This window comes from Dendropsophus ebraccatus, chromosome 9 (genome assembly GCF_027789765.1).
Source record: "Dendropsophus ebraccatus isolate aDenEbr1 chromosome 9, aDenEbr1.pat, whole genome shotgun sequence".
In the NCBI taxonomy this organism is placed as follows: domain Eukaryota; kingdom Metazoa; phylum Chordata; class Amphibia; order Anura; family Hylidae; genus Dendropsophus; species Dendropsophus ebraccatus.
The window spans coordinates 113566997-113631298 of NC_091462.1; the positions used below are offsets into that span (position 1 = coordinate 113566997).

Consider the following 64302-nt stretch of genomic DNA (forward strand, 5'->3'; position numbering starts at 1 on the left):
GGTTCTTGTTCCATTACTAATTTTCAGCTCAGCTCCAATCTGAACAGCGCCTTCTCTTATTTTTAAATGTGACCATAGAAGAAGAGCATCTGGTTCCAGGCTCTAGTACTCAACCATTGGTTGTCACTGGGCTCCGTCTCTGAGAGTAACGACCTTGTAGTTTCTCGCACCGAAGACCATCCTGCCTTGCTGTGAACTTTGGTGATAACCGGGGGCTCCTTAGACGCTTCTCCTTGGAGAAGGTACCTCAGCACTCCTCGTGATCCAGGGGATCCACCTCCTCGTGCCTGGTCCATCCATTACACTATTCATCCATTCTTGCTCCTTTCAGAAACATCTACTCTAGTTTGGGCAGTAGAAAAGGAAATCACATGGTCATTTGGTAACATCAGCCTATGTCCAAATGTAACCCACAGAGCGGAGAAGCCATTCTCTTACAGGAATCAGCTAGAGAGGTTGATTTAATATATTTAATAGTGACAGCTCGGACAGCTCTGTGATGACTGTGATATAATGAGTTTGAGGTGGCAGAACCAACAACTCACCTTCCATTCATGTTCACCGCATGCTTGATGAAAGTCACCCACATATCATGCCTCAGAGTTACCCCAATCTCCGCTTCAATTGTAAGGGCCCTATTACACGGGACGATTATCGTGTGAAAAATCGTTATATCGTTCAAATTTAAATGATAATCGTTCTGTGTAGTTGCAGGCAACAATCGAAAAATCGTTTATGTTTCGTTGATCGTTGATTTAGAGCTGAACCTAAAATCATCATTAATCGTTCGCTATAAATCCACGTTTGTTCGCTCAAGTTCTGCGTTTGTTCACTAATCGTTCAGTGTTATTGCACATTGTTCATTGTTTTGCTGGGATCAGATGGAGTAACCGATCGTAGTAACGACCATCGATCTGTGTAATATGGTGAATAATAAAAAATCTTGTTTGCGATTGTTTATCGCTAGTCGTTAATCTTTAAAAATCGCTTTGTCTAATAGGCAATCCTTTACCTCGTCCATCTTCAAATCTTCATAGCTACATCACATGTTCTGACTGCCGTGACCGCCTAGGTCTGACCTCCCACTTCACATGGATGATGTAGTGTGCGCCAACGCTCTCTATCAGACGTCTGTATTTAGCCTTCAAGCTCTTCTTCTAGGAATCTGGAAGTATTTCCAAAGATTTCTGAAAGTCAGGAGTTAGCGAAGTGTTTGATCCCAGACGAAAACTGAATTGAAAAACACCAAAAATATAAATGCAGATGTAAAGTCCATTTATAAATTCACTATATTCCTATAAGTTATAGCTGGTAACCCCCATTGAGTACGAGATACGGGTCATACCTCTAACCTGAGATGCATCCAATGCTGTTTTTGCTTTTATCACAAGGTTCAGGTTGGGCCCACTGTTCCAGTTGTTTTGCACTGAAGAAGCTTTGGCTACAGACACCGCAGACCGAGGCACCGAGCTTCGCATACTCATGAAACATGAAGTCTCGGGTCTCCAGTCCACCAGAGCCTTGGGGAGATGCTGCGACATGTTCATGCTATGGGGATATCGCATATCACACATTTCTTTCCAACTTCCTGTAGATCATGAAGGAAAGAGACAGTTGTCTGTATGGTCACAATATTAATGCCTTCTCCTAACAGAGTATGGTCTGGGACAACATCCTTGCATTCTTTATTTGTGCCAGGTCTACACCCGGAGCTCATCGAAGGTCTATGATGGAGGAGAAGATGATGCCAGGACATACTTGCTGGAATGGACATGGAAGAGATGAGGAGGATGTGGATACTGTAGCAGGTAAGGTAGCAGGCAGATACTTGATTACGGAATATAAGTACCACCAGGGCAACACGGGATCAGAACCCAGGAACAGGCCAGGTCAGCTTTATGTTGTGTTTTAGGAACAGGATACTATGAGGCAGCCAGTAAAAAAAGGAAAAAAAGCTGGAGACCATGGTTTCCACTGAACAGAGATTAGGGGACAAAGTATGGAGCTTATAGAAGAACCTGGTGAGGGAAACGAGACAGCTGCCTAAAGCCTGGAGAACACTATTGCTTTGCTGGAGCATGGGGTGGGGTAGAAACCAAAGAAAAGAAGCTTGTATCGACGTCCAGGATCAGATGGCATGAATGTATTCTGAAGAGGGAGCAGCGGGTAAGCCGCTGTTGGACAGCTCTGGTGATGACATCTCTCTGAGAACAAAGGGACCAGGCATGTTAAAATAAAAAAAAAAAAAAACAACTATTCTCTCCATGGACACCACCGGCTTGAGGTCTTAAACAGCGGCCTGTGGTAAAACATAGTGGGAAAGGGAGCAGAAGGCTGTCCGCTCCACTCTAGACTTTAAATGTATCTATAAAATTGGAACTTCCCCAGAGGCGGCTATGTCGGGTGTGGCAGTAGTTTTGCCCCTGTTTTTCCCAGTAATGCCATCCTGTGCCCAGCCGGTGTCATGAGAGAATTACATAAATCTTTCATCTGAAAGATACAAAAAAGCTGTAGAGCTGCGGAAACTCCATAACATTTCTGCATCAATTCCACAACGCCAAATCTGAATTACGTGACAACTCCATTGCTTTGTATCTGTGTATCTGTCACTGGCACACGGGCACGGGTCCTCCAAGGTGCAGGCTTCTTCATCTGTCTGTCTGGCTTCTACCCTTCTTTCTATGGGTAACCATTCTTGTCTCACTAAAGGTTCCTGATTGGACCTGGTTAAACCCACCACTCTTCATCTCTGTCCATTGGTTCAGGAATGGGCACGGGTCCCACGTCAGATATTCTTTCTACAGAAGTGCAGGCTCACCTTGACTCATGAAGGGTTGGGTTTTTCAGTTCTTGCCCATAGTGTGGTCTCATTTAAACACTGCACCATCTAAATTTGTCGTTCCCCCCTCCACCACCTCATAAGGCCTGGGCTACCACTGCAGTGGATAAAGGGTTGATAATGGGATAATGGCCTGGTGGTCTCCAGTTCTGACCAAACTACAGCTGTAGCAACTGGACGGGAATAGAACTGTTGCAGCCACATATACATTTTACCCTCACGTTCATGCATCCATCTGATGATCTTTCTTACCCTGTCAGAAGGGACCACCACTTGCCAGGCGGGTCTTATTTTCGTGGACGTTGTAATCTTCAACAAAGAACCCGACACAACGACAAAACTCATAAAGTCTCTTAGTAGTAACAATATGTCACTGTTAGAGCACTATTCACTGAACTTTGGGCTACCCCCAGAGAAGGCTCCACGGCTGTTGTCCAAGCACACATGGGTCAGTATGGCCACCCATCTACCTGTGGCTCATGATGGACCTCTTGTCTCTTCTGGATACACTACACACACTTCCCTTGGTGATCTCTAAGGCTTTTGGTGTGCGTCACCGCTACCCCGTGACCGAATCTCTACTACTTTCTCTGCTGCTGTCTCTGCTTCCCACATCACTTCTCCACCAAGTCCGGGCTCTCCATAGTTTGCTGTGTAAATTAGGGACAGCCCCCTCTGCTGGCTTGGAGGTAACCCTGTTGCATTATAGCTACAACTGTAGTTTACAATTCTCTCATACCCTGAGAACAGACATGGTGCAGGACTAATGGTAACAGTGACTGTATATCCACAGAAGCCAAGATACAAAACCCTCCAAAAACTGGAAAAAGTAACGCAGAAGATCACTTTAAAATGCTCTTTATCATATAGAGAAAGCAGAATAAGCAAAACAAACAAAAAACAGAATGTCAGCTAAAAAAAATAAAAGACCGTCTTATACACTGAGTTACATGGTAAATGGTTTGTCTAATATGTTTGACATTAATTTTTCATGTCAATTTTCTTCATTTTATTCATTTTGCAGAGTACATTCATTATTCAGATGTATACCCAGTATATTTTGCCACATACCAGTAATCTTCCTGGAAACTGGTGGAATATATGGATTATGGCCCCAGTGTATAATGAGCGAATCAAATCTAAGTATGAAAATTACATAGCAAGGAAAAATATATCTAATAGTACAGCATTTTTTTTCATATGGGGTATATTGGGCCCTTGGTTAGGCACTTGGGTGTATTGGGACATAATCCAGGCAAAACGGCCCCCCGAGGTGATCGGCGCAAGTAACCATGAGTGAATATGTGAGGTCCCCTGACTTAGAGCGACAGGTCTCAGTAATATCACCGGCACTGAGAGGTTTCTCACATTTTCCCAGCAAGTCGTCAGGGTTGTCGTCCTTGTCCCAAAGCTCTATTGTGTACTTTTTAATAGGGTTGAGCTCTACAGGTCCCAAATCATATCTTTCGTTCCATTTGGGATTGTTGTTGTTCTTGATCATTGAGGATGTTTTAGTAGTACTTCCAAACTTGAATATCACGTAGCCGTCCGCCTTTGACCCAAAGTCACCTCCTTTCAGACCGGAGGCAGATATGACGGTCAGGATAAGCCGGGCCGCTCCTCGATGTGTCGGGCAGCAGTCAGAGCCGGTGTAGCCAGAGGCTTTACAGGTACACGAGCAGTCATCTCCTTGGCTTCCTCGACAAGAACACTTCTGCTCTAAAGCCTTCTCCTTTATGTAATCACTTATGGCCTTCATGAGATTCTGTTTCTTTGGACCCTCCTTTCTCACCAAGTTATGGAGGGAATTTAAGGAATAGAAAACCAGACCAGGACGAGTCTTCAGGCTTTCCATCCAGGCCTCATAAGTTTTGGAAGTGGCAATTTCAGGTGAGAGAAGATCAAATGTTACGCTCCCTCCGATCACCTGTAAATGAAGATGAAAATTATATCAGAACAAGTCATTCATGTATATCAAGTCTACAAATATTCAGGATTAAGAATAAAAAGAAGTCCACCTATTGTCATCAAATATGTGTTGCAGAACATTAGTTTCCTCCTACAATACAGTATGTATGATACACAAGTGGGGGCGCCCTTCTCTGTATTAACAGTGCTGTGCGGCAGGGAACTGGGAACTGCAGGACGTGGACAGCTGTGTTGTTCCTGATACGAATATTGGTGGCAGCAGAGTGGCCCTTGTCGTCCTTTACTGCTGCCACTCAACGTAAAATCTTGTATAAAGAAGAAATTATACTTGTTAATTAAGTTTTGTATCCCTTTAAGGGATGCAAACCAACAATTCATTAGTTGTCCCATTTATTTTCATGTAAAAAAAAAATCCATTGTAAGTCAGTACTAAGTAGTTGATATATAGATATATTTCTCTGTTGTAAATTCTCAAACCTCGCAAACAACTATATAAAGATGTGTCCAACCTCACCTTTCTCTTAGATAAGTCAATGAGAGGAATTGTTCAAGGCAGCCTTTTACCTTGATTTTTAAAATGCTATGAGCACTCAAACTGTCTCATTTAGGTAACAAAAGATGTGACCTGCTACAATGATCAATTGCACAATAACAACATTGTTTAACTCATGTAAACCTATGCTACACAGATGTACCCAGCCTAACCTTTCCTTTGGATAAGTTAAAGAAAAAAATCCTTCATGAGAGCCTTTCACCATAATATCCTATATTTAAATAACAATCTCTGTTTCTTCCTAGACTTGAGGCCATGATGGGCTGCAACAAGCAAACGCTGAACGTTCAAAGCATCATTGTTGGCTGCAGATACTTATTTACACCATATAATTAGCTGCTAATAAACAATGATTATTGAGGCTACAGCCAATGAACAAGTGTTTTCTCCTTGGTCAGCTGATCACTATTCTTTATACATGGGTCGCTAATATTCCTCAGAACTTTTATATTCAGCTTTATTGCAATCAGCCAGAGAAGTTTTTTTTTTTTTTACTCTGCCCATAGTGATGGCTCAAATATAACTTATATATAATAAATCTTGGGTGGCAGAACCAAGTTAACAACTCACATTGCTTTTACGGTCATTAAACGCTTGGTGAAAATCACCCGTGAATCCTGATTGTTCTAATTTACTTCTGCAGCGTTTCACTTCGGAACTAACTGAGTTCTTGAATATTCCGAGCTCAGCTTCAGCCGAAAGGCACTTCCTGACCTCGTCCATCGTAAAACCATTCATAGCCACCTCACACGTCCTCACTGCAGTCAGATCTTGGGTCCGACCTCCGGCTTTAACTTGGGTGACATAGTGTGCGTGCCATATCTGTTTATCAGTCCCATGTATTTGTCCCTATCGTAAGAATCAGGAAGTGTTTCCAAAGCGGATCTAAAATGGGACGTTAGTGAAGCATTTACCTCACTAAGGCTAAAACTGAAAGAAAAAAGAACAAATTACATACATAAACATGCATAATACTGTAATTTTACCAAATATTTAAAAATTCTACCCCACTGAGTACCAGATCGGGTCATACCTGTAGAAGACACACTCTAACTTGTGGCTCAGGAAGCTGTAATTGTCAGTGACGGTTTTACTATTGGCGAACTTGGCCGTCTGACTATTGGACCCTCCCATAGCCGTCTTTACGTTCACTATAAAGTTCAGGTTGAGGCCGACTTTCCAATTGTTTTCCACTACAGAGGTTTCTTCTTCAGCTACGGCCACTGTAGACCGAAGCACCGCACTTTGTATGTCTCGGGAACATGAAGCCTCCGGTCTCCAGTCCACCATTGCCTTGGGTAGTTTCTGCCAGGTGTTGGTGTAAGGGTTATGACACATCATACATTCATTTTCAACTTCCTGTAGATCAAGAAGAAAATGTCCAGTTCTCTTCATGGTGACAATATCGAAGCTTTCTCCCAACAGAGTATGGCCTGGAACAAAATGATCATTCTTGCATTCTTGTCGGGTGTCGGGTCTGCAACCAGATCTAGGAAAGGGCGAACTCATAGAAGGTCTGTGATGGAGGAGGAGAGGAAGCCAGAACAACAGACCCAGCTTGGGCTCCATGGCTGAAATGTCCTAGAAGAAGGAGCCATACAAATAGGTAGCAATGAGAATCACAATTTGTAGTCCATGTATGAAACAGAGAGTAGACATTGTATTAATAATATATGAGAGGACATTTTGGAGAACCGTGAAGTTACAGAAGAGCCGATAAGTTTTACATCATGATTGGGTTCTTCATTATATTGGTAAGACTTACTAAAAAAGTATTGGACAGTTTATAATGACTGTGAGTTATAATGGGTTTTGTAACTTCTCTTGGATCGGTAGACGCATATCGGCTTCTACAATGGCTCGTTCTGGTGGTTTTGTTTAGTCTAGGTTTAGACCAGTTATTGGCTGGCTTACTTTCCTGCAGTATCTTATACATTCATGGCTTACAGTTTTGGCACATGAGGTTTCATACTAGGCATGCCTTTTTTCAGTAAAGCCACACAACCTTTTGCTAACGTAGCATTGAAAAACCATAAAAAAGTAATAAAAAATACTGTGTATACAGTCATATTCCGGAATATGGACTCTTTCAGCTGCAGTCTGTTTGATGTAGAATATTTTGGGGGACAGCATCTAGGGAAGCCCCCAGTTTCTAATACTATCCCTCCCAAAGATGTGGACTATGTGGCAAGAGGGCGTGCAGATCATGGTCCCTGCAGTAGTCACTGACTGGTAGTGATGGCGCTACTGGAGCTGGCGGGCTAAAGCCAAGATTGATCACCAGGAGAACCTGCTGCTCCCTCTTCCTCCATGCATCATAGCTGTGAGGGACACAGGAGTATAATAACAGGTGTGCTCCAATATTACTCAGGAGGCCGAAAGTATTTTATCCTGTTTGTATACTGATAGTGACATCACTGACAGTCCCCCATTGTTATACTGATAGTGACATCACTGACAGTACCCCCATTGTTATACTGATAGTGACATCACCGACAGTCCCCCCATTGTTATACTGATAGTGACATCACTGGCAGTACTCCCATTGTTATACTGATAGTGACATCACTGACCATACCCCCATTGTTATACTGATAGTGACATCATCGACAGTCCCCCCATTGTTATACTGATAGTGACATCACCGACAGTACCCCCATTGTTATACTGATAGTGACATCACTGACAGCACCCCCATTGTTATACTGATAGTGACATCACTGACAGTACCCCCATTGTTATACTGATAGTGACAGCACTGACAGTACCCCCATTGTTATACTGATAGTGACATCACCGACAGTCCCCCCATTGTTATACTGATAGTGACATCACTGACAGTACCCCCATTGTTATACTGATAGTGACATCACCGACAGTACTCCCATTGTTATACTGATAGTGACATCACCGACAGTCCCCCCATTGTTATACTGATAGTGACATCACTGACAGTACCCCCATTGTTATACTGATAGTGACATCACTGACAGTACCCCCATTGTTATACTGATAGTGAAATCACTGACAGTACCCCATTGTTATACTGATAGTGACAGCACTGTCAGTACCCCATTGTTATACTGATAGTGACATCACTGACAGTCCCCCCATTGTTATACTGATAGTGACATCACTGACAGTACCCCCATTGTTATACTGATAGCGACATCACTGACAGTACCCCTATTGTTATACTGATGACATCGCTGACAGTCCCCCCATTGTTATACTGATAGTGACATCACTGGCAGTCCCCCCATTGTTATACTGATAGTGACATCATTGACAGTACCCCCATTGTGATCTAGTCCCTTGGGCTTCCTGGGTCAGCTCCTCGCATCTGATATTACAAACAATGTTTCGGCCCTTTAAAACATATGGACGAGGAGGATGAGACACTTACCTGGTGTCCGTCTGCAGGGATGTGACTGTGACTCCCATCATCTGTATATATAGGATCCTCTGGTATCCGGGTACCATATGGCGATCATCATATGGTGCATATAATAGTACAGACAGATAAGATATATTATTAGTGTATATATAGAGAGAAATCTTCCGGCACGCCTTGAAAGTATTGATTCCTTCTATTTAATCAAAGATAAAACTTTGCAAGTTTGTGGAGTCCGTGACAGCCGTTCTCTGCCCCAACAGCTGCCATCGGGTGAACGTCAGGAGCCCCTTATCCATGCGATGGAAGAAACCTACACGCTATGTCATACATGTACAGCCTACGCTGTGACCTTTAATCACTTCTTTCATGACCTTGTATAAAACGCTCCATTACTCTGGATCAGCTTGTCGTGTGGCTGTCTCTGGGCTTGAGTACGAGTTTTCAGCCTCTCTGAATATCTCTGACCCTTGCAGTGTGGTGCGGATTATGGCCTATGATCGATACATCTACCCCCTGTGCTCTCTGCACTTCTCCAGTACCTTGTTGCTGCCTGTGTTGGTTCCTTGTCGGTCTGGTTGGGGACCTCCGCCCATTTCATCACCCGGAAGGCCTGTTTAATCCTAATCTAAGCAAATTTATGTATTATATAGAAGGGATTCTCTGTAGACCTTTATTCTTTTAAGCAACATCTCCGTAGGTCACCATACACATTAGACGTGTGTTAGTGGGACTGGCCAGTCATCTATCATATATGGTGGTCAGATGATATGGATATGAACCATTATAAACCAACTTATCTCACTATACAACCCACAGGTGATCTCTTATAGGTGCCCATATGCTGTAATCCCTCCTGTACTCCCCATAACAGTTATCTCTCTCAAAGCACACGCCGCGAAACTGCGGTCACCCATTCCTGTCTCCCCCGCTACTCCTGCATCTCAAAATAAAGCGGATGGTCTGAATTGCAACAGACGGTGAGTGCCCTGCGTTTTCTTCTTTTGCTATTTAGTACTCACGTGTGACTTCTAGCAGGAGCACCGCCGGCATATGGTCCAAGTTACCCCAGGTGTGATCGGTGCAAGTGGAGCCTAGGTAGTGCCATCTATCTTTGCATCTCTGATATAGACTGTTATTTCTACCATCCTCCCCATACACGTTTCTCTCTCCCATCCTCCCCATACACTGTTATCTCTCCCATCCTCCCCATACACGTTTCTCTCTCCCATCCTCCCCATACACTGTTATCTCTCCCATCCTCCCCATACACTGTTATCTCTCCCATCCTCCCCATACACGTTTCTCTCTCCCATCCTCCCCATACACTGTTATCTCTCCCATCCTCCCCATACACGTTTCTCTCTCCCATCCTCCCCATACACTGTTATCTCTCCCATCCTCCCCATACACGTTTCTCTCTCCCATCCTCCCCATACACTGTTATCTCTCCCATCCTCCCCATACACTGTTATCTCTCCCATCCTCCCCATACACTGTTATCTCTCCCATCCTCCCCATACACGTTTCTCTCTCCCATCCTCCCCATACACGTTTCTCTCTCCCATCCTCCCCATACACTGTTATCTCTCCCATCCTCCCCATACACGTTTCTCTCTCCCATCCTCCCCATACACGTTTCTCTCTCCCATCCTCCCCATACACTGTTATCTCTCCCATCCTCCCCATACACGTTTCTCTCTCCCATCCTCCCCATACACGTTTCTCTCTCCCATCCTCCCCATACACTGTTATCTCTCCCATCCTCCCCATACACGTTTCTCTCTCCCATCCTCCCCATACACTGTTATTTCTACCATCTTTCCCATACACGGTTATCCCCCCCATCCTCCCCATACACGCTTATTGTCCTCCCCATACACACAAACATTTGACATGGCAGAAAGTTGCTTTTTTTTATGGAGGAGAGGGGTAAGTTCTGATGCCAGCTTATCCTTCCGTGTGGTAGGAAACCAGAGTACCCAGAGGGAACCCATAAAAACCCATGGAGAACATATAATCTCCATGCAGATGATTACCTTGGTGGGCTCTGAACTCATAACCCCAGTGCTACAAGCCAACCATGCTAACCGCTGAGCCACCGTGCTGCCATACTGTGCGCCTCCTTACCTGTCCCAGATAGACACCCAGAACATTCAGTCATACTGTTGTATGTCGGCCCTCGTCCCCTTTATCTGCACACCCTCTTGGTTTGGTCTGGGTGCAACAAACGCCCCGCTCTTCATGACATACAAAATCTCTCATTTTATCGGCTATCGCAGAAACAAGGCTACGACAATCTGCCATCCCAGCCCAGACCTGATGCCAGGCACAATGGAGGACTAATCATAGATCCAGTGATTCACGCTTTATCATTGTTTTTATCTTCTATTCTCTACTTCATAATTTGTTGTTGTTCCTATTACAAAAATTGTCCTGCTTCATCTTAATATATATATCGATTACCGACTGTTCAGGCCGATAATCATTCCGTTTAATAGCAACGATGAGCCGACACACAAAGATCAGGATCAATCTGCTGCGCCTCGCTCCGTGCTACAGGAGTGATGACAGCAGGCCGCCGCTGAGTTAATCTAAGGATCGTTCGGGCAGCTCCTCCTGCTGCTTCCCACTCGCTGTCTGTGTGTGTAATAGCACAATGCGGTGAGCGGGAAGTGAGCACTGACCTGAAAGAATGGGGCTCGCTTTAGCCAGTGTTTGCACTTTGACAGTTTTAGTAAATGTGGATTATATGGATATTTTCACAGTAAATTAACCAGTATGACCAGTGCAGGGCTGAGGACTGTGACCACTACAGGTGATGAAGCTGAGATGGTTGTTATCCATCATTGGCTCTGCTCCTCTGATCAGGTTATAGCACTGATCTGCTTTGTGTCATCTGCTCCATGGTTAGCTGTCGATAGGATAGTCTTCTGCTAGACAGCATTATTATGAATAAGGATTCCCAACACTGACCAAACTTTCAGCAATGAAGTGGTTTTTATTGTCAAATGACACAATAACAGGACACGTTTCCGCTTAGCTCTTCTCAACTGTCTCATATCTGCCTCTAAGTAAGTTTAAAAATCAAGGATATATATATATGTCAAGGATATATAAAGATACATATATATATATATATATATATATATATATATATATAGTAGAGATGAGCGAGCCAGGCCAAGGTTTGAGAACCATCGGCTTTCGAATCCCGCTGTCTTCCCATTCCATAGAGAAGGTGGAGAAGGTCCAAGTCCTGTCATAGGATGTGTCTCTATTTGGGCTGTCTCCACCTTCACTACGGAACAGGAAGACAGCAGGAGTCAAATGCCAATGGTTCTCAAACCTTGGCCTGGCTCGCTCATCTCTAATATATATATATATACCCATGTGATGAGGAACATATTGGATCCTTCACTAAACCCTTTGGGGTTCTGGGATATAATCCTGGCAGAAGGGCCCAGCAAGGTGATCGGCACAAGTAACACTTAGAGAATATATGAAGATGCCTCTCCTTAGGGGACAGCTTTGAGTTGTACTACCTGAGGTCAGAAGTCTTACACATCTTCCCTCTAAGTCATCATATCTTACGTCCTTGTCCCAGACCTCTATCGTATACGTTTTAGAAGGATTGAGCTGTACAATTCCCAAGTCAAATCTCTCATTCCATGTAGGGTTTTTGTTATTCATGATTGTTGAGGATCGTCTATAAGCGCCACCAAATCTAAACACCACATAACCGTCTCCCACTGACCCCACATCATGTACCAGATTAGTGGCATGTATGGCGGTCAGGATAAGCCGGGCCGCTCCTCGATATGATGGGCAGCAGTCAGGACTCGAGTACCCAGAAGCTTTACATGTACACGAGCAGTCATCTCCGTGGCTGATAACCTGGCGGCCAGGACAAGAGCAGTTCTGCGTTAAAGCCTTCGCCTTGATGTACTCACTTACGGCCAGCCGGAGGTTCCTTTTCTTTCTACCCTTTGTTCTCACCAAGTTATGGATGGAATCTAAGGAATAGGAAACCAGCCCCGGGTAAGTCTTCAGGCTTTCCATCCATTTGTCGAAAACTTCAGGAGTGGCTTTTACGGGTGAGAGAAGATCAAATGTTGCGTTTCCTCCGATCACCTGGGAATGGAGATGATAGTTTAACATTTAGATCGGAACACTTTGACTTTTATATGATTTAACTCACAGTATAAACAATCGAAGTGACGACAACTAATGAGGAAACCTGACAAATGGCCATTGGTTGTCATCAATTATCATTCACTACCAATGACGACTCACCTTCCATGCGCGCTCACTGAATGCTTGATGGAAATCACCCACATATCCCATTTTGTTTAATATGTTTTTGCAGCGGTCGACTTTGGAGCTGACAGAGTTTTTAAATATCCCAACCTCAGCTTCAACCGTAAGGCAATCCTTCACCTCGTCCATCTTTAAACCATTCATAGCCACTTCACATGTTCTCACTGCCGTGACCTCCTGGGTCCAACCCCCCACTTTCACATGGGTGATATAGTGTGTGCCAAAGCTCTCTATCAGACGTCTGTATTTAGCCTTCGAGCTCTTCTTATAGGAAGCTGGAAGTTCTTCCAAAGATTTCTGAAAGTGAGGAGTTAGCGAGGCTTTTGATCCCAGGCGAAAACTGAAATAACAAAGACCAAACACTTGTACGCAGATGTTAAGACGTTATATTCATATACTAGTGACTTGCAGACACGGGTCATACCTGTAAAAGGAACATTCTAACTTCTGGCTCAGGAAGCTGTAATTGTCATTGACGCTTTTGCTATCTGCGAACTTTACCATCTTACTCTGAGACCCTCCCAACGCTGTTTTCGCTTTTACCACAAGGTTCACGTTGAGGCCAACCTTCCAGTCGTTCTGCACTGATGAAGTGGATTCTTCGGCAACTGCCACCGCGGACCGAGACACCAAGCTTTGTATATTCCTGGAACACGAGGTCTCGGGTCTCCAGTCCACCAGAGCCTTGGGGAGTTTCTGCGGCATGTTCATGTTATGGGGATTATCACATATCACACATTTCTTTCCAACTTCCTGTAGATCAAGAAGGAAAGAGCCGGTGGCCTCCATGGTGACAATATTAATGCCTTCTCCTAACAGAGTATGGCCTGGGACAAACTTAGCCTCCTTGCACTCCTTCTTTGTGCCAGGTCTACACCCAGAGTTAGTAGGGTGTGAGCTCATAGAAGGTCTATGATGGAGGAGAAGAAGAAGCCAGAACATAAGGTGCAGCTTGGACCCCATTACTGGAAGTGTCCTAGAAGAAAAGAGCAAAGTTTTGTCAAAGATACAATGAGAATCCCTGCAAATATATTACAAGGACCACCCCATATTGTGACCCATGTATGAAACAATAGACATTGGACCAATAATGAAGGACCTTGCTCATGCTTTAGCCACACTGTGAACCTTAAGAATATGGAGTAATGATTGGATGTCAATATATGAAGACACATAACAGGAGAACGAACACATCCACATAGCAGATAGCATCCACATAGCTATGCCAAATCAAGGGAACTTATTTGAAACCTTTAACCTATGTGAGATTGTGAGAACTCTTTTCATATGGTAGTCCTTACAGAAGTCACAAATTGGTTATGATGGCACCATTGGAGCTTCCATGTTCAGGAACGGAGCTAAGGTTTATGACTAGGACAACAGACAGGAGACAGAAGATGACCATGGGCATCACTACAGGTAAAGACATAGTACGCAAGTGACTAGACAGTAGCATAGTCAGGAACAGCCAGGAATGAGAATCAGTTGTAGCACGTCAAGTACCAGGAGTAGTGTCCAAGGAGCTGGGAGCATAGTGAGGAAACTAGGCTGAGGATCCGGAACCGATCAGGATCAGTAGCATTTGCAAAGTTAGGTTATGTTCACACTACGTATGTTTTCTTAAAAACATTGCAACAACGGTGTGATTGTTACGAAAATATAAGTTACCTTGCCCTCTATGGGATCCCGGCCTGAGCGTATATATATATGGTATACGCTCCGGCCTGGATCCTTAGCGCTGCCGCAAACAACTGACATATCAGTTTTCTGTGGCCGCTATTCAGTGAATAGTGGCCACAGAAAACCCTGTCAGTGCACACTGTGAAGGCCATGAAGTCACAATACCTCGCTGAAGAGAGTCACAGCCACTTGGGGTACAGATGGGAATCTAGGCAATGGTATGGAAGGTTTACAAGATCAATCCACAACCAGTGTAATGGCAACGTAACCAGGAATGGGCTAAAGATCAGAGAAGAAGACCACAGAGATGTCAGTCCAAAGCTCAGAAATCCTGACTGTGCTCGAGCTGATATGGTACAAGATGAGACAAGGTCCGTGACCCCTACCTGACCCTTAATGGATATGAGAGGGGCTCATAGTTATGCTTAAAGGGATTTCCAAGACTTAAAAGTATAAATACCGTCCAGTTGTCTAGCAGATGCCTATAGAAATCTTCCCATGTATTTCTTGCTGACTTTCTGTTTCTCCTGTGGTATTCAGACCTGGATGTTTACGTGCTGAGCTTCCTCTTCCTGATGGAGATATCGCACACCTCCCTGCATATATATGTATGTGTCTGTGACCACACACACACACATACACACACACACATACATACACACATACACACACACACACACACATACACACACACACACACACACTCACATACATACACACACATACACACACACACATATATATATATATACAGGGCCAGATGAGAAATGGTGGGATCAGGCTGCAGGGGGGTGACTGGGACTCTCATCATCTGTATATACAGGACCCTTGGGCATCTAGTTATGATATGACATCAATCATATAGTAGAGAGCAGTGGAGCAGCCTCACCTTAACCCCATCAGTGCCAGCTTCCCCCTGGGTATCTGCAGGGTGCGGGGACTGAGCGGTGCCCACAAGGTTAATGTCACTTAGAGATACAAAGGGCACAGACAGATAAGATGTTTTCCTCGAATGTTGAATACACATCCAGATCTTCCTGATATAAGGAATTCCTGAGCTTCATTATAACAATAAAAACCGCACAGAATCTCAGGGGGTTTGATATATGACTTTTACATGTTCTGCTCTTAGGACGACCATACAGGTGGCTAGTGGGGTGGCTGAGTGTTGGGGTACCGAGTAGGTACTTGTCATGCCACCGAGTGGTATTTTAACCCCCAGGTATACTGACATGAGACTTTGAGGTATAAAACAGGTGTAGGTGTATAGCCGAGAAACTAGTCGAGTTCTTAAACAGGTGAAACACTTTGCTGAGCAAATCTTTAGTGCAAAACAAAAAATAGCGTTGGCCGTAAGGTGCAATGCCTTGCCTAAGTGTAACGGTGCTCTGCCGGGGTGACGTAACTTGTGGATAATCTTGATCGGAGATACTGGCGGTTTAGGAAGATTCCGTCTCTTGCCAGAGAGATTGTACAGCCGGCCGTAGCTAGCCACTCAAGGTTCCCCAAGATGGCCGAGTAAAAATCAATGGAGTACTTTGGATTTATCTGCTCTTTGCTCCACTGCAGACGATCCTGTAGCTTTAGGAAACGTCCTGACTACTGAAAGGATTGTCACCCCTGATGAAGACGATGGTAGTTACCCCACCTTTAGGCTTTAGCACTGCATAACGAGATACTTGTAAAAAAAGATACACAAAACCTTTTATCATAAAAATCTGTCGTTTATTCAGTGTACATTACTTAAAGTAGTGATGGGAAAAGATGGCGCCGCCGTGTTATATTTATGTGTATTCTGGTGTTGGCACAATGATATGGTCGTGCCAACACTGGGACTACATGACGCCAACTTCTTCTAAGCTGTAAAGTGATTGGAGAGATAGAAGCAGTCTTATCCATGGATCCGGTTCTAGGATGCTCTAGATTATTCTAAAATCAACTCCTATTGAGGGTCCCATCCTTTGGACTTTATTTTGGGTTTTCCCCCCAATGGAAACCAATGCCGGTTAAATAACTTGTATACCGTCCGCTCACATAGCGGAGGACGGTGCCGTCAACCAGGGGGAAATCATTGAAGCTGGTGCCGGAGGGCTGACCACATTTAAAGATTCTCCCCCGGCTGGTCACAAAGAACAGCTCACTAACATATGAGTTAACTTTCCCCGACACCTGCGTGATGTTCTCTCCCGGTTGCAGTAAGATCTCAAGGGGCGTTCCTGATGGATGCCCATGGTAAGGGCCCCAGATGCCACCAAACTGGAGCTGAATCCTGAGGAAGACAAGAACATGATCAGAAAAGACTGTCTTAGAGGGAAGGCACAGCTGCCTGACATGGGAAGAAGGAGATGTAAGGGGCCAGGCATAAAGTCTGGGGGCACAGGATGAGCCTTAACCCCTTAACAACAAAGCTAATTCCAGTTTTTCCTCCGAGAGCCGTACCTCTATACTATATAAGGCTCGGTTATTGCTGGACCAGATGTGAAGGGACAAATGGGGCCTTAATAAAGTGTGCGGCCAGGAAGGGGGACTAGTTACAGTAAAATGGGGATATATTGTGCATTATTAGTATTTAGGAAGCATTATTACTGTGCGCGGGTTACATGGGGTGGGCACTATCACCATCTGGGGCACTATCACCATCTGGGGCACTATCACCATCTGGGGCACTATTACCATCTGGGGCACTATTACAATAAGGGGCACTATTACTATCTGGGACACTATTACCATCTGGGGCACTATTACCATCTGGGGCACTATTAACATCTTGGACACTATTACTATCTGGGGCACTATTACCATCTGGGGCACTATTACCATCTGGGGCACTATTAACATCTTGGACACTATTACTATCTGGGGCACTATTACCATCTGGGGCACTATTACCATCTGGGGCACTATTACCATCTGGGACACTATTACCATCTGGGGCACTATTACCATCTGGGACACTATTACAATTTGGGCACTATTACCATTTGGGGGCTATTACCATCTGGGGCACTATTACCATCTGGGACACTATTACCATCTGGGACGCTATTACCATCTGGGGCACTATTACCATCTGGGGCACTATTACCATCTGGGGCACTATTACCATCTGTGACACTATTACCATCTGATGCACTATTACCATCTCGGGCACTATTACCATCTGGGACACTATTACCATCTGGGACGCTATTACCATCTGGGGCACTATTACCATCTTGGGCACTATTACCATCTGGGACACTATTACCATTTGGGACACTATTACCATCTCGGGCACTATTACCATCTGGGGCACTATCACCATCTGGGGCACTATCACCATCTGGGGCACTATTACCATCTGGGGCACTATTACAATAAGGGGCACTATTACTATCTGGGACACTATTACCATCTGGGGCACTATTACCATCTGGGGCACTATTAACATCTTGGACACTATTACTATCTGGGGCACTATTACCATCTGGGGCACTATTACCATCTGGGGCACTATTAACATCTTGGACACTATTACTATCTGGGGCACTATTACCATCTGGGGCACTATTACCATCTGGGGCACTATTACCATCTGGGACACTATTACCATCTGGGGCACTATTACCATCTGGGACACTATTACAATTTGGGCACTATTACCATTTGGGGGCTATTACCATCTGGGGCACTATTACCATCTGGGACACTATTACCATCTGGGACGCTATTACCATCTGGGGCACTATTACCATCTGGGGCACTATTACCATCTGGGGCACTATTACCATCTGTGACACTATTACCATCTGATGCACTATTACCATCTCGGGCACTATTACCATCTGGGACACTATTACCATCTGGGACGCTATTACCATCTGGGGCACTATTACCATCTTGGGCACTATTACCATCTGGGACACTATTACCATTTGGGACACTATTACCATCTCGGGCACTATTACCATCTGGGGCACTATTACCATCTGGGGCACTATTACCATCTTGGGCACTATTACTATCTGGGGCACTATTACCATCTGGGACACTATTACCATTTGGGGACTATTACCATTTGGGGCACTATTACTATCTGGGGCACTATTACCATCTGGGACGCTATTACCATCTGGGGCACTATTACCATCTGGGGCACTATTACCATCTGTGACACTATTACCTTTTGGGGCACTATTACCATCTGGGACGCTATTACCATCTGGGACGCTATTACCATCTCGGGCACTATTACCATCTGGGACACTATTACCATCTGGGACACTATTACCATTTGGGGCACTATTACTATCTGGGGCACTATTACCATCTGGGGCATTGTTACCATTTGGGGGCTATTACCATCTGGGGCACTATTACCATCTGGGGCATTGTTACCATTTGGGGGCTATTACCATCTGGGGCACTATTACCATCTGGGACACTATTACCATCTTGGGCACTATTACCATCTGGGGCACTATTACAATAAGGGGCACTATTACCATCTGGGGCACTATTACCATCTGGGGCACTATTACCATTTGGGGACTATTACCATCTTGGGCACTATTACCATCTGGGGCACTATTACCATTTGGGGCGCTATTACCATCTGGGGGACTATTTCCATCTGGGGCACTATTACCATCTGGGGACTATTACCATCTGGGGCACTATTACCATCTGGGGCACTATTACCATCTTGGGCACTATTACCATCTGGGGCACTATTACCATCTGGGGGACTATTACCATCTGGGGCACTATTACCATCTGGGGCACTATTACCATCTGGGGGACTATTACCATCTGGGGCACTATTACCATCTGGGGCACTATTACCATCTGAAGGACTATTACCATCTGGGGGACTATTACAATAAGGGGCACTATTACCATCTGGGGCACTATTACCATCTGGGGCACTATTACCATCTGGGGCACTATTACCATCTGAAGGACTATTACCATCTGGGGGACTATTACAATAAGGGGCACTATTACCATCTGGGGCACTATTACCATCTGGGGCACTATTACAATAAGGGGCACTATTACAATAAGGGGCACTATTACCATCTGGGGCACTATTACCATTTGGGGACTATTACCATTTGGGGACTATTACCATCTGGGGCACTATTACCATCTGGGGCACTATTACCATCTGGGGGACTATTACCATCTGGGGCACTATTACCATCTGGGGGACTATTACCATCTGGGGCACTATTACCATCTGGGGGACTATTACCATCTGGGGCACTATTACCATTTGGGGACTATTACTATCTGGGGCACTATTACCATTTGGGGATTATTACCATCTGGGGCACTATTACAATAAGGGGCACTATTACCATCTGGGGCACTATTACCATCTGGGGCACTATTACCATTTGGGGACTATTACCATCTGGGGCACTATCACAATAATTGGGCACTGTTAGATGTACCAATATAAAGTATCTCACCCAGTGATGCAAGTCGTGGTCTCCATCGCTCGCAGACCGGTTATCGGACCCTTCAGCTGCTCGGAGGTAAATGAGAAGGCAGTGCCCCCTCCGGCACCGTACTCCCCCGTAAAGGACGACCGACGGACCCGAACTACAGGATGAAAAAAGATAATTAAAAGTGACCTGTGTGGCGGACACCTGACTGTATCCATGTGTATGACATTGATATATCATGATTAGAGAAGCTCAGGAAGCCAATGGCTCAGCATCCCACTGCCTGGAGGAGATGGATCCATCCAGCCAAAGACTGTCACTATATCCATGTTTTCCAAGCATCCCTAGGGCTGCATCCATCTTCTCCAGCAACAAGATTCAAATGCCGAACTATGGGGTTCACGAAGCTGAGCTTACTGTAAGTTCCTTCATTATGATCATAAGAGTGAGAAATCCCAGGGGGAGATGTAATGACCAGCACTCACCACTAGAGGCCACTGAGGAGCCGAGGATCAGGCACAGGCACAGCAGAGCCAGCATTGTGCAGGGAGGGGAGTGCAGAGCAGAGCTGGAGGAGTCGCTGGTCCAGAGCTATAACCCAGGAGATCAGATATATTATTATACTATGAATGGACCCATTGTTATACTGATAGTGACATCACTGACAGCACCCCCATTGTTATACTGATAGTGACATCACTGACAGTCCCCCCATTGTTATACTGATAGTGACAGCTCTGACAGTACCCCCATTGTTATATTGATGACATCACTGACAGTACCCCCATTGTTATACTGATAGTGACATCACTGACAGTCCCCCATTGTTATACTGATAGTGACATCACTGACAGTCCCCCCATTGTTATAGTGATAATGACATCACTGACAGTACCCCCATTGTTATACTGATAGTGACATCACTGACAGTCCCCCCATTGTTATACTGATAGTGACATCACTGACAGTCCCCCATTGTTATACTGATAGTGACATCACTGACAGTCCCCCCATTGTTATACTGATAATGACATCACTGACAGTACCCCCATTGTTATACTGATAGTGACATCACTGACAGTCCCCCCATTGTTATACTGATAGTGACATCACTGACAGTACCCCCATTGTTATACTGATAGTGACATCACTGACCATACCCCCATTGTTATGCTGATAGTGACATCACTGACAGTACCCCCATTGTTATACTGATAATGACATCACTGAGAGCACCCCCATTGTTATACTGATAGTGACATCACTGACAGTACCCCCATTGTTATACTGATAGTGACATCACTGACAGTACCCCCATTGTTATACTGATAGTGACATCACTGACAGTACCCCCATTGTTATACTGATAGTGACATCACTGACAGTACCCCCATTGTTATACTGATAATGACATCACTGAGAGCACCTGATGATAACTATAAATTTCAATAGACATGAAAAGAGCGCCCCCTGTGATGGATTTTAGCCTAGTGGACTGTTGTTGCTGTGAGCTCAGCCAGTGATGTTATTTGTTGTGACGCCAGTGCTAGTCCAGCACACAGGTGTGATGTTGGTACTTGATTGTATATGGCCGTTTTTTGTCCCTAAATGGTCGGTCACCTTCGGGTTTGTTGCGGGCCCCCCAGCTCTTGTCACGGCAACCTGGAGTGGCAACTGACTCACCCGGGATGTCGGTACCACCACCCACAGAGAGGGGAAAAATAACCCAAGGTGTGCGGTGGTGTGAGTATAGGTGTGAGTGCTGACAGAGGAAGCAGAATCTTGTGCATTTGATATAAAAAATATAGCAATTTACGGTAGAATTGGCAAATAAACAGTACACACTCTGTAGACAATCTTGACACAAATTCAAGTGCTGACTTAGTTCTTAGAAGTAGGTGCTTGTAAAGAGTAAAGCTTCGGTAGAAGTAGTGGTAGTGCTTTGTAGAGGTAGAGAGAAGAAGAGAGGAGTTTGCCAGAGGAGCCCTTGCCCAGTGTAGATTTTGTACTCTGCCAGAACTATAGTGTAGATAGATAAGTAGTGAAGTATTCCTCATACTTACGTTTAGACCTATGTCTGACTGCCTTCTGCCCTGCACTTGCAAGCTACTCGTCCTTCTAGGGTAGTATGAGGCGAAGTTGTCGATTATCTGGGTGTAGCAAGGTGCCCGAGTTTTCCCAGTCAACCAGCACTGCGCAGTAGGATACGTAGACCTTTTTAGATACCGCTAGTTTTGTCAGCTCCTCTTGGTTCAGGAGTCTGCCTTGCACTTTTTTGAGCATGATTTATGCAAAACATACGTTGTATGTGAATCAATGGGATCCCAGACGGAGTGTATACACATAGTATACACTCCGCCTGGGATTCCATCTGGCCACACAAAAAACTGACATGTCAGTTTTCTGCGGCCGCTATTCTTTGAATAGCGGCTGCAGAGAACATGTCAGTTCACACAATGGATCCTGCGCCTCAGGCCGCATGCTCCATTGTGTGCTATTGTGAATTGGCATGTGGGTGCACACGGATGCGCCTACAACCCAATTCAACAGAAATGAAGATCATCTTCTCTGACACCGGCCGTTCTGTGACCTGGCCACACTAGAATCAATAGAGCCATGTCATAGAGGAGAGGGGATATCACCAATAGGTGGTATACCCCATGGTAGCATTCCCTGGTAATTAGCCCCCTGTAGCTAGAACCCTTCTTTAGGTACTAGGTAGCCCCCCCTTTAGGTACTAGCTTACCCCCCCCCCCCCCAGTAGGCATATACCCCACATAGGCATTCATACTCACCTGGCTCCGCTGCATTCCTTGGTGTCTTCTCTTCTGCCCGGCGCTCAGCGACATCACATGAACGCTGGGTCACAGGTGAAGTGACTGCAGACATAAGGCCACGAGGGGCGCGGTGATGGAAGCCATTGGCTCTGCTCTCTGTCAATCACCGCACCACAGTTTTACCATAGGAGTTGATTATGAGTCGGTGGCAGCACCAGCCCAGGATTTGTCTGCTGAGATTTCTCTCTGACAGCAGGGGGCGCCACCTGAGGCAGCCACAGCAATGGCAGAAGCAGCTATTCCTCTGCCACATCTACATCGGCAATAACAACCAATCAAACGGAAGGAGCAGCGGCCCATGTGTACTAAGGAAACCAGCAGTGACCATGGTAAGGACCGGCCATTATATTATGTGCAACAACTATAACCCCCATTATAGAAGGCAGCCTGACTGTAAGTCCATCCGGAGTCCGTGTCTTATTACAGACATATGGGAGGAGTCAGGGTCCTATTACAGACATATGGGAGGAGTCGGGGTCCTATTACAGACATATGGGAGGAGTCAAGTCTTATTACAGACATATGGGAGGAGTCGGGGTTTATTACAGATATATGGAAGGAGTTGGGGGCTTATTACAGACATATGGGAGGAGTCCTGATCTTAATAGAGACATATGGAAGGAGTCCTGATCTTATTACAGACATATGGGAGGAGTCCTGATCTTATTAGAGACATATGGGAGGAGTCGGGGTCCTATTACAGACATGGGAGAAGTCGGGTCTTATAACAGACATATGGGAGGAGTCTGGGTCTTATTACAGATATATGGGAGGAGTCCTGATCTTATTAGAGACATATGGGAGGAGTTGGGTCTTATTACAGACATATGGGAAAAGTCAGGGTCATATTACAGACAAATAGGAGGAGTCGGGGTCTTATTACAGACATATGGGAGGAGTCGGGGTCTTATTACAGACATATGGGAGGAGTCAGGGTCTTATTACAGACATATTGGAAGAGTCGGGGTCTTATTACAGATATATGGGAGGAGTCCTGATCTTATTACAGACATATGGGAGGAGTCGGGGTCTTATAACAGACATATGGGAAAAGTCGGGGTCTTATTACAAACATATGGGAAAAGTCGAGGTCCTACTACAGACATATGGGAGAAGTCCTGATCTTATTACAGACATATGATGAGGAGTCTGGGACTGATTACAGACATATGGGAGGAGTCCAGATCTTATTACAGACATATGGGAGGAGTCGGGGTCTTAATACAGACATATGGCAAGGAGCCCTGATCTTATTACAGACATATGGGAGGAGTCAGGGTCTTATTACAGACATATGGGAAAAGTCAGGGTCTTATTACAGACAAATGGGAGGAGTCAGGGTCTTATTACAGACATATAGGAGGAGTCAGGGTCTTATTACAGACATATGGGAGGAGTCAGGGTCTTATTACAGATATATGGGAGAAGTCCTGATCTTATTACAGACATATGGGAGGAGTTGGGGTCTTATTACAGACATATGGAAGGAGTCAGGGTCTTATAACAGACATATGGGAAAAGTCAGGATCTTATTACAGACATATGGGAGGAGTCCTGATCTTATTACAGACATATGGGAGGAGTCGGGGTCTTATTACAAACATATAGGAGGAGTCGGGGTCTTATTACCGACATATGGGAAAAGTCGGGGTCTTATTACAGATATATGGGAGAAGTCCTGATCTTATTACAGACATATGTGAGGAGCCGAGTCTTATAACAGACATATGGGAAAAGTCAGGATCTTATTACAGACATATGGGAGGAGTTGGGGGTCTTATTACAGACATATGGGAGGAGTCGGGGTCTTATTACAAACATATAGGAGGGGTCAGGGTCCTATTACAGACATATGGGAGGAGTCCTGATCTTATTACAGACATATGATGAGGAGTCGGAGACTTATTACAGACATATGGCGAGGAGTCAGAGTCTTATTACAGACATATGGGAGGAGTCCAGACCTTATTACAGACATATGGCGAGAAGTCAGGATCTTATTACAGAAATATAGGAGGAGTCGAGGTCTTATTACAGACATATGGCAAGGAGCCCTGATCTTATTACAGACATATGGGAGGAGTCAGGGTCTTATTACAGACATATGGGAGGAGTCAGGGTCTTATTACAGACATATGGCGTGAAGTCGGGGTCTTATTGCAGATATATGGGAGGAGTCCTGATCTTATTACAGACATATGGGAGGAGTCCTGATCTTATTACAGACATATGGGAGGAGTCCTGATCTTATTACAGACATATGGGAGGAGTCCTGATCTTATTACAGACATATGGGAGGAGTCCTGATCTTATTACAGATATATGGGAGGAGTCCTGATCTTATTACAGACATATGGGAGGAGTCCTGATCTTATTACAGATATATGGGAGGAGTCCTGATCTTATTACAGACATATGGGAGGAGTCCTGATCTTATTACAGATATATGGGAGGAGTCCTGATCTTATTACAGACATATGGGAGGAGTCGGGGTCTTATAACAGATATATGGGAGGAGTCAGGGTCTTATTACAGACATATGGCAAGAAGTTAGATGACTTTTCTTTATAGCACCCCCATATAACATCTGCAGGGGGACTCTACTGCCGATACAGCAGCTCAGCAGACAGTATCAAACTATAGGATTAGATACATCAGCTCAGCGGACAGTATCACAGTATAGGATTAGATACAGCAGCTCAGCAGACAGTATCGCACTATAGGATTAGATACAGCAGCTCAGCAGACAGTATCACACATACTGCGCTTGGATACACACTGTTCGGTACTATTGCCCCCCTCGGTCAGCCCGCAGACACCTGTCCTGTTCACATATTACAGGTGTTCTAGCACTTGGATGGGCTCCAGTGTGTGTCCTCGGCTCCTGGCAGGGTAGCAGCTGCCGATAACTGGAGTGATGGTGGTGGCTGTGCCTGACAGCCAGCTACACAGACTATATATATACTGCTACAGGGGACCGCCAGATACACAGCCTCATATATACTGCTATACAGCCTCAATTATACTGCTACACAGCCTCATATATACTGCTATACAGCCTCATATATACTGCTATAGGGGACAGCTGCTGCCTGATGACATCTAGTGGCCACTCACTGAACTGCAGCTATTTACATACCTGCCCAGAATAGAGGGGGATACTGGTCCAACATTATCCATATGTATCTAAGCCCATCATGTGTAATACTGTCTGCTGAGCAGCTGTATCTAAGCCTAGCATGTGTTACACAGTATGTTGGGCTGCTGTATCTAACCCTCTGTGGTTAGGATAGAAGGGGCTTCCTATTCTACTAATACAGACATGTCGCTGCCCCTTATATCATACAGGATAACTCACGTACGTTTTGTATCCACACAGCAGATTCCTTCAGGGTCTCCTGGGGCCCAGTGATGGCTTCCTTGCTTCTCTGTATGTGGCTGGTATCTGTAGTTCTACAATGGCAATCACAGGTGCTTAGAGCCGACCTGACGGACTATGCACTGCCTGCTCCAGACAGGGTGCGCTATATATCGCCATCCCCACCTGCCCCAGACAGGAGGCGCCATATATCCCCACCACACCTGCCCCAGACAGGAGGCGCCATATATCCCCACCACACCTGCTGGTTTGGCAATAGAGGAAATTACCAGCTCAGAAGAATTTCACCCCCAGACAGAACCAGGAAATCTGCGGCTGAAGAACAAAACCCGAATGTGAACAAAGCCAAGAGAAACAATGAGAAGCCGTCACCTGAATATATATCCTGCGGTGACCCCAGCCTGACACATAATAAGATGTTATAAGGTGACGGTGAGCGGATACCATAATGCAGTGACACGGGGCGAGGCGCTGGGCTGGGGCGAGATGTGAGGTACCGCTGCTCCTTGGCTATAGGACAGGAGGATTGCAGGTGGAGGGCAGGAGGAAATACATTGGACGGGTAACGTAAACCAACAGCGCTGTAATAATCCTAGTAGGAGTCAGATACTTGCAGTGTTTCAGAAGTTGGAAGCCACCCAAGGGAGTCCTGGAAAACATGGATACAGACTATGGCCTATGGCTGTATCCATGTTTTCCAGGACTCCGTAGGGCTGCATCCAACTTCTTCAGCCACCGGTAATCAGATACCAAGACTAACGGGTTCTACCTGAATTGAGCATGCTCGAGTTGAGCTTTTCTCTAGCTGGAACTACTACCCCTAACATTTCTCTCTTGACTTTTGCTCTGAATTTCAAAAGGGATTCAGCCAAACCTAAATTTTTGTGTATTTTCTTTTGACAAATTACTGACAGGTGTGGGGACGGCTGTCATTAGACAGGTGTCCCTGCTTCTATATACTGCGCAGTAAGGCTAACACTGGTGTGACAGGGCTGCACACCTCACCGCTTACACCTACAGCCCAGCAATGTTATCAGAGTGCTCGCATCAATGCTTACTGTACCCCGATTCTTACTAACTGAATCACCCATCAAAGTCAAAGCAAGTCTATCCTACCAAATAATAGGTCCCAAATCAAACCCCATAAGTAATTCAGACCCAACATCAGAGCAGAAGACGTCCTCTCACATAGACTGCTCTTCATGCTCCACCTAATATATTGCCCCACATGGCCCCCCTCTCCCATAGACTGCTCCTTATACTCCCCACATATACTTCCACGCATCGCCCCCCTCTCCCATAGACTGCTCCTTATACTCCCCACATATACTTCCACGCATGGCCCCCCTCTCCCAAAGACTGCTCTTTATGCTCCACCTCATATACTGCCATACATGGCCCCCCTCTCACATAGACTGCTCTTCATGCTCCACCTAATATATTGCCCCACATGGCCCCCCTCTCCCATAGACTGCTCTTTATGCTCCAGCTCATATACTGCCCCACATGGCCCCCCTCTCCCATAGACTGCTCCTTATACTCCCCACATATACTTCCACGCATGGCCCCCCTCTCCCATAGACTGCTCTTTATGCTCCACCTCATATACTGCCATACATGGCCCCCCTCTCCCATAGACTGCTCTTCATGCTCCACCTCATATACTGCCACACATGGCCCCCCTCTCCCATAGATCGCTCTTTATGTTCCACCACATATACTGCCACACATGGCCCCCCTCTCCCATAGATCGCTCTTTATGCTCCATCACATATACTGCCACACATGGCCCCCCTCTCCCATAGATCGCTCTTTATGATCCACCACATATACTGCCACACATGGCCCCCCTCTCCCATAGACTGCTCTTTATGCTCCACCACATATACTGCCACACATGGCCCCCCTCTCCCATAGATCGCTCTTTATGCTCCACCACATATACTGCCACACATGGCCCTCCTCTCCCATAGACTGCTCTTTATGCTCCACCACATATACTGCCACACATGGCCCCCCTCTCCCATAGATCGCTCTTTATACTCCCCACATATACTTCCACACATGGCCCCCCTCTCCCATAGACTGCTCTTTATGCTCCACCTCATATACTGCCATACATGGCCCCCCTCTCCCATAGACTGTTCTTTATGCTCCACCACATATACTGCCACACATGGCCCTCTCTCCCATAGATCGCTCTTTATGCTCCACCTCATATACTGCCACACATGGCCCCCCTCTCCCATAGATCGCTCTTTATGCTCCATCACATATACTGCCACACATGGCCCCCCTCTCCCATAGACTGCTCTTTATGCTCCACCACATATACTGCCACACATGGCCCCCCTCTCCCATAGACTGCTCTTTATGCTCCACCACATATACTGCCACACATGGCCCCCCTCTCCCATAGATCGCTCTTTATGCTCCACCACATATACTGCCACACATGGCCCCCTCTCCCATAGACTGCTCTTTATACTCCACCACATATACTGCCACACATGGCCCCCCTCTCCCATAGATCGCTCTTTATGCTCCACCACATATACTGCCACACATGGCCCCCCTCTCCCATAGATCGCTCTTTATGCTCCACCACATATACTTCCACACATGGCCCCCCTCTCCCATAGACTGTTCTTTATGCTCCACCACATATACTGCCACACATGGCCCCCCTCTCCCATAGACTGCTCTTTATGCTCCACCTCATATACTGCCACACATGGCCCCCCTCTCCCATAGATCGCTCTTTATGCTCCATCACATATACTGCCACGCATGGCCCCCCTCTCCCATAGATCGCTCTTTATGCTCCACCACATATACTGCCACACATGGCCCCCCTCTCCCATAGACTGCTCTTTATGCTCCACCACATATACTGCCACACATGGCCCCCCTCTCCCATAGATCGCTCTTTATACTCCCCACATATACTTCCACACATGGCCCCCCTCTCCCATAGACTGCTCTTTATGCTCCACCACATATACTGCCACACATGGCCCCCCTCTCCCATAGATCGCTCTTTATGCTCCACCACATATACTGCCACACATGGCCCCCCTCTCCCATAGATCGCTCTTTATGCTCCACCACATATACTTCCACACATGGCCCCCCTCTCCCATAGACTGTTCTTTATGCTCCACCACATATACTGCCACACATGGCCCCCCTCTCCCATAGACTGCTCTTTATGCTCCACCTCATATACTGCCACACATGGCCCCCCTCTCCCATAGATCGCTCTTTATGCTCCATCACATATACTGCCACGCATGGCCCCCCTCTCCCATAGATCGCTCTTTATGCTCCACCACATATACTGCCACACATGGCCCCCCTCTCCCATAGACTGCTCTTTATGCTCCACCACATATACTGCCACACATGGCCCCCCTCTCCCATAGATCGCTCTTTATACTCCCCACATATACTTCCGCGCATCGCCCCCCTCTCCCATAGACTGCTCTTTATACTCCACCACATATACTTCCACGCATGGCCCCCCTCTCCCATAGATCGCTCTTTATGCTCCACCACATATACTGCCACACATGGCCCCCCTCTCCCATAGACTGCTCTTCATGCTCCACCACATATACTGCCACACATGGCCCCCCTCTCCCATAGACTGCTCCTTATACTCCCCACATATACTTCCACACATGGCCCCCCTCTCCCATAGACTGCTCTTTATGCTCCACCACATATACTGCCTGTAATGTTCGTGGGCTTGGTTCCCTCTCGTTTTGAGGCTTTTAGAGGATGTTACAAAGATCTGCCCCTACACCGAGACCTCATCACCCAGAGAGGACTACATCATCCCTGCCCACAGAATCCCCACGCAAACTGACAGGCAAGGACTAAGGCGAAGAGGATTTGCACAGTATGTGGTTCACACTTTGATGCCTTCCAGAAAACCGTTTACCGTTAAAGTCTATAACAGTGTGGCTAGAAGTCATGGTATATTCTGCCTGAAATCTCTGTCCCATCACTTCCTGAGGTGCTCAAGATTGTTCAGGGGGGCTTTGCCAAGGGCCTTCAGTTCAGTACTCTTAGGGTCCACTTTTCAGCCATCAATGCGTTCCCAAATCAAAGATCCCGTGGCTTTTTGGGACTCATCATTGGTCTTAGATGTTTTGACTTAAAAACCTTTTTAATCATTGGAAAATATATAGCTGAGACATCAGTCTTGGAAAACTTTGCTTCTTGTAGCCATCACTTCAGCTAAGCAAGTTCCTGTTTCCCCGGTCCCTGGGATTGGAGGTTTATGACACACTCGCCATTGTGGTTATTTTATGCCATACGTTATATAGTGTTGGTCACTGTAGCCCCTTGTGGGTTCTGCCATCTTAGGAGTATATTACAGTGTGGCACATTCTTTATGCCTCGGATGTCACTGGTTCTATTATTTCTAAAAGGGGTTATCCAGCACTACAAACACATGGCCACTTTCTTTCAGAGACAGCATCACTCATGTCTCCAGCTTGGGCAGGGTTTTGCTCAGTTCCATTGAAGTGAATGGAGATTAATTGCAAACCGCACCTGAACTGGAGACAAGAGTCTAAAAGAAAGTGGCCATGTTTTTGTAGCACTGGATAACCCCTTTAAGCTCCATTTACTTCAATGGAACTGTGTTCAAAACCCCATCCAATCTGGAGACAAGAGAGGAGGAAAAGTGGCCATGTTTTTGTAGCGCTGGATAACCCCTTTAATGTTTTTCTGAATTAGCCAGTGTTATAAAGTGATTTTCTTTTACATTTTGGTGCACTTCTTCTGATGTGCTGTCTCTTTTCTCTTACCTAAACTTAGTATTACATAATCATACTGCCCAGTCTGCTATATACCTCTACTGGTCCTCTCTTAGGTCTGCCTACACATCCCTTTTTAGCACTGTCAGGGGAGTAATCGTGCTCCTAGGGACCAAAGACTAAAAGATACCCAGTTCAATAATCCTTCCACTCTGCTGCTCTTAGGACTGTTCAAACCAAGTCTATTATGCTGCGACTTCCTAGTCCATACTTTAGACTTAACTATCCACTATATTGCAAGCTTGCAGGGCAACCTGATTCTGCAACAATCTACCCCACTACATTAGGAATTCCTTTCAGTCCCCTAGAATCCCCACAGGTAAGTACTCACTCTTCTTCTCTAAGAATATCTGAAACCATGTACAATTTTATTTTAATTTGATGAATTATTTAATATGAACCTCTAAACCCAAGAGAAGAGCAATCCTTCAGCCATGGTTTCCCTAGAGGTTTCCTCCACAGGGGTTTTTCCTTTCCTAAGTGCTGGAAAATGACTGTGAATCCAGGAGAATTTTCATGGTTTTTGCCTGGACATGTAGTTTTAAGTTAGATGTTGCAGACAAATACCTGGCAGATTTTATACACTTTTATAGTTCTATTTTAGTGGATAAAGGGTTGGGTGGAAGTACTGTAGTGGGTGGAGGTTATGGTGGACACATTTTAACAATAGAGTTGTTGAGCAAAGAAGCTTATTTTATTGATGAACTTACGAAAAGAGCGAACCTGATCTACTTACTCATCAAGGTATTCACATTGAGGGCAACTTCTCAACTTACCCCTAGTCATTTCTGGCATCCAAAACGTTGTGGCTTATGGCCCATCCCAGATACCTTTAACCCCTAGACGACCCTGGACGTAGGGTTACGTCATGGAAGTCTGTCCCCAGACGACCCATGACGTAACCTTACGTCACGGGTGTTATTCCCGCTATGAAGCGCGCTCCGGAGCGGAGCGCGCTTCATAGGAGGTGGGGGCCGGCTGCAGTGAGCAGCCGGGACCTCACCGGCAATGACACGCTGCAGCGATCGCGCTGCCGCGTGTCATTAACCCCTTAAACGCCGCGATCACGGCGCGACCGCGGCGTTTAAGTGTAAGTGACAGGGGGAGTCCCCTGTCACTTACCGATCGGGACCCCCGCAGTGTGACTGCGGGGGTCCCGATCGGTATAACGGACTGCTGGAGGTCTCTTACCTGTCTCCATGCGGTCCGATCGGCGCTCTGCTACTCTAAGCCTGCACAGGCAGGCTCAATGAGCAGAGCGCCGATAACACTGATCAATGCTATGCCTATGGCATAGCATTCATCAGTGTAAAAATCAAACTAATCTATGTACAAGTCCCCCAAAGGGACTTCAAATGTGTAAAAAAAAAAAAGTTAAAAACACTAACACACTACCCCAAAACCCCTCCCCCAATAAAAGTTGAAATCACCCCCCTTTCCCATTATATAAATAAAACATATAAAAATAAATAAATAGATAAACATATAATATACCGTAGCGTGCGTAATTGTCCGATCTATTAAAATATAACAAGTGTCATTGCGAACGGTAAACGGCGTACACGAAAAGAGGGGAAAAAGTGCGCAGATTACCGATTTTATGTTACATTATATATATAAAAAAATTAATAAAAAGTGATCAAAACGTCCGATCTTCACAAATATGGTATTAATAAAAACTAGAGATCATGGCGGAAAAAATGACGCCCCATACAGCCCCGTAGGTGAAAAAATAAAACCGTTATAAGCGTCACAATAGTCCCATTTTATTTATAATTAATTGCCAAAAAAAAGGATTTCATTTAAAAAAAATATATAACATTAGAGAATCTGTGTAAACCTGCATATGGTTGTGTTCGGACTGACCTATAGAATAATAGTGTCATGTCGCTGTTACCATATAGTGCATAACGTAGACACAGGAACCCCCCAAACGTTACCATATTGCATTCTTTTTTGCGATTTCATCAATTTATATCTTCATAAATAATATATTCGGGATTCCATCATACATGTTATGGTAAAATGAAAGACGCCATTACACAGTACAACTATTCCTGTAACAAATAAGCCCTTACATGGCCTGTAGATAAAAAACTGAGAGTGCTGGAGCTCTTAGGAGGGGAGGAGGGAAAAACGGAAACACTAAGATCAAAATTTGCGCGGTCCACTGGGTCATTTTGGGCCTGGTCCTCAAAGGGTTAAAGGACTTCTATTCCACTGGGTTGTGGCTCACTACTTAACAGCTACAAAAGGGCAACTCCAAATATACACAACAACAATTTCCATTGTAACATCAATGACCCATCTCTGGCATTTGGCCATATTGGGAGATATTAAGCATAAAGAAACTATTCATGCTATTTACTTCTTATGCAAGTAACATTCACTGTTGCACCTCGCTGCCTCCACTCCCTGTTGTCTGAATTATTCTGCAGCTCATCACAATTATGGGCTTCTCTCTTACTACCTCAGGCAGCAGTAACAGAGAAGCTGCAGGGAGAACTACAAGTACCATCATTACCAACCACCTAGGTGCAGTCCCTATTAGCACTCGGCCTGTGACAGGATATTTATTCATGTATTCATCATAACCTCTATCCTCCCTGAAATCCCTTTAATCCAGACTGCTACAGATATACTGTGCCATGGGCCCTGGGCTGGTCGCGGGTGGGGGTCCGAGTGGGTTTGGTCCTGTGACATTGGGGTTGCAGGACTATTCTGGGGGCCCCTTCCCCTGTTGCCACTTGCTTTGCGGGATTAGCGGTCGCTGACCGACAGTGTTAATTTAGTGTACGGACTCATGTGGGCCAGCAGGGACCTGCACCTGGTACATGAGGCAATATGGTTTGATCAAATTATATACCTACATCCTCGCATTGGTGTCTAAATGTAACCGAGAGGCATTGGTGTCAGTCATAGGTGTGAGGTGCAGCAGCTTCTTTCTCTCCATCGTCTTAGGGGCGATCTGATCACAATGTACAAATATATGAGTGGACAGTACAGAGATCTTTGTAGTGGTCTCCTTACTCCTAGGTCTGTAACCATGACAAGGGGGCATCCTCTACGCCTAGAGGAAAGAAGATTTTATCATCAGCATCGACGCAGGTTCTTTACTGTACGAGCGGTAAGACTGTGGGACTCTCTGCCACATGATGTTGTCATGGCTGATTCATTAAATAAGTTCAGGGTAGGCCTGGATGCTTTTCTTGAACAATATAATATTACAAGTTATGGGCATTAGATTTCCGGTGATACGTTGATCGGGGGATTGTTCTGGTTGCCATTGGAGTCGGGGGGAGTTTTCTCCCTGTGGTGGGGCAATTGTTGTCTGCCTCATGAAGGTTTTTGCCTTCCCTGGATCAACACGGTGGGGTTTCCCTAGGTTGAACCTGATGGACTCTTGTCTTCTTTCAACCTTATTTACTATGTTACTATGTTACTATGTCCGTATAATCCCATAATAGTGCCCTTACACAGTAGTTAGCCCATTATTTCTCCCGTGCAGGAGGTACTCCCATAATAGTGCTCCAACACAGTAGTTAGCCCATTAATTTCCCCCATTCAGAAGGTAATCCCATAATACTAAATGCAAAGTGGAGAAAGTGTTGACCGGCACCAACCGATAATGGGGACACTATGTAAGAACGCAGAGGGCTGGAGGCTGCAGCAAAAAACGAGGCGGAGAAGGCAGAAAGCAAATGGCAATATAAAGAAACAGAGTCTCGCACTCACCAACTTCACAGATGCCGGTGGTTTATTGCAGACACATCGGAACAAGTGCAGCGGGGAGAGGGAAGGTGGAAAGGCAGGTGCGTTCACAGGAGAGCAACGTTACTCTCCTGTGAACGCACCTGCCTTTCCACCTTCCCTCTCCCCGCTGCACTTGTTCCGATAGGTCTGCAATAAACCACCCGCATCTGTGAAGTTGGTGAGTGCGAGACTCTGTTTCTTTATATTGCCAATCCCATAATAGTGCCTCACATGGTAGTTAGCCCATTATTTCCCCCATGCAGAAGGTAATCCCATGACAGTGCCCCACACGGTTGTTAGCCCATTATTTCCCCCATTCAGAACGTAATCCTATAATAGTGCCCCACATGGTGGTTAGCCCATTATTCCCCCATGCAGAAGGTAATACTATAATAGTGCCCCACACAGTAGTTAACCCATTATTTCCCCTATTTAGAAAGTAATCCCATAATAGCGCCCCACACAGTAGTTAGCCCATTATTTTCCCCATTCAGAAGGTAATACTATAATAGTGCCCCACATGGTAGTTACCCCCCAGTAGTTCCCCATATAGTAGCTAATCCCTGCCAATACTGTTTCATGTACTTGTTAATCCCCCTAATAGTTACACATATAGTTAATTATCTCAATAGTGCCCCATATTGTAGTTAGCAATGTCAGCACCTGTGCTATGTCTTCTTGAACTACTCACATCTAGGATGTGGGCCGAAAACTGCCTGCACCCTAATAGATTATATTATAGGCAGTTCAGGCAGCTGTCCGAGGCCCAAAGCCTGCCCCATACCCCCAGAGTGTGGCTGCAGGGAATATGAGCAGCTCAGGCCATGGGCTCCCTGGGTGCTTGGGGCCTGGGCAGCCTCCCGAACCACCCATATTATAATCTGCCACTGACAGTCACACACTGACCTATATGCAGGAGAGAAGGTGACAGCTACAATGGACAATTTCTGTAGTGGCTGTCACCTATAAGTTAAAGTGGGTTATCCAGGATTAGAGAAACACAGAGAGCAAACCCTGTGGCCGATATGTGGGCGATGTGTGGCCGATGTGTGGCCGATGTGTGGCCGGTGTGTGGCCGATGTGTGGCCGATGTGTTGCTGGTGTGTGGCTGATGTGTGGCCGATGTGTGGTTGGTGTGTGGCCGATGTGTGGTTGGTGTGTGGCCGATGTGTGGTTGGTGTGTGGTTGATGTGTGGTTGGTGTGTGGCTGCTGGAATTTGTCCGTGAAGAAGACACCAGACTAAGGTTTCATCTTGGGATTTTATTTCATTAGTGAAACACACTGACGAAGAGATAGAGGGACAGGGTACATGGTGCCGGCTCACCTGGAGACATCCAGTTATCTTTTTAACATCGAGAAACTTGATTTAGGGGCAGAGAGGACTCGTGCCACCAGGTGCGATGCTCTGCAGCACAGTGCGATGCTCTGCTTCATTACTTGGCGCAGTGTTGACAGTTACTGCTGGCATAGTCCCAGTGAAAGCTAATGGCATCGATCACAGAGCCGGAGCTGCCACTGATGTATCTCAGCACAGTGTTGGGGTACAGGGGGGCGGCATTAAAACTGCTCCCATATTCCTTTCCAATGGGAAACTGACGGCCTTTATTTGTGATAAACATCAACTTCCTGACGTACTTGGTATATTTCCCTGTGACCTGAGTGATCGTCTCCCCAGGGTGCAGGAAGATCTCCTCCAAGTCGCCTGCAGAGCCCCCCTTGTATTCCGACCAAGTGGTCCCATAGCACACCTGGATCCTGAGGAGGAAACAAATGTGAATAGATTTACACGTGTATCTATAGGAGCAGTATTATAGTAGTTGTATTCTTGTATATAGGAGCAGTATTATAGTAGTTGTATTCTTGTATATAGGAGCAGTATTATAGTAGTTATATTCTTGTATATAGGAGCAGTATTATAGTAGTTATATTCCTGTATATAGGGGGCAGTATTATAGTAGTTATATTCTTGTATATAGGAGCAGTATTATAGTAGTTATATTCCTGTATATAGGGGGCAGTATTATAGTAGTTATATTCTTGTATATAGGAGCAGTATTATAGTAGTTATATTCCTGTATATAGGGGGCAGTATTATAGTAGTTATATCCCTGTATATAGGAGCAGTATTATAGTAGTTATATTCCTGTATATAGGAGGCAGTATAATAGTAGTTATATTCCTGTATATAGGGGGCAGTTATAGTAGTATATTCCTGTATATAGAGGGCAGTATTATAGTAGTTATATTCCTGTATATAGGAGCAGTATTATAGTAGTTATATTCTTGTATATTGGAGCAGTATTATAGTAGTTATATTCCTGTATATAGGAGCAGTATTATAGTAGTTATATTCCTGTATATTGGAGCAGTATTATAGTAGTTATATTCCTGTATATAGGGGCAGTATTATAGTAGTTATATCCCTGTATATAGGAGCAGTATTATAGTAGTTATATTTCTGTATATAGGAGCAGTATTATAGTAGTTATATCCCTGTATATAGGAGCAGTATTATAGTAGTTATATCCCTGTATATAGGAGCAGTATTATAGTAGTTATGACACGAACTGGAGAGAATGGAACCGCTGCACATCCCATCTATGGCTGATACTAATGCCGCTAGGCCTATATTAAAAATCAACACCAGAGTGTCTGTATATGAATTGATCAAGCCATATTGCCCTGTGTACCACCGCGCAGGTCCTCTGGTCCACACGGGTCCCTACGCTAACTCCACACCGTGTCGGTCAGCGACCGCCAACCCCGCCAAGCGTGCACGTGCAGGAAAGGGAGGCCATGGAACGGCCCTGCAACCCCAATGTCACAGGACCAGACCCAAAAAGCCCCACCAAAACCCAGCCAGCACCACCGGCGGGGAAGGCTGCCCCCAAACGACACAAGTATGGATATGGTATTACACTTACCATTGCTGCTCTCACAGAATGGGGAAGACATAGGGTCCAGACATGTGAGCACAGACATATCCTGCTAATTTTGGTCATGTGGGTCTTATAAAGGAGTGCGAGCTGTTCAGAGAGGGAGAATTGCAAAACACGAACTGGAGAGAATGGAACCGCTGCAAATCCCATCTATGGCTGATACTAATGCCGCTAGGCCTATATTAAAAATCAACACCAGAGTGTCTGTATATGAATTGATCAAGCCATATTGCCCCGTGTACCACCGCGCAGGTCCTCTGGTCCACACGGGTCCCTACGCTAACTCCACACCGTGTCGGTCAGCGACCGCCAACCCCGCAAAGTGTAGGGACCCATGTGTATCAGATACCTGCATGAGGTACATGGGGCAGTGTGGCTTGATCAATTCACATACAGAATTCTGATGTTTTTTATGCAGCCGAGAGGCACTAGTATCAGCCATAGGTGTGAGGTGCAGCACTCTTTTTCTTCCCTGAACCGTAATTTGTTTCTCATTTTTCTCCGTGTTTTGCACTCCTCCTGGTGAGACCCACATGACCGCAATTAGCAGGAGACACCTGAGTGCTCATGGTTTTAATCCCTCCTGTCTGTCCCATTCTATCTGTGATAGCTATGGTGAGTGCAATACCTTATCCAGACTTGTGCTGTTTGGGGGCAGCTTCCTCCGCCGGTGGTGCTGGCTGGGTTTTGGTGTGGCATTTTTGGGTCTGATCCTGTGGCATGGGGGTTGCAGGGCCGTTCCATGGCCTCCCTTCCCTGACTGTGCACGCCTGCGGGGGTGGTGGTCACTGACCGGCACAGTGTGGACTTAGTGTAGGGACCCATGTGTATCAGATACCTGCACGCGGTACATGGGGCAGTGTGGCTTGATCAATTCACATACAGAATTCTGATGTTTTTTATGCAGCCGAGAGGTACTAGTATCAGCCATAGGTGTGAGGTGCAGCACTCTTTTTCTTCCCTGAACCATTATAGTAGTTATATTCCTGTATATAGGGGCAGTATTATAGTAGTTATATTCCTGTATATTGGAGCAGTATTATAGTAGTTGTATTCCTGTATATAGGAGCAGTATTATAGTAGTTGTATTCCTGTATATAGGAGCAGTATTATAGTAGTTATATTCTTGTATATAGGGAGAAGTATTATAGTAGTTATATTCCTGTATATAGGAGCAGTATTATAGTAGTTATATTCTTGTATATAGGGGCAGTATTATCAGGGGCGGTCTTGGCATTTCTGGGGCCCCAAGCGAAGTTATGTCTGAGGCCCCCCCCTCGACACGCGTTCCAAAACAATAGGCCACTGTGTGTTGCCCCCAGTAGTATATACCCCTTGTGTCCTGCCCCCAATAGTATATACCCCTTGTTTGCTTCCCCCAGTAGTATATAGACCCCTGTGTGTTCCCCCAGTTATATATAGCCCCCCCACCGTGTGCTCCCCCAGAAGTATATAGACCTCCTGTGTGCTGCCCCAGTTGTATATAGACCCCCTGTGTGCTCCCCTACTAGTATATAGACCCCCTGTGTGCTCCCTCAGGGGTATTTAGCCCCCCTGTGTGCTCCCCCACTTGGATACAGACCTCCTGTGTGCTCCCCCACTTGGATATAGACCCCTGTGTGCTCCTCCAGTAGTATATAAACCCCCTGTGTGGTTCCCCCAGTAGTATATAGACCCCCTGTGTGCCCCACCAGTATTAAATAGACCCCTTGTGTGCTGCCCCAGTAGTATACAGACCCCTGTGTGCTCCCCCAGTTATATATAGACCACCTGTGTGCCTCACAAGTAGTATATAGACCCCCTGTATGTTCCCCCAGTAGTATATAGACCCCCTGTGTGCCCCACCAGTAGTATATAGACCCCTGTGTGCTCCCCCAGTAGTATATAGCCCCCCTGTGTGCTCCCCCAGTTGGATATAGACCTCCTGTGTGCTCTCCAAGTTGTATATAGACCCCATTCTGCTGCCCCAAGTTGTATATAGACCCCCTGTGTGCTGCCCCCAATAGTATGTAGACCCCTTTGTGAAGCCCCAGTAGTCTATAGCCCCCCTGTGTGCTCCCCCTGTTATATAGCCCCCCTGTGTGTTCCCCCTATTTATATAGACCCCCGATGTGCGCTCCCCCAGTTAAACAGACCCCTGTGTGCTCCCCCTCCCATATAGTATATAACACAATAAAACAAACACTTATACTCACCTGGGTCCGGGCGTCTCCACTTCTCTTCACTTTTGTGGCCGCAGGAAGGTTTTTTTCTGCGATCACAAGAGACCGCACTCCCCTTGTCCTGGCGCCGATGCTCCAGTGATGTCACTGGAGCGCCGGCACCACAAGGACAAAGCTGCCACTTGTGACCGCAGGGAAAACCCTTCCTGCGGCCTCCAGAGTGACTGACAGGAAGGGAGCCAATGTCTCCCGCCCTGTCAGTGCTGCTGCATGTAACTATGAGCGCTCATTACGAGTGCTCATAGTTACAGTTCAGATGGCAGCAGCGAGCGGGGCAGTGGCCCTGTCCAGTGGTCTTGAGCACAAGAGCGGGGCGTGGGGGCCCCCCTGGATGTTGGGGGCCCCAAGCGATCGCTTGGTGTGCTTGGTGCCAAAGACCGCCACTGAGTATTATAGTAGTTATATTCCTGTATATTGGAGCAGTATTATAGTAGTTATATCCCTGTATATAGGAGCAGTATTATAGTAGTTATATTCCTGTATATAGGGAGCAGTATTATAGTAGTTATATTCTTGTATATAGGGGCAGTATTATAGTAGTTGTGGTTTAGGGAAGAAAAAGAGTGCTGCACCTCACACCTATGGCTGATACTAGTGCCCCTAGGCTAAATAAAAAACACATCAGAATTTTGTGTATCAATTGATCAAGCCATACTGCCCCATGTACCATCGTGCAGGTATCTGATACACATGGGTACCTACACTAAGTCCACACCGTGCCAGTCAGTGGCCACCAACCCCTCAGGCGTGCACAGTCAGGGAACGGGGGCCATGGGACGGCCCTGCGACCCCCATGCCACAGGACCAGACCCAAAAACACCACACCAGAACCCGGCCAGCACCGCCGGCGGAGAAGGTCGCCCCCAAACAGCACAAGTCTGGATGAGGTATTGCACTCACCATAGCTGCTGCAGACAGAATGGGAAAAGACAGGAGGGATTAAAACCATGTGCACTCAGGTGTCTCCTGCTAATAGCGGTCATGTGGGTCTTACAGGAGAAGTGCAAAACACGGAGAAAAGACAGAAACAAAATACAGTTCAGGGAAGAAAAAGAGTGCTGCACCTCACACCTATAGCTAATACTAGTGCCGCTAGGCTAAATAAAAAACACATCAGAATTTTGTGTATGAATTGATCAAGCCATACTGCCCCATGTACCATTGTGCAGGTATCTGATACACATGGGTCCCTACACTAAGTCCACACCGTGCCAGTCAGTGGCCACCAACCCCGCAGGCGTGCACAGTCAGAGAACGGGGGCCATGGGAATTTATGCAGCCGAGAGGTACTAGTATCAGCCATAGGTGTGAGGTGCAGCGCTCTTTTTCTTCCCTGAACCGTATTTTGTTTCTCTCTTTTCTCCGTGTTTTGCACTCCTCCTAGTGAGACCCACATGACCGCAATTAGCAGGAGACACCTGAGTGCTCATGGTTTTAATCCCTCCTGTCTGTCCCATTCTATCTTTGATAGCTATGGTGAGTGCAATACCTTATCCAGACTTGTGCTGTTTGGGGGCAGCTTCCTCCGCCGGTGGTGCTGGCTGGGTTTTGGTGTGGCATTTTTGGGTCTGGTCCTGTGGCATGGGGGTTGCAGGGCCGTTCCATGGCCTCCCTTCCCTGACTGTGCACGCCTGCGGGGGTGGTGGTCACTGACCGGCACAGTGTGGACTTAGTGTAGGGACCCATGTGTATCAGATACCTGCACGAGGTACATGGGGCAGTGTGGCTTGATCAATTCACATACAGAATTCTGATGTTTTTTATGCAGCCGAGAGGTACTAGTATCAGCCATAGGTGTGAGGTGCAGCACTCTTTTTCTTCCCTGAACCGTATTATAGTAGTTATATCCCTGTATATAGGAGCAGTATTATAGTAGTTATATTCTTGTATATAGGAGCAGTGTTATAGTAGTTATGCGGTTCAGGGAAGAAACAGAGTGCTGCACCTCACACCTATGGCTGATACTAGTGCCCCTAGGCTAAATAAAAAACACATCAGAATTTTGTGTATGAATTGATCAAGCCATACTGCCCCATGTACCATCGTGCAGGTATCTGATACACATGGGTCCCTACACTAAGTCCACACCGTGCCGGTCAGTGACTGCCAACCCCGCAGGCGTGCACAGTCAGGGAACGGGGGCCATGGGACGGCCCTGCAACCCCCATGTCACAGGACCAGACCCAAAAACACCACACCAGAACCCGGCCAGCACCGCCGGCGGAGAAGGCCGCCCCCAAACAGCACATGTCTGGATAAGGTATTGCACTCACCATAGCTGCTGCAGACAGAATGGGAAAAGACAGGAGGGATTAAAACCATGTGCACTCAGGTGTCTCCTGGTTTTGGGTCTGGTCCTGTGACATGGGGGTCGCAGGGCCGTCCCATGGCCCCCGTTCCCTGGCTGTGCACGCCTGCGGGACGGTGTGGACTTAGTGTAGGGACCCATGTGTATCAGATACCTGCACGATGGTACATGGGGCAGTATGGCTTGATCAATTCATACACAAAATTCTGATGTGTTTTTTATTTAGCCGAGAGGTACTAGTATCAGCCATAGGTGTGAGGTGCAGCACTCTGTTTCTTCCCTAAACCATTATAGTAGTTATATTCCTGTATATAGGAGCAGTATTATAGTATTTATATCCCTGTATATAGGGGCAGTATTATAGTAGTATATCCCTGTATATAGGGGCAGTATTATAGTAGTATATTCCTGTATATAGGAGCAGTATTATAGTAGTTATATTCCTGTATATAGGAGCAGTATTATAGTAGTTATATTCCTGTATATAGGAGCAGTATTATAGTAGTTATATTCTTGTATATAGGGAGCAGTATTATAGTAGTTATATCCCTGTATATAGGAGCAGTATTATAGTAGTTATATTCCTGTATATAGGAGCAGTATTATAGTAGTTATATTCTTGTATATAGGAGCAGTATTATAGTAGTTATATTCCTGTATATAGGAGAAGTATTATAGTAGTATATCCCTGTATATAGGAGCAGTATTATAGTAGTTATATTCCTGTATATAGGAGCAGTATTATAGTAGTTATTGCGGGTGAGAGAAGTTCAGTCGGCACCAGCAGATAACAACACTATCGGGAGGCTGAGAGCTAGGGAATATGCAGCAAAGTTGGTCACAGCCAGACGAAGCGCCGAGTAGGCGAGAAACAATTGTAGCTGTAAGGAGCACACCTGCGTAACACCTTCCCCCTCCCAGCTCCTGCCTCTGGTGTATGGAATAATAAACCCTTCTTTCTGCAGACCGGTGAGTGCGGATTCCTTTCTCTCCTTTTGTACATTATAGTAGTTATATTCCTGTATATAGGAGCAGTATTATAGTAGTTATATTCCTGTATATAGGAGCAGTATTATAGTAGTATATTCCTGTATATAGGAGCAGTAATATAGTAGTTATATTCTTGTATATAGGAGCAGTATTATAGTAGTTATATTCTTGTATATAGGAGGCAGTATTATAGTAGCTATATTCTTGTATATAGGAGCAGTATTATAGTAGCTATATTCTTGTATATGGGAGCAGTATTATAGTAGTTATATTCTTGTATATAGGAGGCAGTATTATAGTAGTTATATTCCTGTATATAGGAGGCAGTATTATAGTTGCTATATTCTTGTATATAGAAGCAGTATTATAGTATAATTTTCTTTCTCACCCTGTGATGTAGTTACGATTTGCACGGACCCTTATGGCTGTGATCGGTCCATGTAACTGGTTTCCAGAATGTGAGAAGCGTTTTCCGCCACCGCCGCCATATTCACCAGAGTAAGAGGAGCTGCGCTGCTGAGCTGGAGGGAGAAGGATAGCGGCATCACAATACAGTCATGTAAGAGGGTTTGTGAGGTGCACAGATATATGAGAATATAAGGAGCCTCACTCAGGGGTCTCCCCATTATTGTCTTACCTGCAGCGATACAGAGGACACTGAGCAAGATCCAGAGCTTCATTCTGTAAAGAGATTGGTAAAACCATATGTTAAGATCTGCAGAACATTGCACCTCACCTTACAGAACACTGACTGCTAAATGACCCCCAATATCTCAGTAAGAGTCAGTGTTCCTCTATAAGCTCTTTGCTGACTTGTAGTATCCTGATATATTACAGTGGATGGGACATGGTGCACCCCATATCACGGCTCACCTGTCGAGGTATCAGGTCTCTGGGATGAGTCCAGGTTTCTGATGCCATTTATAGGGCAGAGATTTGGCTCATGGGAAGGAATCCACCTTCTGGGTAAACAGCAGCTATGGGGGCAGGACAGCTGGGGGGCAGGAGGGTGGGGCAGATAACCAGGATCTCCTAAGGTCAAGGGCAATTCTCTCTGCCAACACGGGACACCTTATCTGTGTTTGATTTTACTCCAAATGTAGAACAGATTGTCAGCTCTGTTGCCAACATGTAACAGGTTCTGGCTGCATCGTGGAGAGTGCTAAAATCTTGCACCATAGACAATGCGACATCACGATATATAGATATGTGTATAAGTGTATGGATTAGACATTGCTTATGAAGGGGCCTTGAGGAATGGGTTAAATAGGGCCCCGGTCCTGGTCCATGCCACCCAATTCCAGTATTGTACTTTACTGATCCTGCATTATACTCCAGAGCTGCACTCACTATTCTGCTGGTGGGGTCACTGCGTACATACATTACCATAATTGGGGGGGGGGTTGCTTAACCTGTGCAGAAATGTTGTATTGTAAGCCTCTTGCCCATTTTACAAAGAACTGACTTGCTATGTGTACAGATGCTACATACTGTAGAGGAGCAGATCACCTGCCAAAATGTTGGGTGCTCTGCTTCTCAGTGGGCACAGATCATTTACGCTCCCTGCTCCTGACTGTGTCTGCATCTGTACTGCAGCCTCTAGGAAAGGTGACATGATCACTAGAGGCTGCAGTGCAGGATTGGTGCATTACAGACAGGAGCAGGGATGGATGACTGTGGGGCTGTGTTCCCACATTGCTTTTTCCCACATGGCTTTATCCTGCTGCGCTAGCCGTGGTAGCTAGCATTTACACATTTTGTACTGCAGGGAGGACCTGGACATTCACAAACAAGTAACGAATGTATAGTAGAATTCTATATTTCGATCTACGCACATGCGTGCAGATTCAGGTGTAAAGCGTAAATTATGCCATTGGGTATGCATTTGTGTACACAGTTGCAGACAGATTGCGTACATTTCAGTCTAGAGTTACGTACATGCGGACAAATTATCAGGTGTAAAACATAAATTATGCAGTTGCGTACGTTCGCAAGTTTGAATATGTTCCAAAATGATAGTTATAACCATTCCAACCATCAAACAAAGTGATCGCGATCGGCGAACACAATTAGCTCCATGTTCGTACAAAAATTTACAATCATGTTTGCTCATCACTATTTAGAAGCTTAGTAGTGGAAGATGTCTGATAGACAGCATTCATTACTAAGCTGGGGCTGTTAACCTATAGAATGCCTGGTCTGGAACAGGAGCTGCTGGTATTCGTATGATGGAAAGTAATGGCTCTTTCCACCCTTGTAATACTAGGCTGTGGCTGTTTGGTTTATACCAGGCTGGTTATGGGAAATAGGGGGGGGGGGGGGGGAGGATACACACGCTTTATAACTTTTTTCTTATTTCAAAATAAAAATTATAACCTGTAGGGTTTTCCTTATTTTCCATAACCAGCCAGGTAAAAACCAAACATCAGCAGCCTAGTATTACAAGGGTGGGAAGAGCCAAAAGAAATCATAATTGCCTTTTTAACTTAAATGCAATGTGGGAACACGACCCAACACCTACTTCTCCCCGTTCCTGAGGGTGTCATTTTGGGGTGTCTGAAAGTACCTAAGGCCTCATGCCTGATCCTATCACATCTGCAAGGAGTTTGTATGTTCTCTCCGTGTTTGTGTGGGTTTCCTTCGGGTGCTCCGGTTTCCTCCCACACCCAAAAACATACAGATAGGTGAAGTGCTGTGGAATCTGTGTGCGCTATACAAATTAAAAAAAAAATACTATGTACTCAGATTAAGTGCTTGAGTCTATTATGTGGGATTTGGTTTGCTGAGCCACTGTATCTAAGGGCTGTATTAGACCGCCCGACATTACACTGTAAGCGAGTGCCGATCTGCTAGATCCGCTATATACGACACAATACTTAGGTCTGAAGACATTGTTAAAGGGGTTATCCAGCGCTACAAAGACATGGCCACTTTCCCCCCTACTATTGTCTCCAGTTCAGGTGCGGTTTGCAATTAAGCTCCATTTACTTCAATGGAACTGAGTTTCAAAACCAAAACCAAACTAGGGACAACAGTAGGGGGAAAGTGGCCATGTTTTTGTAGCGCTGGATAACCCCTTTAATGATCTCTGTGCAGCCCTTGCTTAAACTAGGAAGTAAATACTTACCTGTCCTGGCTCCCTCCGGCATCCTGCTGCCTTTTCCCTGTGTTGCCTGCTCACCGCAGCTGCCGCTGACACTTCTGACCTTGTCTCGGTTGATCACTGACCGAGATTGGAACAGCATCATGGCCAGTGATTGTCTAGGCGGTGTCAGCAGCTGCGTTGGGAGGGAAACCCAGGGAAAAGGCAGCAGGACACCGGGGGAGCCTGGACAAGTAAGTGCATATTATTTTCACTACACTCTCATCCCATCTCATCCTAAGCCCACCATATGTGATACTGACCACTGATATGCTGTATCAAAGCCCATCTTATGTGATAATGACCCCTGATGTGCTGTATCTAGGCCAACTAAGTGACAGCTACATTGGCCAATAGTTGAGGTAGTTGTCACCTTTTAAAGCGACTCTGTACCCACAATCTGTCCCCCCCTAAACCCTTGTACCTTCGGATAGCTGCTTTTAATCCTAGATCTGTCCTGGGTTCCGATCGGCAGGTGATGCAGTTATTGTCCTAAAAACAAAAATTTTAAACTTGCAGCCCTGTGCCCAACTGGCGTGGCCTAGAGTGTGTGTGCCCTAGGATTGCGACACCCCTTTCCACCTGTGCAATGTTCAGACAAGTGATGAATAGGAAAAATCCTACCCAGGGGCATTTATAATGAGGAGGGACGGAGAGGCGGTGCAGGCCTAGGGTATGGGTACTCTAGGCCACACCAATTTGACAAAGGGCTGCTGTTTTTTAGGACAATAACTGCATCACCTGCTGAACGGACCCCAGGACAGATCTTGGATTAAAAGCAGCTATCCGAAGGTACAAGGGGGGGGGGGGGTGCAGATTGTAGGTACAGAGTCACTTTAAGTTAAAGGGGTTCTCCAGGATTACAAAGACATAGCTGTTTTATTCCAAAAAGAGCACCACCCCTGCCCTCAGGCTGTGTGTAGTATCACAATGCCTTACAAATGCAAATGGAACTGAAGACAAGATTGGCGCTGTTTCTACAAGAAAGCAGCCATGTTTTGCTGTATGACTCTGTCTGCTCTCCTCATTCCCCCCTCCACAGTCTGCTGTTAACCAGGGACTGAATCTTAGGTGGAGTTCCCCTGACATCTGGGCTTGGGATTTGTCAATGGAGGAGACACCAGACTAAGGTTTCAGCAACAGATTTTATTTCAGAAGTGAGACAAGAAGATGGCGGAGCATGGTTCATGGTGCTGACCAGCCTGGGGGCATCTGGTGGGGGGTAGGTGGAAACTTGGTTACAAATGGAAACGTGATTTGAGAGGAGTCATGCCACCAGGTGCGATGCTCTGCTTACTATTTGGCGCAGTGTACACAGTTACTGCTGGCATAGTCCCAGTGAAAGGCGATGGCATCGATCACAGAGCCGGAGCTGCCACTGATGAATCTCAGCACAGTGTTGGGGTACAGGGGGGCGGCATTAAAACTGGTCCCGTAATCCTTTCCAATGTGGAACTGACGGCCTTTATTTGTGATGAACACCAACTTCCTGAGGTAGGAGGAATATTTCCCTGACACCTGGATGATCGTCTCCCCCGGGTGCAGGAAGATCTCCTCCAAGTCGCCTGAGGAGCCCCCCTTATACTGCGACCAAGTGGTCCCATAGCGGACCTGGATCCTGAGGAGAAAAAACCAATATATAAGGAAATTCTCCTAATAGATTTACAAATGTATCTGTAGGGGGCAGTATTATAGTAGTTATATTCTTGTATATAAGAGCAGTATTATAGTAGTTATATTCCTGTATATAGGAGCAGTATTATAGTAGTTATATTCCTGTATATAGCAGCAGTATTATAGTAGTTATACGAACTGGAGAGAATGGAACGGCTGCACATCCCATCTATGGCTGATACTAATGCTGCTAGGCCTATATTAAAAATCAACACCAGAGTGTCTGTATATGAATTGATCAAGCCATATTGCCCCGTGTACCACCGTGCAGGTCCTCTGGTCCACACGGGTCCCTACGCTAACTCCACACCGTGTCGGTCAGCGACCGCCAACCCCGCGAAGCGTGCACGTGCAGGGAAGGGAGGCCATGGAACGGCCCTGCAACCCCAATGTCACAGGACCAGACCCAAAAAGCCCCACCAAAACCCAGCCAGCACCACCGGCGGGGAAGGCTGCCCCCAAACGACACAAGTATGGATATGGTATTACACCTACCATCTCTGAACAGCTAGCACTCCTTTATAAGACCCACATGACCAAAATTAGCAGGATATGTCTGTGCTCACATGTCTGGACCCTATGTCTTCCCCATTCTGTGAGAGCAGCAATGGTAAGTGTAATACCATATCCATACTTGTGTCGTTTGGGGGCAGCCTTCCCCGCCGGTGGTGCTGGCTGGGTTTTGGTGGGGCTTTTTGGGTCTGGTCCTGTGACATTGGGGTTGCAGGGCCGTTCCATGGCCTCCCTTCCCTGCACGTGCACGCTTTGCGGGGTTGGCGGTCGCTGACCGACACGGTGTGGAGTTAGCGTAGGGACCCGTGTGGACCAGAGGACCTGCGCGGTGGTACACGGGGCAATATGGCTTGATCAATTCATATACAGACACTCTGGTGTTGATTTTTAATATAGGCCTAGCGGCATTAGTATCAGCCATAGATGGGATGTGCAGCCGTTCCACTCTCTCCAGTTTGTGTATTATAGTAGTTATATTCCTGTATATAGGAGCAGTATTATAGTAGTTATATTCCTGTATATAGGGGGCAGTATTATAGTAGTTATATTCCTGTATATAGGAGCAGTATTATAGTAGTTATATTCCTGTATATAGGGGCAGTATTATAGTAGTTATATTCCTGTATATAGGGGGCAGTATTATAGTAGTATATCCCTGTATATAGGAGCAGTATTATAGTAGTATATCCCTGTATATAGGGGGCAGTATTATAGTAGTTATATTCCTGTATATAGGAGCAGTATAATAGTAGTTATATACCTGTATATAGGAGCAGTATTATAGTAGTTATATTCCTGTATATAGGGGGCAGTATTATAGTAGTTATATTCCTGTATATAGGAGCAGTATAATAGTAGTTATATACCTGTATATAGGAGCAGTATAATAGTAGTTATTTTCCTGTATATAGGGGCTGTATTATAGTAGTTTTATTCCTGTATATAGGAGCAGTATTATAGTAGTTATATTCTTGTATATAGGAGGCAGTATTATAGTAGTTATATTCTTGTATATAGGAGGCAGTATTATAGTAGCTATATTCTTGTATATGGAAGCAGTATTATAGTATAATTTTCTTTCTCACCCTGTGATGTAGTTACGATTTGCACGGACCCTTACGGCTGTGATCTGTCCATCCAACTGGTTTCCAGACTGTGAGAAGCGTTTTCCGCCACCACCGCCATATTCTCCAGAGTAAGAGGAGCTGCGCTGCTGAGCTGGAGGGGGAAGGATAGCGGCATCACAATACAGTCATGTAAGAGGGTTTGTGAGGTGCACAGATATATGAGAATATAAGGAGCCTCACTCAGGGATCTCCCCATTATTGTCTTACCTGCAGCGATACAGAGGACACTGAGCAAGATCCAGAGCTTCATTCTGTAAAGAGATTGGGAAAGCCATATGTTAACATCTGCAGAACATTGCATCTCACCTTACAGAACACTGACTGCTGAATGACCCCCAATATCTCAGTAAGAGTCAGTGTTCCTCCAATACACAGTATATAATCTTCTTTCTGACTGATATATTATAGTAGATGGGACATGGTGCACCCCACATCACGGCTCACCTGTCCAGGTATCGGGTCTCTGGGATGAGCGCAGGTGTATGGGTTCTATTTATAAGACAGGGGTTTAGCTTATGGAAAGGAATCCCACCTTCTGAGTAAACAGCAGCCATAGGGGCAGGAGGGTGGGGCAGATAATATCCGGGGGTCAAGGGCAATATTCTTTGCATTACCAGACATCCTATCTGTGTTTGCTTTCTCCAAATATAGAACAGAACCTACAGACTGTCGGCTATAATGCAGTGATAGAATCGGCTCTGGTGGCATCATGGTGAGCGCGGAAATCCTGCAGAAAAGACAATGAGATATATAGATATATAGAGATATATATATATATAGGGGGAGATTTATCAAACATGGTGTAAAGTGAAAGTGGCTCAGTTGCCCTTAGCAACCAATCAGATTCCACCTTTCATTCCTCACAGACTCTTTGGAAAATGAAAGGTGGAATCTGATTGGTTGCCGGGGGCGACTGAGCCAGTTCTACTTTACACCATGTTTGATAAATCCCCCCTGGTGTGTGTATTTGTGTGCATCAGTCATTGCTTTTCCCCATCACCAGCCCCACTGCCTCCACCTACCCGAACAGAAGGGGCAATAACATTAATCATTTCCTGGATCACCTGCAGTCTGGATCACCTGTAGTCTGGATCACCTGTATGCTGGATCACCTGTAGTCTGACTCCCCTGTAGTCCGGCTCACCTGTAGTCTGTATCACCTGTAGTCTGTATCACCTGTAGTCTATATCCCCTGTAGTCTATATCCCCTGTAGTCTGGCTTCCCTGTAGTCCGGCTCACCTGTAGTCTGTATCACCTGTAGTCTGTATCACCTGTAGTCTATATCCCCTGTAGTCTGGCTTCCCTGTAGTTTGGCTCCCCTGTATGCTGGCTCACCTGTATGCTGGATCACCTGTAGTCTGGCTCCCCTGTAGTCCGGTTCCCCTGTATGCTGGATCACCTGTAGTCTGGCTCACCACTAGTCTTGCTCACCTGTAGTCTGGATCACCTGTAGCCTGGCTTACCTGTAGTCTGGCTCACCTGTAGTCTGGCTCACCTGTATGCTGGCTCACCTGTAGCCTGGTACCCCTATAGTCTGGCTCCCCTGTATGCTGGATCACCTGTAGTCTGTCTGGCTGTAGTCTATTAGTAGGATTGATGGCATTGTCATTCCTTGGCACATTTGGATTAGCAGCTGTGTTCCCCTTGGGGAGATGCTGCATTGCCACTTGTCCGGCCCTCAGCCTCCGCCAGCACCTCTGCCCCAATCTCTTGCACTGCCTGAAGCATTGCTTTATTAATGTCATGTCCATTGGTGTGTACCTGCAGCACCAGATCATTACCTGCAGCACCAGATCCTTACCTGCGGCACCAGATCATTACCTGCAGCACCAGATCCTTACCTGCGGCACCAGATCATTACCTGCAGCACCAGATCATTACCTGCGGCACCAGATCCTTACCTGCGGCACCAGATCATTACCTGCAGCACCAGATCATTACCTGCAGCACCAGATCGTTACCCACTATGGTGACGTCTCTTTACCGCTGGCTCCACCCCTAACGGCCGTACCCACCGGGGATGCTTCTGCAGGCCTGGGCACAAAGATCACACCTCCTGCTTATGTATTATTGACACTCCTCTCTCCCCATCCTTCTGCTTCAGATCCACCTATACGTCCACCCACAATTTTGATGTTAATGCCGACCATCTGGGCAGTGGCTGGCACTAGGACACTCCCTCTACCTGCACAGCAGTACCCTACACTGAGCCTCCTGGTTGGAGACGTTGGATACTCTTCGGGCCCTCGGCTGCTCCTGCACCGCCGTCCATCTCTCTACTCAAGCGAGGCCGGTGCTCTCCCCCATTTTTGTTCACACTATGGAACAGGCCAGCGGAGTTCACAACGCGTACTCCACTTGAAATTCTGCCTGTGCCATTGATTCCATGAGATTTCTCAAGCACAGTCCACCACACGCCCCAAAAATGTCTCCGCTTGAAATTTCTCTCCCATTCCGTAGTGTAAACATCTTTCTGGCCCCTGGGAACATAACAGCAGGCTAGAGTATTCTAACTTTAAAGGGAACCTGTCACCCCCCGTTCCGGGGTGACAGGCTCCCGACCCCCGCTAGAGCCCTGCGCGCGCGCTCCTGAGATGAGTCCGATGCTCATAGAGAATGAATGGAGCGTCGGACTCATCTCAGGAGCGCGCGATCAGGTAAGTATAGAGGGCTCTAGCGGGGGGTCGGGAGCCTGTCACCCCAGCATGGGGGTGACAGGTCCTCTTTAATGAGGAGGGAGACCTACCTATCTGGGAAACCATCTGCCTTCTGTGGGGACATTCTACATACTGGGGGTCCCACCTACTTATTCAGGGGACATATCTACTAAGAGGACAATCTACTGACAATATACCTATGGGACAACCTACCCAACTGTGGGGATCTGCCTACTTACTGAGGGGTCTACCTACCTATCGGGGGAGATCCAGCTACTTACTAAGGGGTCAGCCTACCTATCGGGGGAGATCCAGCTACTTACTGAGGGGTCAGCCTACCTATCGGGAGAGATCCAGCTACTTACTGAGGGGTCAGCCTACCTATCGGGGGACCTATCTACCTAGTAAGCGGACAGCCTTCCTACTGGAGGACCTATTTACCGGGGTAAATATGTAGTATTTACCCCGGTAAATAGGTCCTCCAGTAGGAAGGAGGAAGGACCCACCTACTTAGTCAGCGGACCTATCTACTAAGAGGACAATATACCTACTGAAAGCGACCTCATCACCTATCTGGAGGACAACCTACTTACTGGAGAGTCATCTCACCTTTTGGGGGACCAATCAATGAGACAATGTACCTACTGAGGGGGACCTATTCTGTGTGTGTGTGGGGGGGGGGAGCCAACCTACCGGGGACCAGGAGCCACCTACTTAGAAGAAGTGTTATACTAACTTATTGCGGGACCTATCTAATTACTATGGGACCTACCTGCCTACTTAATGGGGGGTTACTATCTACCTAATGGGTGGACCTACCTCCCCACTATTATGCAGGGAATTAGTGGGGACATCCCTAACATTTTGGGTAGACTATGAGAGAGGGTGACTATGAGAGCCGGGGGTCTCCCGATCACCCGTCACGCACAATCATACACAGGATACAATGAGTCATAGGATGATAATGGTCAGCCAGCTGTGTGTATATCAGGGTGGAGGGTCATGTGACCCGCTCCTCCCACAACATGCTATACACAGGTCCCTGTCTGTTATCTTCTGCGCCTGATGGTCACCGCCAAACTTTACAACCTGATCATAAATAGGTGGAGGCGGCGGACGCACAGGATGACACACATCAGCAAACAGTACAAGGCGAGGAGTGCAGCTCCACAGCTGTTGTGTGACCACAACTCCCAGCATGCACTGGACTATTACATGTGCTGGGAGTTGTAGTGTTGTAGCACATGGAGACATGCAGGCTGCCATACAGAAGGGCCATAGATGTCAGCAGGCTGTGATGTGTGAGGTGGCGGCAGCGCAGGGATGGAGGGTGATGAATGGCGGATGGGGGGATCGGGGAGGAGGATGTGATACATATTTAATCCCCACAGCCAGATATAGAAACTCAGATAAAAAATAGATAGAAATGAGGAGAACATGGCAGTAAAATATGTATAACAGGCGGAAACGTGCTCACACAGCGCCCCCTCGTGGTTATGTACAGAACAGAGCGAAAGATGAAGGATACCAATCACTGACCAACCTGCAGACTATCACATCACTGACCAACCTGCAGACTATCACATCACTGACCACCCTGCAGACTATTACATCACTGACCACCCTGCAGACTATAACATAACTGCAGACTATTATATCACTGACAAACCTGCAGGATATCACAACACTGGCCACCCTTAAGACTATTACATCACTGACCACCCTGCAGACTATTACATCACTGACCACCCTGCAGGATATCACAACACTGGCCACCCTTAAGACTATTACATCACTTACCACCCTTCAGACTATTACATCATTGCCCACCCTCCAGACTATTACATCACTGACCACCCTGCAGACTATTACATCGCTGACCACCCTGCAGACTGTTATATCATGGACCACCCTGCAGACTATTACACATTACATCACTGACCACACTGTAGATCACTGCACTGTCCCCACTTTTTCATGACATATATAGTGATAAATCCTGCAGATTATTACACCCTGACCTCTATGGGAACTCTTCTCTTGGTTGCTATGGGTTACACTGCGCCATTCCTCTATATAATCAGCCGCTTTATCGATGTCTGTTTTATTACTTTCGCTTTATCTCACTTTTTCGTTCACCTGTCTCCATGGCAACCAAGTACTCGGACAAGAAGACGGAGCAGTCCCATGACTACACAAGATGAATGCTGAGCATGAAGCCATAACATCATTATAATATTACAAAACTCAATATAATGATTCCCGAGCTCAGTATTAACAACATCTATATATCACAGGGATATAACGCCATATAACTATAGAAGAGAGCGGGGATAACCAGGGACAGACATCATATATACCACCAGGGAGGGAGAGGTTATAATATACAGCCAAAGATTGTTACTACTATAATACTGCTCCTATATACAGGAATATAACTACTATAATACTGCACCTATATACAAGAATATAACTACTATAATACTGCTCCTATATACAGGAATATAACTACTATAATACTGCTCCTATATACAGGAATATAACTACTATAATACTGCTCCTATATACAGGAATATAACTACTATAATACTGCTCCTATATACAGGAATATAACTACTATAATACTGCACCTATATACAAGAATATAACTACTATTATACTGCCTCCTATATACAAGAATATAACTACTATAATACTGCCCCCTATATACAGGAATATAACTACTATAATACTGCTCCTATATACAGGAATATAACTACTATAATACTGCTCCTATATACAAGAATATAACTACTATAATACTGCCCCCTATATACAGGAATATAACTACTATAATACTGCTCCTATATACAGGAATATAACTACTATAATGCTGCTCCTATAAACAGGAATATAACTACTATAATACTGCTCCTATATACAGGAATATAACTACTATAATGCTGCTCCTATAAACAGGAATATAACTACTATAATACTGCTCCCTATATACAGGAATATAACTACTATAATACTGCTCCTATATACAGGAATATAACTACTATAATACTGGCCCCTATATACAGGAATATAACTACTATAATACTGCTCCTATATATAGGAATATAACTACTATAATACTGCTCCTATATACAGGAATATAACTACTATAATACTGCCCCCTATATACAGGAATATAACTACTATAATACTGTTCCTATATACAGGAATCCCTCTCTCAGCAGTTGGCACTCCCCTTCATAAGACCCACGTGATCCAAATTAGCAGAATACACCTGTGCTCACACGTCAGTACCTCCATGTTTTCCCATTATGTCTGCAGCAGTGTGGTGAGTGTAATACCATATTCATACTTGTGTCATTTGGGGGCAGCGTTCTCCGCCGGCGGTGCCGGCAGGGCCTGTGTGGGGCACTTTGGTCCTGTGACAGTGGGGTTGCAGGGCCATTCCATGGCCTCACTTCCCAGCATGTGTACGCCTTGCCGGGGAGGCAGTCACTGAGTGACACGGTGTGGAGTTAGAGTAGGGACCCGTGTGAACCAGGATACCTGCATGGGGTACACGGGGCAGTATGGTTTGATCAAATTGTATACCAAATTCCTGGTGTTTGTTTTTAAAGTAGCTTAGCGGTTTAGGCTATGTTCACACTACGTATATGTCCGGCCGCATATCTTCGCGGTCGGACATATACGTGTTAAACTCCGGCCGGGGATTTACGCAAGTTGCAGTCGGCTACGTACGGAGCGCAAACTTACGCCCGTAGTCTACTTACGCTTCCCGAGCGCCCTACGTAGCGATCTGACAGCGGTCTTTTACTTGGAATCTTCGCCTAGCACCGGACACCCCACAGAACCTTTTGGATCGGCAAAGAAAAGTGTAAAAATGAAGAAATCGCCACTACGTACAGGACCGCATGTTACGCTACGGGCGTAAGTAACATAGACGCTTCCCGGTGGTATATATACCTGAAAGAGTTAAAGTAAAAAAAAAAAAACACATATAAATACATAAATAATCAATTAAAACAAATAAATTAAATAATTAAATAAATACAATAAAAAAAACTAAAATAAATAAATATAAATAAATAAATATACACATTCCCCATCCCCCTTTATAAATGATCCCCTATGAATAAAGTACATATATTTGGTATCGCCGCGTCCGTAATGACCCCATCTACTAACCCATTACATTAATTATCCCGCCTGATTAGCGCCATCAAAAAATAAATACAAAACTAACCAAAATGACAATTTTTTTTGTTAATCCCGCCCCCTAGAAAATATAGAAAAAACGACACATGTACCCAAAAGATGTACCACTAAAAATGTCAGCTTATGCCGCAAAAAAAAAATCCCTCACATAACTCCATTGGCGAAAAAATCTAAATATTGTAGGTCTTACAATATGGAAGACACAAACAGTATATATAGTATAAATGCCATAAACTATAACAAAAGCTATATAACATGGATATCGCTGTAATCGTACCGACCTGATGAATGAGGATAACATGTCATATGTAACGTATAGTAACTGCTATATAACATGTCATATGTAACGTATAGTAACCGCTATATAACATGTCATATGTAACGTATAGTAACCGCTATATAACATGTCATATGTAACGTATAGTAACCGCTATATAACATGTCATATGTAACGTATAGTAACCGCTATATAACATGTCATATGTAACATATAGTAACCGCCATATAACATGTCATATGTAACGTATAGTATCCGCTATATAACATGTCATATGTAACGTATAGTATCCGCTATATAACATGTCATATGTAACGTATAGTAACCGCTATATAACATGTCATATGTAACGTATAGTAACCGCTATATAACATGTCATATGTAACGTATAGTAACCGCTATATAACATGTCATATGTAACGTATAGTAACCGCTATATAACATGTCATATGTAATGTATAGTAACCGCTATATAACATGTAATATGTAACGTATAGTAACCGCTATATAACATGTCATATGTGACATATAGTAACCGCCATATAACATGTCATATGTAACGTATAGTATCCGCTATATAACATGTCATATGTAACGTATAGTAACCGCTATATAACATGTCATATGTAACGTATAGTAACCGCTATATAACATGTCATATGTAATGTATAGTAACCGCTATATAACATGTCATATGTAACAAATAGTAACCGCTATATAACATGTCATATGTAACGTAAAGTAACCGCTATATAACATGTCATATGTAACAAATAGTAACCGCTATATAACATGTCATAGGTAACGTATAGTAACCACTATATAACATGTCATAGGTAACGTATAGTAACCGCTATATAACATGTCATATGTAACGTATAGTAACCACTATATAACATGTCATGTGTAACGTATAGTAACCGCTATATAACATGTCATATGTAATGTACAGTGGGGGAAAAAAGAATTTAGTCAGTCACCAATAGTGCAAGTTCCACCACTTAAAAAGATGAGAGGCGTCTGTAATTGACACCAATGCCCTTGCTGATGGAAGGAGGTTTGCACTCGCGATCTCCCGATACATGGCCCCATTCATTCTTTCATGTACCCGGATCAGTCGTCCTGGCCCCTTTGCAGAGAAGCAGCCCCAAAGCCTGATATTTCCACCCCCATGCTTTACAGTAGGTATGGTGTGTGATGGATGCAACTCAGTATTCTTTTTCCTCCAAACACGACAAGTTGTGTTTCTACCAAACAGTTCCACTTTGGTTTCATCAGACCATAGGACATTCTCCCAATACTCTTCTGGATCATCCAAATGCTCTCTAGCAAACTTCAGACGGGCCCGGACATGTACTGGCTTAAAGAGAACCTGTCACCGGGGACGCGGGCACAGAGCCCGCCCGACCCCTAGGTGCAGCTCCCGGATACTTACCCTTTGCGATGAGTCCCGTTCCTGGAGCCGGTTCCGGGACAAAGATATCAGCGCCCGAAGCCATACGCACGCGCCGCTGAGATGAGTCCGACGCTCATAGAGAATGACGGAGCCGTCATTCTCTATGGGCATCGGACTCATCTCTGCTCATTTGCATACAGCGCGCGTACGGCTTCGGGCGCTGATATCTTCGTCCCGGCACCGGCTCCAGGAACGGGACTCATCGCAAAGGGTAAGTATCTGGCAGCTGCACCGGGGGGTCGGGCGGGCTCTGTGCCCGCGTCCCCGGTGACAGGTTCTCTTTAAGCAGTGGGACACGTCTGGCACTGCAGGATCTGAGTCCCTGGCACTGGCGTAGTGTCTTACTGATGGTAGGCTTTGTTACATTGGTCCCAGCTCTCTGCAGTTCATTCACTAGGTCCCCCGCGTGGTTCTGGGATTTTTGCTCACCGTTCTTGTGATCATTTTGACCCCACAGAGTGAGATTTTGCGTGGAGCCCCAGATCGAGGGAGATTATCAGTGGTCTTGTATGTCTTCCATTTTCTAATTATTGCTCCCACAGTTGATTTCTTCACTCCAAGCTGGTTGCCTATTGCAGATTCAGTCTTCCCAGCCTGGTGCAGGGCTACAATTTTGTTTCTGGTCTCCTTTGACAGCTCTTTGGTCTTCACCATAGTGGAGTTTGGAGTCTGACTGTTTGAGGGTGTGCACAGGTGTCTTTTTATACTGATAACAAGTTTAAACAGGTGCCATTACTACAGGTAATGAGTGGAGGAAAGAGGAGACTCTTAAAGAAGAAGTTACAGGTCTGTGAAAGCCAGAAATCTTGATTGTTTGTTACTGACCAAATACTTATTTTCCGCCATAATTTGCAAATAAATTCTTACAAAATCAGACAATGTGATTTTCTGGATTTGTTTTCTCATTTTGTCTCTCATAGTTGAGGTCTACCTATGATGTAAATTACAGACGCCTCTCATCTTTTTAAGTGGGAGAACTTGCACTATTGGTGACTGACTAAATACTTTTTTTCCCCACTGTATAGTAACCGCTATATAACATGTCATATGTAACGTATAGTAACCACTATATAACTGTTTTCTGTAATCTATATTACTATGTAATAACTGTAATTCTGTAATAACTATATTACTGTAATCGTACCGACCTGACGAGTAACGATAACATGTCATATGTAACGTATAGTAAACGGCGTACAAAAAAATTATGAAAAACAGCTGCTAAATTGTGTTTTTTATTCGTACCACCTTATAAAACATTAAATAAATATTGATCAGGGTGTCACATGTCCCCCTTAATGGTACCAATGGAAGCGTCAACTTGTCTTACACAAATATTTTGGCACCGCAAGGCCTCTGTGACAGGGTATAATGGCTAAAAAAAACCTGAAATAAAAAAAGACCCCAAAAATACACAAGGCTTCTGTCATGTCTAAGGTGTGTCAGGTGACGCACTGCGGCCACATATGGGGGATTTCTAGAAACATTGGAATAAGGGGAATAAATAGTGAGTGGTATTTCTCAGTTAGTATTTGCTGGGTTAGAGGAAAAATGGATTAAAATGGAATATCTGCCCAAAAAAAAAGAAAATGTTAAATTTCCCCACCAATGCTTAAATTTCTGCGAAACACCTAAAGGGTTAATATACTTATGAAATGTTACTTTGAATACTTTGAGGGGTGCAGTTTTTACAGTGGATGGATTCATGGGGGTAACTAACATACAGGCCCCACAAATCCACTTCAGAACTGAACTGCTCCCTAATAAAAATCTGAATTTGAAATTTTCCTGAAACTTTGAAAAATCGCTGCAAAATTTCAAAGCCTTCTAACATCCTAAAAAGTAAAAAGACGTTCTCCAAATGACGTCACCGTAAAGCAGACATGTTGGAGATGTTGCAGTCATAATTAGTTTACAGGTCCTTCTAAAAAAATTAGCATATAGTGCTAAAGTTCATTATTTTCCATAATGTAATGATAAAAATTAAACTTTCGGGGCGTGACCGGAAGTCGATGGGAGCAGACGTCTGAGCCTGAGCTCCGCTGACCGCTGCCGTTATATAGCGGTTTCCACTTACCGTACACCGCACCGAACCCTGCCATTATGGTGCAGAAGCGTTCCCAGAAGTCCACGGCCAAATCTGGAACCGGGGCTGCCGCCCGTGCCGGTCCGCTGGACTCCTTCCTGCACGCCACATCGCAGCCTGACGGAACCAAGATGGCGCCGGCTGCGACCAGAAGAACGCGCAGGGCCTCAGACCCGGGCTCTCCGTTCCTGGATGCCCTGCAGCATTCCTCCGAGCGTTCTCCGTCCACCCGACATCGCTCACAACAACAGCCAGAGGAGCGAACCCCCCCGCCGAGACCCCAGGTTAGTGGGCTGCAGCCTACCGCAACCCCGTTTCGGCCTGCCGGGCGGGCGCATGAGGGAGATGGCGGGACCCGCTCTGCAGATACGCAGCCACACTCCCCATCCCTACACTCTGAGGAGGACGTGCTGGATGACGGGGGGGAGAGACCAGCTGGGGACCCCTCACCACCTCTGCCGCAAAGACCCGGCAATCGCCAAAATATACGGCCGCAGACCGCGCCAGCTGCACATGAACCTGACAGTAATAGAGGGGCTGGAGAGTGGTGGTCCTCCCAATCCACATCTTCGGAGTGTGAGGCCCCACAAGATGACAGATGGACCCACTTTCTCCACAATATCCCCACCAAAGAGGACTTCAGGTCCCTCATATCAGAAATGAAAGGTGCCTTCAAGTCTGAAATCGCGACTATCCGCCATGATTTACGCTCCATGCAGCACCGTATGGAAACGCTAGAGGAGGACCATGACCATACTCGCACTTATATACAAGATTTACACTCCACCATCTCTACCCAACACGCAGCTATGTGCGAGTACCAGAGACACCTTGAGGACATTGATAACCGTGGCCGGAGACACAATGTTCGTATCCGGGGGCTCCCTGAAGCCACCCATGACAACGACCTCAAATGTACAGTAGAGGCCATATTTAATCAGATTCTCGACGCCCCGGCGACCCATAAGGTTCAACTGGATAGAGCACATCGGGCCCTGCGCCCCAAAGAGGCCTCTTCCTTGCCCAGAGATGTCATCTGCTGCGTCACGGACTACTCCCTGAAGGAATCTATCATGACCAAAGCCCGTGAGAAGCGGAACATCGACTTTGACGGGGCACCCCTGCAGATACTACCGGATCTCTCCTGGGTGACCCTTCAAAAGAGGAGGAAACTTCGCCCATTGCTCCAAACCCTGCAGGGACTGAACATTCCGTACAGATGGGGTTTCCCGTTCAGCCTCACGGCGAGACGGGACGGGAGATCTGCCACACTCCGGGTCGCAGGGGACCTCGAGGGGTTCTGTGCCGCCATGGACATTGATGTCCCACGCCTCCTACCCTGGGAGCTGACCCCCCCACCCCCCCCTCCCCCACCCGTGTGGACCCCTGTCACTGGCCACAGGAAAAGGTCGGCCCAAGGGTCTTCCTCCAATCAGCGGAAGCCCCCTAATAACCCGCGCCCTACCTGAGACCCGTTGGCCTCTGAGTGTTGGCCCGGAGGGTTCCCGGGGTGTTTCTCCCGCCTCCTCCCTAATGGGTTCGGTGCTACCTTCCAACCACATGCTACCGCATAGTCCTTTCTGATACCGTCGGCAGCGGCGCTGACCTCTGCACTAAATGTTCCCCACCGCTCTATCTCTGTGTGTGATAGGGCTAATTCAACCCCCTTGTTCTTTTCTACTTGTCCTCCTGACTCTGCTCCGTCCACTTCTGTCACTTCTCCCCCTCTGTCTGCTGAACCTCCCTTTGTCCCCCCTCCTGGGGACTACTAGTTGTCCTTTGAACCCTGGGATGTCATCCCCCCTGGATGGCAGTCTTCTTCAGCAGCTACTGGGGATCGGCAGGTTCCTGCCCCGGTATGATCGGCGTGTTTGCCGTAGTTTTCTTTCAGTTTTGTTTTTGTTTCTGTGTTTAATGTCTGTTGTGTTTAATCCCCCCGTTTTGTCTGTTCCCTTTGTGTTCCCTTTATGTTTGCAGGAGCCGTTCTGTTGCTGTGACCGGTGGTGTATTGTGAGTAGCAGCCTGGCCGACCTACGCCCGTCTCGCCTACTAAATTATCTCCGCTTTTTTGACCAGGAGGGGGGCTCGCTGGGACTCCCATCTCCTCCAGCTTCAGCTCTGTATCCAGAGCCCAGGTACTTCCCTATTACACAGTTCATCACCCTGACACATCATGGTGCGTTTTGTTAGCTTTAATGTTAAGGGTCTTAACTCTGACCTAAAACGGAGGCTCCTTCTACGTGAGCTTCAGCAGCTACGTGCAGACATTGCCTTTATCCAGGAAACGCACCATGATGCATCAGGTACATTTCGATTCGCCCTCCGGAAATATCCTACAGTTTACTCAGCAGTGAAAGATAAAAAGAGGGCGGGTGTTGCTATCATGATAGGCTCACACTGCCCGCTCCATGTAGATTCCACTGACATAGATCCCCAAGGCCGCTACGTCATTCTTACTGGCAGACTGGAAGGTGTCCAGGTCACGTTGTGCAATGTCTACTCCCCGAATGACGGACAGATGAGCTTTCTTACCCAGGTCTTCGCCAAGCTGGCCCGCCTCCCTCCATCTCTAGTACTAATTGGCGGAGACTTTAATATTCCACCTTCTGAAACCTGGGACTGGCACGCTATCTCTGCCCGTTCCCCCCCCAAACACACAGTACAGCTCTCCCTAGCCTTTCGTAAACTGATTAGGCAACACCAACTCTTTGATCTCTGGAGGACTAGTCACCCTAAAGACAAGGCTTATACATTCTATTCACACCCGCATTCCACCCATACCCGTATAGACCTATTTCTGGGCAACATCCTGGGCCTGCGTTCTCTCTCATGTGCCGAGACCCATTCTATTACGTGGTCAGACCATGCCCCGATATCTCTGGACGTCGCCCTGTCTACCGGTGCTCGTAGGGTCTGCCACTGGCGCCTCAACGAGATGCTGTTGAAAACTCCCCCACACAGGGAAACCTTGGCTGCGGGTTTGAAAGAATATTTTAGACTGAATCTGGGGAGCGTATCCTCTCCCTCTACGCTTTGGGAAGCGCATAAATCGGTTTTTAGGGGAAATTGTATTGCACTTTCCTCTAGATTGAAAAAAGACGCTCAGGCCCGTATAGCTGCCCTCACTCGTCAATTACACATAAAGGAAGCCCGCATGTCTAGTCACCCCTCCGTCCCTCTCCTTAGAGAAATAGTAACACTGCGCAACTCACTGAAGGATGAGGCGGTCTCCAGGGCCACCCGTTTGCTGTCCTTCACCAGGCATAAATATTATGACAAGGCTAATAAAGCCCACAAATTACTAGCCTCCCAATTGAGAGACCAGACTGTGAAAAACTCTCCGCACATGGTGAGGGATAGCTCGGGTGTCTTGTCATACGATCCCGCCCGGATAGCCTCAATTTTTTCCGAATACTACTCCTCCCTATACTCTCTCCCGGACTCCTTACCTAGGGATTCCGTAGAGAGAGACTGCCTCCTCCAGTCCTACCTAGCTGATTGCCACCTGCCCAGACTCTCGAGCGACGACCTAGCCATGCTTAACGGGTCCATCACAGCAGAAGAGATCACCGATGTCCTTAAGGACCTTCCCTCAGCTAAATCCCCGGGCCCCGATGGCCTTCCCTACACATATTACAAAACTTTCTCTGACATTTTACTTCCACACATGACCTCCTTGTTTAATGCTTTCCTTCAGGGTGAAGATAGGATCCCATCCCCTATGCTAGACTCATTTATTACTGTTATAC

At 46.0% G+C, this 64302-nt stretch overlaps 3 protein-coding genes and 1 pseudogene across 5 annotated transcripts; all 4 read right to left on the reverse strand.

Moving 5' to 3' along the window:
• Positions 1-3973: 3973 nt before the first annotated feature.
• LOC138800529 (perforin-1-like) lies at positions 3974-8780 on the reverse strand (annotated as a pseudogene).
• A 2938-nt stretch (positions 8781-11718) lies between these two features.
• Positions 11719-15629, reverse strand: LOC138800530 (perforin-1-like). Of its 3 annotated transcripts, none has more exons than XM_069982272.1 (4): positions 15605-15629; positions 13460-14011; positions 13012-13375; positions 11719-12849 (listed from the first exon to the last, which is right to left on the reverse strand). In XM_069982272.1, exons 1-4 carry the CDS (start codon positions 15613-15615, stop codon positions 12136-12138), a joined length of 1641 nt encoding a protein of 546 aa, XP_069838373.1. In that variant the 5' UTR covers positions 15616-15629; the 3' UTR covers positions 11719-12135. The 3 variants fall into 3 exon arrangements, with proteins under 3 accessions (XP_069838373.1, XP_069838374.1, XP_069838375.1); XM_069982273.1 differs by lacking the exon at positions 15605-15629 and adding an exon at positions 15176-15263; XM_069982274.1 differs by lacking the exon at positions 15605-15629 and adding an exon at positions 14881-14915.
• A 20562-nt stretch (positions 15630-36191) lies between these two features.
• LOC138801589 (zymogen granule membrane protein 16-like) lies at positions 36192-44322 on the reverse strand. Its single transcript, XM_069984582.1, has 4 exons — positions 44279-44322; positions 44043-44086; positions 43794-43926; positions 36192-36701 (listed from the first exon to the last, which is right to left on the reverse strand). The coding sequence occupies exons 2-4, from the start codon at positions 44083-44085 to the stop codon at positions 36380-36382; spliced, it is 498 nt and encodes a 165-aa protein (XP_069840683.1). The 5' UTR covers position 44086; positions 44279-44322; the 3' UTR covers positions 36192-36379.
• A 3438-nt stretch (positions 44323-47760) lies between these two features.
• LOC138801590 (zymogen granule membrane protein 16-like) lies at positions 47761-50149 on the reverse strand. Its single transcript, XM_069984583.1, has 3 exons — positions 50069-50149; positions 49820-49952; positions 47761-48165 (listed from the first exon to the last, which is right to left on the reverse strand). The coding sequence occupies exons 1-3, from the start codon at positions 50109-50111 to the stop codon at positions 47844-47846; spliced, it is 498 nt and encodes a 165-aa protein (XP_069840684.1). The 5' UTR covers positions 50112-50149; the 3' UTR covers positions 47761-47843.
• Positions 50150-64302: the final 14153 nt, after the last annotated feature.

Coding starts and splice junctions, on each gene's coding strand:
- LOC138801590 (XM_069984583.1), bottom strand. CDS start 50,111: ATGAAGCTCTGGATCTTGCTCAGTGTCCTCTGTATCGCTGCAG. Junction 49,953..50,068: donor TGTCCTCTGTATCGCTGCAG/GTAAGACAATAA, acceptor TTCCCCCTCCAG/CTCAGCAGCGCAGCTCCTCT. Junction 48,166..49,819: donor AATCGTAACTACATCACAGG/GTGAGAAAGAAA, acceptor TTTTCTCCTCAG/GATCCAGGTCCGCTATGGGA.
- LOC138800530 (XM_069982272.1), bottom strand. Junction 13,376..13,459: donor TTAGAATGTTCCTTTTACAG/GTATGACCCGTG, acceptor TTGTTATTTCAG/TTTTCGCCTGGGATCAAAAG. Junction 12,850..13,011: donor TCAGTGAGCGCGCATGGAAG/GTGAGTCGTCAT, acceptor CTCCATTCCCAG/GTGATCGGAGGAAACGCAAC.
- LOC138801589 (XM_069984582.1), bottom strand. CDS start 44,085: ATGAAGCTCTGGATCTTGCTCAGTGTCCTCTGTATCGCTGCAG. Junction 43,927..44,042: donor TGTCCTCTGTATCGCTGCAG/GTAAGACAATAA, acceptor TTCTCCCTCCAG/CTCAGCAGCGCAGCTCCTCT. Junction 36,702..43,793: donor AATCGTAACTACATCACAGG/GTGAGAAAGAAA, acceptor TTTCCTCCTCAG/GATCCAGGTGTGCTATGGGA.